The sequence below is a fragment of the Eumetopias jubatus genome, unplaced genomic scaffold (genome assembly GCF_037043125.1).
Source record: "Eumetopias jubatus isolate StellerSeaLion01/CBP00866 unplaced genomic scaffold, mEumJub1_p1.0 scaffold_13, whole genome shotgun sequence".
Classification (NCBI taxonomy): Eukaryota; Metazoa; Chordata; class Mammalia; order Carnivora; family Otariidae; genus Eumetopias; species Eumetopias jubatus.
The window spans coordinates 103,119,156-103,174,708 of record NW_028274819.1 but is presented as its reverse complement, the minus strand read 5'-3'; the positions used below and the strand labels follow the sequence as shown (position 1 = coordinate 103,174,708).

The window sequence follows — 55,553 nt, the reverse complement described above, 5'->3', positions numbered from 1 at the left end:
CAGGCGGAGGCTGCGCGCCGCGGTCTCTAACCAGACGGGCCGGACCCTCTAAGCAGGGATGCCCAGCGTGGTACCCGAACACCCCCGGGCACGGGGAGCAACAATTGCCGAGTTGTCCCATTTTCGGTTTTCTGCGGTTCCAAGCACAGTTCTGTCCTATTTCGTTAAGTTTGAGCCAGATGCGATGACGGCGTGTTAAGAGCTAAGATGACCGCCCCCCACCACATCTGAAATTGTATTTTCAACAATTGGGTGGAAATTTTAGCTACTAACCGTGTTTCACATTTATTCACATGTATCACGGCAATCCAGTTGGCACCCTTTGTCCCCAATGTATGTGGAGGCCGGGTGTGGAGGAGCCTTTTTAGGGGTAGGGTTATACCATTTTCCTGGTCCAGGGTCCCTGGCAGCACCTTGAGTGTGACTTTGATATGGAGGGTGGCCTTTCCTGTGCTCCTGGCATTGTTGTCCGTGTGATTGTGATGTTTCACCTGCAGGGCTTTCTAGTCTGCGTGTGAGCACAGCTTGTAGCACGAGGAAACAGGTACAGCGCGGGTGCAGCTCCCCTGGGGGGAGACGTGGCTACTCTCCGGAGCCTGGGCCATGACTCCTGCTGCTTCTTTCCTACCTGGAGACACAGAGGTGCCCCTTTTCCTGGCAGGTAAACCCGCAGAGTGATCAGAATCTTCCACATTCAACAGGTTGACTGTATGTGCGTCTGATGGTTGCAGGGCTTTTATGTTTATGTCTTTGCCTTTTTTTTTTTTTTTTTTTGAGTAGTCAAAAGCTGTGCTCATGGCCTCAATTCAGGGGTCATTGCAAAACAAGTTGATTTCTCAGTCTGGCTTATTTACAGCGTTGCATACTTCTAAATTACTAGAAAGTTCTATTTCTGTGTGTCTTTACCGTGTCTCGGGCCACTCTTGTTTGTCTTTGCACATTCATTTCAGGGAAGTGCTTATTTAATGTGAGTAAATGGGGTGGAAACCTGTAACTTAACTCGTGAAAATTTCCTGAAAAGGCCGCCAGAGACTACTTATACCCATACTTCTGCAACAGATATATACAGGCCATTTGATAAATATAGGCGCCTGAATTTTGATTAAGCCTCTTTCTGCTATGTGGTTCTAAACAGAACTCCAGATCTAATAGATTTGATAAAATCAGTTTGAGGGCTCTAGCTCTCATAAATCCTCTCAGCCTCCTTGAGTTTAACTACCACCTGATCTTGGACACGGTAATCAGCTAGAAACACCCTGTCCAACCAGAGTATTTCATGAACAATCTACGTCAGTGCTTGGCCATCAGTTGGCAAGTTTCATGGTGATCAAATATCAAAAGTGGACATCATGGAACATGTGCTGTCGCCATAGAAAATCCCTTCTTATTCCTCCTTAAAACCCATACATGAAGGCTCCAGAATAATTACATTATTAGCTGATAATCATTTCAAGAATGTTCAGGAAAATAAATAATATTAATAAGGAATAATAGCAAGTAATTGACATATTTAAAAAGGGAATAGTTTTCAGAGTATTTTCCTGATGAAGAAATTGAATTTTTTTTTCTTTTTCTGGAAACTTTTTGTCCCCATGCTAAGTTTCTTTTTCTGAGTCAATGAATTTATATTTTTGCTCCTGATTTACTCACACCCAAAATATAGTTTGTATTACAGTAAACTGATCCCATTTCAGTGTTATTGAATACTTATGTGGAGCTTGTGTGGGATAAATGACAATGAAGAGAAAGCGTTAGGAAAAGAATAAAGGGCAAAGAAGGATATGTATACTTCTCTTCTCTGCCTCACTCTGTAACTAGTGCTTGCCACTGGCTTTGGAGCTTCTGGATCTGAAAGCTGAAGGCTGAGGCTGATGGACAGGTATGACTGTTCTTTGAGCTATGGATTCCTTTCCAGGAATGATGGAGTCAGAAATGTCCTTATATAAGGGCCAGCTTCTTAGCAGTAGGAAAATGGCCTTTCTCACTATTTAGGAAAGAATATGGATGTTTCTGTTATAACCCCTAGATTAAAGAATTAGATGATATACAAGGTTAAATTATAGGTGTTAATAAAGTGTTTCAGAAAAGGTTCCCTTTGGCTACTTGAAAAGTAAATGCATTTCTAGCCTTCCTGAAATGTATACTGTAGGCAAATGTAGTTTGTGGGGAATCAAAACAACTTTCACTAAAGTGAGTGAGTGAGTTCATTTCCATTTTAGAGGTATTTGGCCTTGGTATTCAAAATAACAACCTCCTGTCCCCTTCTTTTTGTTTCTCTGGAAAATATAAACAAATACTGAAACAACAACAACAACAACAAAACCCTCTTAAAAGCTGTTTTCTTCAGAATTCATAAAAACCTTTAACTCGTGGGAGTCAGTTTTCCTTTTATAAGAAGGTGAAAATAACTTTAGCCTCCAGATTGAAAGGTGATAATAAAATAGAGAACCAGAAATAAGCCCATTTCTTCAAACTTGATTTTTGACAGCATCGTAGACCATTGGGCATAGGACAGATTTTTAACAAATGGTGCTCAGACAGCTAGTTTTCCATATAAAAAAATTAATTTTGGACTCTTACATCATAAATAGAAATCAGTTTTAGGTGGATTAAAGACTTGAATGTAAAAAAGCAAAATTGAAAAATTTTAAAACAATTGGAGAATATATTTTGAGGACAAGGGTACTTTCTTAAATCAGATGCAAAAAGTACACTCCATAGAAGAAAAGATCGATAACTTCAATTATGTTAAAATTAAGAATTTCTCTTCATCCGGGCACCTGGGTGGCTCAGTCATTAAGCGTCTGCCTTCGGCTCAGGTCATGATCCCAGGGTCCTGGGATCGAGCCCCGCATCGGGCTCCCTGCTCCGCGGGAAGCGTGCTTCTCACTCTCCCACTCCCCCTGCTTGTGTTCCCTCTCTCGCTGTGTCTCTCTCTGTCAAATAAATAAATAAAATCTTTAAAAAAAAAAAAAAGATTCTCTCTTTATCAACAGGTACCATTAAAAAAAATGAAAATATCCACAAACTGGGAGAAAATATTTGCAACACATATGTGTAACTGGTAACATTTTAGTATCTAGAACAAAATTTCCAAACTTTGGCACTGGTACCATACTGGGGCAGATAATTCCTTGTTTTGGGGGCTGTCCTGCGCATTGTAGGATGTTTAGCATCATCTCTGGCCTCTCACTACTAGATGCCAGTAGCTCTCCACTACCCACCCATAACCATCAAAAATGTCTCCAGACATTGCCGAATGTTTCTTAAATAGCAAATTCTCTTCCAGTTGAGAACCACCGATCTAAACTAGGTGAAAAACCCTTACGAAAGAGTGCAATCGAAGAAAGAGCCAAAGGCTTCTGTAGGTACTTCACAGATAAGGAAACCCAAGCATATGAAAAGATTCTAAACTCACCAATAATCAGGAACACAGGAATGAAAACCACAAAGATGCCATGTCATGCATACAATTGACAAAAATTTTAAGATACCACAATAAAAGTGTTGGCAAGAACATGGAGCAACGGGAGAACACCTATACACTGTTTGGTAGTGTAAATTAGCACAACCACTTTGGAAAACAGTTTGACATCAAGTACTAAAATTTGAAGTTGTGCATGCCTCACAGCCAGCACTCCCTAAGTAATATCCTAGAAAAATTCTTAAACATTGTTACCAGGACATACATACAGAAATGTTCGTAACACTTTTAATAGCAGATGAAATGGGGATCAACCTAAATATATCAACAGTAAAATTAATTTTTTGTGTCATCAATTCAATGGAAATGTATACAGCAGTTAAAATGAATGAATTATAGCCGTGCAATATCATGGATGAATCTCAGGAACATAGTGTTGTAGGGTAAACAACAAATCACAGAAGATGGCATACAAGATGATTCCATTTGTACAAATTATAAAAATTGTCAAATAATATATTGTCTAGGAAGATAAACACATGGTTAAACTACTAATAAGAGCCTGAATGTTATAAACACAAAATCTGGATTAGAAGCTCTGAGGGAAAGGAAGGGGAAGGGAGGGGAGGAGAAGGGACATATAGGGGAATTTACAGATATTGGTAATGCTCTATTTTCATAAATCAAATGGTAGATATATAAGGGTTCATCACATCATTTTACATACATTTTATTAACTACTTAATAAAACATCGAAAGAACATTATTCTAAAATTAAGATCAAAAGCATACAATCTTCACTCTGTAATAATGTTTCTGTGCCCTCCAAAAATACAGAAAAACACAAGTCTCCGTAGTTTACAAAGATTACTCTTTTATGCTGGGTGATGCATGCGGCAGAGATTTAACATTCTGTCCTAAAAAGTAGAAATTATAATTTGACTATCTTCAAGATAAATGAAAAATATTACCATTTCATTTCATGCAAAGTGTGCCCCAAATCCAGATTTTAGGTGATGCCCAATGAGTTAGAAAGTCATTTTATAAAACATTTTCCCTTTTAGCTTCTAGATTTGGGGAAAGACTTCTGTGTCAAAGTTGGGGCCTCCTACAGAAACCAGGAATATGCTTTAAGATAAAAGCCAGAAAGCTACCCAGGAAAAGCAAATAGAAACTTGTATAATGCAGCAAGTACTGGAGCATAAATTGGAACTTAAGGTGACTTAATTTTTCACTCAGGACACCACTGAAGCGAAAAATCGTTCTCAAAATATCAGAATTTGAAAAAATAGATGAGGCAAGAGTAGCTAATACAAACTTGCCTTCAGAAATGCAAATGTTTTTACTGATCTGATAATTGACTCTGGAAGAAAAGACAACATTTTTAGAGGAAGTAATAACTTTACTGAGCATTTATAGGCTAGGTGGTGTTCTGAGATCTTTGCATTTATGAACTCATCCTCACAATACCCTATGAAGTAAGTGCTACTATTATTAATACCTCGTTTACAAATGAGGAAACCACTACAGAAAGGTTAAATACTTTGCCCAAGATTTTTCCACTAATAAAGACAGAGCCATGATTCTAAGCTAAGCAGTAGCTTTCTTTCTATAGGCCAAGGTAAAAAAATAAGATTCAGGATGAATACCTAGAAGAAACAGCCCGTAAAGATTTCTCAGAGGAGGTGCCATTTGAACAGAGTTGACAAAGACAGAGGAAGCTGAGTGAGACAATGGGAGCCTTGGCGCTCTATCCAAGACTAGTTATAGGTGGAGTAACACAGGTCCCAGTTTGCCTGGGGGAGTTACAGTTTACCCCTGTTTTCCCAGCATTGATTATTAGTAGCTTCCCCTTTCTCAAACTTCTAGGTTTGGATGATAAATTGTATGGTCATTTTACTTGCGGAGTTTATCTTGAGTGTAAGCAATTCCTAGAGAATCCCACCATAGTACATCCCAAAGTCTTTGAGGTATAGCTAAAATGCAAATCTCCAGCCAAGTCTGATAAGTATGCCTCATTAACAAGAATCGGTTAATCTGTTTCAAGAACTCAGCCAGGGGGAATAGAGGGCACCCCACTGAAAGTGCCTGGGATCACTGCCTTGAGTCCCATGCCCTTAAGGGACTGTAGCTTTTTCAGTTTTGTAAGCCAACTTCTATGGCCTTTAAGGCCTACAGGTGCCTGAGAGCCATCCCTGGAGAGCTGGAGACAATGTAGAGTTAAAAGGAGGGAAAATCTTTGATGGTCTCTGCCAGAGGGGCAGAAGTTGAATGGGGGTTTTCCATCCCCTTGGGAGAAAAGAGTTTAGAGTTTCGGACCTGGGATGTTGAAGGTAAGAACTTTAAAATTCTGAAACAGTTGTTTGTTGTAGTTATTTATTGTCTCCTCTACTTCTCCAGAGTAACAAGAAACTTAAAACCAAAGGAACAGGGTGCTGAATAGATCATCTGGACTCTTCAGCCATTTTTGTGAGGAACTACGACCCTATAGAGGGGGTGTCAGTTGCTTTAAGGAGTACAGGTAAGTGTTGCGTTCCCCGAGCAGGCTATTCAGAGAGTTGGTCTGTCCATGCAAAACAGAGTGCTCTAGTACCAAGGAGTAAAAAAGATTTAGAAAAGTACTTAGCTTAAAATTATTAGTCGTGTTATTTGAAGTAGAGGATTCCCAACTTTTATTCCTACCTCATGAAAAGATAAGAATTGATCCCAATAATTGTTGTTGTATGTTAAATCTCATCATTTCATTGGCAAGACAAAGAGAATGGGACAATGGCAAAACCAACACTGACTTGATCATGGTGAGTAGGTCCATGATCTGGTTATAAGCTCATTGTGAGAACACGATGCAAATATTTTCAACATTATGAAGTGACACTTAAATAGGTTTTGATTTTTACAAAAACTAAATCTGCATTGCTCAAACTGGATAGGATAAAGAGCCCCTTTTCTATCACTCTGTGACATTACCAAGTAAGCCTAGGTGTTCAGAACAGATTCTAAAGATTCCTGGGGTGAGGCTTCTTGAAACCAAAGTTACCAGAAGTGATATTTTTGTTTCTTTTCTTGGCTAGGAATTCATTCTCAGTATTTAACCATACTAGAAAAGCTATGACATAACTTTTGGCTTTTCCACCCATGTACATACATTAGTTAGGAATCTCTGTGTTGGTTATCATAAAAACGAAAAATCTGGGGGCACCTGGGTGGCTCAGTCAGTTAAGCGTCTGACTCTTGATTTAATCTCAGTCTTGATCTTGGGGTCCTAGGTTCGGGCCTCACATTGGGCTCCATGCTGGGTGTGGAGCCTACTTAAAAAAATAAAACATTAAGGGCCCCTGGGTGGCTCAGTTGGTTGAGTGTCCGACTCTTGATTTCAGCTCAGGTCATGACCTCAGTGTCTTGAAATCAAGCCCCGTGTTGGGCTCTGCACTCCGAAGGGAGTCTGCTGAAGAGTCTCTCTCTCTCTCTTCCTTTCCCTTTGCCCCTCCCCCTGCAACGCTCGCACGCTCTCTCTTTTTCTAAAGTAAATAAATCTTAAAAAAAAAAGAGAGAACACAGAAGAGAGGTCTGACAAGGGGTGTGTGCCTCAGTTTTGCAGCTTTACTCAGGCAACAGGCCATAGTCACAGCATGACAGGGGGTGGTGGAAGTGCTGATAGAAAACCGAGCAGGCTTCTGGCCTGAGAAACCACAAACTAGAGGCTAGGACAAATACGCTCACCCAAAAGCAAGGAGGGAATTTGAAAAGGAGAGAGGTAGAGAAAAGCATCCCTAGGTTTTTGTGCAGATTCTACCCCAGTCTCTGGCTGACCCTTCTACTGTAGACACAAAGCACCTCAAAAAGGACAAAAGAAATCAGATGAGCTCTGCGCGGTTGCCTACATCCAAAAGAGACCGTTTGCAGTTTGAGTCTCATCAAATTAATTCACTTCTAAAGCACAAAAACATCAACATTCATTGGAGGAAGATTTTACACACACACACACACACACACACACACACACACACACCCTCTCTACCCTTTAGACATAACAGAATTCAGAATCTCGGTAAAATATAATATGCAGGATATAATCCAAAATTACTTTGATAGATAAAGAACCAGGAAAATATGACCCATTATCAAGGGAAGAGACAGAGACCAGATCAAGATGTTAGAATTAATCAGACAAGAACATTAAAGCATCTGTGATAACTATACTCTGTGGAGTAAAGGAAAACATACTCGTAATAAATGAAAAAACAGTAAAGCCTCAACAGATAGTTATAAAATATAAACAAGAGCAAAATGAAAAAATTTCAAAAGTAAGCAGTATCTGAAATTATAAAGTCATTGAATTGGCTTCATAGTAGGGTACACATTGTGTAAGGGGAAAACTGTAACATTGTCTTACGGTGTGTGTCTGTTTAGATGTAATGCATCTGACAACAAGCATAAATAATGACAGGGCTAATAAATGGAACCAAATGATTGCAGAATTACTACATTTTATGGGAGAGTACAGTAGTAACTCTAAAAGTAGACTGTGAGGAGTTAAGAATGTTTATTTTAATTCCTAGTGTCACCACTAAGTAAATTGTGCAAAAAGTATGGCTAAAATGCTAATAGGTAATCTTGGATATTAAAAACCAAAAAATCCAAAAGTAGGCAGAGGGGCGCCTGGGTGGCTCAGTCATTAATTGTCTGCCTTCAGCTCAGGTCATGATCCCAGGGTCCTAGAATCAAGCCCCACATCCGGCTCCCTGCTTGGCGGGAGCCTGCTTCTGCCTGCTACTCTACCTACTTGTGATGTCTTCTCTCTGCTTCATATAAATAAATAAATCTTTAAAAAAAAAAAAGGCAGAAAAGGAGGAATAAAAAAACAGGAGAATATAGAAAACAAACAATAAAATGGGAGATTTAAATCCAACTGTATCAATAACTAACTACTTTAAATATTAGTGGGTCAAATATTCCAATTAAAAAGCAGAAATTAACAAAACAGAATTAAAAGGAAGACCCAGGTATGCTATATGCAAGAGATGCACTTTAAATATAAAGACACATGTAGGCTGAAGGAAAAGATATACCATGTGCCGTGGACTGAATGTTTCTGTCCCCCCCAAACTCATATATTGAAATCTTAACCTCCCAATGTGATGGTATTAGGAGGTGAGACCTTCTGGGGGTGATTAGGTCATGAGGGTGGAGCCCTCCTGATGGAATTAGTGCCCTATAAAAGACCCCAGAGGGCTTCCTAGTCCTCTTTCCATTATGTGAGGATAAAAAAAGTCGGCAGTCTGCAACCCAGAAGAGATCCCTCACCAGAACTTGACTGTGCCGGCACCCCGATCTTAGACTTCCAGCCTCTAGAACTGTGAGAAATAAGTTTCTGTTGTTTATAAGCCACCCAGTCTATGGTATTCTGTTATTGCAGTCCAAACAAAGACACCGTGTAAGCAGTTAACACAGAAAGGCTGGAGTGGTATCCAGTGGTATTAGTATCAGACAAAATAGACCCGTGAAAAAGAGTACTATCAGAAACAAAGAAGGTCATTTTATAACGGCAAAAGCATTGATTCATCAAGAAGACATAATAATCATAAGTGCGTATTTGCCTAATAACAGAACTTCAAAAATACATGAAGCAAAAATTGAAAGAATAAAAAAGAAGAAACAGACAATTCCACAATAGTAGTAGGAGATTTTAACATCCCACAGGAAGTGGTCCATCAAGGGGCAGAAAAAAACAATGAAAATATAATCTGAACAACACTATCGACCACCTTGATCTAATTGATACAGAATGTTACAACTAACAATAGCAGAATACACATTCCTTTCAAGTATACGTGGTGCTTTTGCAATGAATCATATGCCAACCCATAAAACACCTCTCACTCAAAATAAAATTATCAAAATCATAGAATATGTGCCTTGACCATAACAAAATCAAATTAAAAATCAAGAAAAATGCATATGGTCCCCAACTTTTGATGATTCCACTTATGATTTTTCAACCTTATGATGGTGTGAAAATGATACACATTCATTAGAAACTATACTTTGAATTTTGATCTTTTCCTGGGCGAGTGCTATGGTAATATGATTCTCTCTCATGATGCTGGGCAGCAGGAGTAAGCCCCAGCTCCCAACAGATCTCAAGGGTCAACAACTGATCCACTTATAATCACTTTGTACCCATACGACCATTCTGGCTTTCACTTTCAGTATAGTATTCAATAAATTGTATGAGATATTAAACACTTTATTATAGACCAGGCTTTGTGTTAGATGATTCTCTCCTACCGTAGGCTAATATAAGTGTTCTGAGCACATCTAAAGTCAGCTAGGTGAAGCTATGATGTTTGGGAGGTTAGGTGTATTACAAGCATTTTCCACTTAATTGTATTTTCAACTTATGATATAACCCCATCATAAGTCGAGGAAGATCTATACAGTATCTATAAAAACATCCCAAATTTTAAAATAAACAACTTCTAAATAATCTATGGGGCAAGAAAATCACAAGAGAAATTAGAAAATATTTAGAGCAGAAAAGTAATGATGGGGCACTCGAGTGGCTCAGTCAGTTAAGCGTCTGCCTTCAGCTCAGGTCATGACCCAGGGTCCTGGGATCGAGTTCCGCATCGGGCTCCTTGCTCAGCGGGGAACCTGCTTCTCCCTCTGCCTGTCGCTCTCCCTGCTTGTTCTCTCTCTCTGACAAATAAATACATAAAATCTTAAAAAAAAAAACAGAAAAGTAATGAATATACAACATATCAAAATTTGTGCAATGCCACTAGCCCAGTGCTTAGAGGAAATGTATGGTTTTATTTTATTTTTTTATTTGAGTGTAGTTGACACACAATGTTACATTAGCTTCACATGTACAACATAATGATGCAAAGAAATTTATACATTATGCTACGTTCACCACAAATGTGGCTACCATCTGTCCCCATACCTCAGTATTACAACATCATTAGCTATATTCCTTATACAGTCACCTAGTCATTCCATAACCGGAAGCCTGTACCTCCCACTCCCCGTCACCTGTTCTGCCCAACCCTCCACCCCCCACCCGTCTGGCACCCATCCATTTGTTCTCTGCATTCATAGGTCTGGTTCTGAAAAGGCTACATACTGTATGGTTCTACCTTTAGGACATTCTAGAAAAGGCGGAACTTTCTAACATTAAAATTCTATATGGTTTTTAGTAATACTGTTTATAACTTTTCAGAAGGGAAGGACCAAGGCTTTATTTATTTCCACTCTTAGGAAGAAAGTAGGGAAGCTACCCCTTAAAGAGTCACTGAGTCCCTGGGAACCTTGGGTGTTCCTAGGGACCAAGAGTTTGGAGAAGCAAGAGTAAAGAAACAAGCAGGGAGGAATTTGCTGACAGTTGCAAGCAGAGTAGAAATAGATTAGACAGGGTGGTGTTGGGGAACCTGAAGAGGAATGTTTAGAGCAAAGAAGGGAGACTAGTGAATAGAGGCGTGGCATGACTCTGAAGTCCTGGAAACGTGCACAGTGGAGTAAAACACACTGGAGTTGGCTGCAGTTCTCCAGGGCTGTGGGTGCAGTGACTGCCACAAGGCGGCGCTCTGACTACATCTACTTTGGTTTCCACTGTGCTTTTCATTGTCCCCCTCTTCTCTCTCAGTCTTCAAGGGCTCTAACTAGAGGTCTGTCACACTCCAGCCATAGTCAGCCAGCCTATTATTAGTGCCAAGCCTTCCGCCTGGAGCAATGACAGTGTAAATTTCAGCAATGGCAGAAGGGGGACAAATACAGCTGTTGTGCATTTTAGAATAATTGCTACAGGCCATTTGGAGACTGCTTTATAATAATGGCACTTATACAGACTTATACAATATTTCCCTTTTCTGTTTTATTCCCCCCCTCAACACTTGCAACATGAGTTTGTTAATCCACTCATGAGTCTACAATTATTGTCTCCCTAATTTTATTTGATTTTACTTTATTTTATTTATTTTTTAAAGCAACAGGCATTTATTTGGGCAATTAGAATTGCAAGTCAGAAAACAACAGATTCAGGTAGAAACCTGGGTCCTGTCTGCTCCCCAGTTTTACAAAGGAAGGTACCATCCAGCCCTTTCATACCCTGTTCCTTCTGCTAAGAGCTCCGCTCTCCCTGCCCTCACCTAATTGACTGTCTTTTCCCAACACAAAAGCCATTTGTGAAAAACCTCTCCTCACCCGACCCAAGTCTGCCTCTTGTTTTTGCTTCCATTGTCCCCTGTTCACTCACCGGCTAGCTCGTGTTCATCTCATTGCATTCTAAATGGGTCTTATCTATCACCTCTGTTCCAAGTTCCTTGAACTTTCTTATATTACCCAGTGTCAGCCACAATTCCCCACATAGTGAGCAGATGAATGGATAAATAAAGCAAGCTCTAACAGATCAAAGCCCTTGCCCCATCTTAAGTCCATAGCAGGGTTGGAAATATCCAGAAATTTAGACCCGAACCAGAATATCTTCCACCTGCTGTGGTTGACCGTGGCCTCTCCACAGAAGAGTTGTTTTGTTTTGTTTTTCTTCTTTTAAGATTTTATTTATTTATTTCACAGAGAGAGACACAGCGAGAGAGGGAACACAAGCAGGCGGAGTGGGAGAGGGAGAAGCAGGCTTCCCGCCGAGCAGGGAGCCTGATGCGGGGCTTGATCCCAGGACCCTGGGATCATGACCTGAGCCAAAGGCAGATGCTTAACGACTAAGCCACCCAGGCGCCCCTCCACAGAAGAGTTCTAAATGGGCCTACATGGAGAGGTCCTGTGTCCTGCATTGAGCCACAGATCAGGGAAGATTCCCAGAGCTGGCACAGCAAGACTTCAAGGCCCATCACCTGTGCAGAAGGCCTGGACAGCACGGACCACTGAGTCAGACTACCTGCCTTCCATTGCAGTTGAAGCCGTGTCCTGGAGCTAACGTAGTCAGAGGCATGAAAAGAAGCAGCAAACCTGTGATTCCATGTTCCTCTGGTTTTGGGGGCACATCTCACTCCAGGTAACTGTGAGACCCCTGAATTTGAGTCAGCCTCTGAGAGAATCAGAGAGGCATGAACTACCTGTGTCTGTGTCCCACATTTATCCTTTGCACTGCTGGCGGGCTGGTTCTGGAGCAAACCAAATAAAAGCAGTCTCGCTCTGAAGATCCCACCCATCCTGTGTGAGTTGGTGGTGGAAGAACAGCCTATTGGGTTGGGTATGGTTGTGAAAAAGCTCGTCCTTTTTGGCGTCCTCTTTCTTGCATAAACCAAGCTTCTTTTCTGCCCACTTGTCAATTCTTCCCTTCCTCTCTTTGCTCCATCCTTCTCACATGTTCAGTGAGTACTAAGTAGGTGCCAAGCTCTGTGCTGGAGATACAGAGATGAATAAGGCACAGTGCTCTACCCTCAGGGAATTCACAGGATTCTGGAAGAAATAGGGAAGTAAACAAATAGTCTAATTAAAAAAAAAAAAAGTCATAATATACTTGAAAAAATGCTATCATATAGGAGGTCTCTATGAGGCCCCGGAGGTTCAGGGAGTGGGGCCACGGCACACTAGCAGATGTTCAGCAGCCAGCTGGTGGGAGGAGCCCTCCTGATTGGTAGCGTTTGCTGATTTCTAAGTGTGGCAGACCTTCCCATCATGGCTGATTTCAAGCTACTAACCGGATGTCGCTGAACACAGAGTTGGGAAGGTCAACACACAGTTGGCTTTTTTGTTGCAGTAAGAGCCAGCTCCAGTATTCAACCATGATTTCACCTTCTAAGACCCTGAGCAGAGAATCCATTCAAGTTGTGCCTGGGTTTCTGACCTACAGAACCATGAGCTCATAAATGAGTTTTGGTTGAAGCTGCCAAGTATGTGGTAATTTGTTATGTTGCCATAGAAAACTAAACAGAGCCTGTTATACGGATGTCAAAACTAACGCTTAGAAATGGTAAGCAATTTGACCAAGGCCATGAGCCATCTAGCAAGTGATGGAGCAGGGAGGGAAAATGAGATGTCAGACTCAAAAGCCTGGAAACTAACTCCCGTGTTCTTTGACTTCCCATAGAAAACCATGTCACATAGCCATGAAGGGCCAGAGTCATGGGGGGTACTATTCCTCTGTTTGTTTATTCATTCATTCATTTTTAAGGACCAGAAAAAAATGTGCGTTGTTATTAAAAATGAAATTCTGAGCCAGAAGAAAATCAAATGTTGAGTGTGGCTTTGGACTTTGAAGTGGTACGCCAGTAGTTACCTTGATATTTATTTCAGAGGATAATGCTATGGAGTAAAAGAAATTTCATACGCGACTCTACTCATTAAATATTTGATTTTGGCTGGAGCATCCATTTCTACTTTTCTCCTCCAGCCTGACCAGATGTGCTCAGAAAATCTGGTTTCCCCCGAATATGTACATCTGTCAAAATTCCTGTCAATTTTAGCACAACTGCCAAGGGAGTGAACAAAGAGAGTTAGCGATTAACTTCAAAGAACTTTGTGGGAGAGGAATAAAGATATTTAAGGTCTATTTTGTGAACTAATTGCATTTGCATATTTATGGGATTTACTGATATAGCGGTAATTAAAAACTATTTAGTAGTCTTAAAGGACACATAACTCAGTCGCTGTTTGCATAATAAACACTTCCTTATTATGTTTGCATAATAAACCCTCTCCCCGCCTTCTTCTAAAAGACGTTGGTCCAGCTAAGAGGTGTCATATCTTACTTGGAAATGATGGAGAAACAAAGTATAAGGGCTCACGGGAATGTGGAGAGGGGTCTACTGAAAGGAATACATCTCTAGGTACTCAGTTGTAGGCCCGACCTAAACTGTGTTCAGGAAACAGCAGATTTAAACTTCAGATTAATAAGTCTTTCTTTTCCCAGCTGATATTTAAGAAGCCTGAATGCTGAGCTCCTGACAATTCCAATTTTTTTATTTTAATACACTGATCTGCTTGAAGGGCCTGAATGGGGTTCATCTCACATTCATCCTTCCTCAAGAGCTAAGAGCGGGGTAGTGGGGGTGAGATCCTTGAGTAATGGATTATAAGAAACAGTGTGAGTTAAAAAGTACTGTATTAAGGAGAACAGACAGTTTTCATGAAAAACGAAAGGTTGAACAGTGAAGAGATACCAAATCTAAAGGCACTGAGTAAACAAACTACATCCAGACAGGACAGTAAGGTAGGAAAAAGAAATATCTGAGCCATCTGGTGATGCAGAGCAGGGCGATCAAGAAAGATCAGGAAGCATCTGTATATAAACTATTTTGAAGACCAGTCACTCACACAGAACCTTTCCCATCTTGGCAGAATTCATCAGCCAGTAAAGAGCTGTAATGGGCAGGATCACCAGACTGTTGTTAAATTAGCTAATGAAAGTCGTAATGTACCTGTATTACACATCATTAGCAATGGCCTTCCAGTAACAGATGGGTATATGAGGAAGTGAGAAGAAAAGGGAGGGGAAGCATGTCCCAGAAGGTTTGACTTAGAGCCATGGCTTACTGAAATGCGTGGCAAGAATATAATGTCGATCATCATCTCGATTAAACCTTTGCATAAAGGCAAGCTTCCACGTTGCCTTCCAATAAAAAGTGCGGTGCACATGGATATGCTGCCTGTAGCTTGCCTTTCTCCCGATGGACAGGCCTGGGACATTGGTGGCCAGATCAATCCTTGGTGATCTTCTCTCTTAATAAAGCCCCATTTATCTGGCCACCCTCTCTAAAGGATATTTCTCAAACTTTTCATAACTTTGTATCAAATTTCCTCTACCAGATTACATTTTTTTCTGAAATATTTTCAAATACACAGCAAGATTGGAAGAATAGTAGAATGAACCCCCCCACCACCAAATGAGAATAAACTGCCAACATGATGCTCTGTCACCTGTGAGTACTCAGTGTGTGATTCTTACAAACAAGAACCTCGCATGATCTCAATTCCATCAAAATCAGGGAATTAGCATTGCTACATCATTACCATCTAATCTACAGGCCCCAGTTTGAGTTTTATGAATTCTCCCCAAGATGTTCTTTGTAACAACAGGATCCAAGCCAGAATCACACGTTGCACTGAGTCATCATGTCTCTTTAATCTGCTTTTTTGTGTGATATAGTTTCTCAGTCTTTCCTTAACTTTCATAACCTTGACACTCTTGAAGATGATATGCCTATTTTGTAGAATGTCCCACGGTATGGGGTTATCTGGTGTTTCCTCCTGGATAGATTCAAGTTTTGAATTTTTTGCAGGATGATAGCAGAAATGCAGCTGTGTCTTCTCAATTCCTCCTATCTCATGGCACACAACTCCCATGATTGGTAATGTTAATTTTCATTGTTTGATTAAGGTGTTGTCTGCCAGATTTCTCCATGGAAAGTTGTGTGTGTGTGTGTGTGTGTTTTTAATCATTGTGATTAATGAGTATCTTGTGTAAGTGTCCTGTTTTTCATCAAATTTTCACCAACTAGTTTTTATCAGACATTGATGTTTCTTGAGTGAATAATTACTATGAAGATTCTAGCATTCCTTCCACGTTTATTAGTTGGCATTCTTTTTTTTTTTTTTAAAGATTTTATTTGAGAGAGTGAGAGAGAGAGCAGGAGACGGGGCAGGGTCTGAGGGAGAAGCAAACTCCCTGCTGAGCAGGGAGCCTGATGCGGGACTCGATCCTGGGACTCCGGGATCATGACCTGAGCCGAAGGCAGTAGCTTAACCAACTGAGCCAGCCAGGCGCCCTTATTAGTTGGCATTCTAACTTAAGGAAAAGCCTTCTCTTCTTGCCATTCATTTGTTTAAATCAGCATGGACTTGTGGCTTAGTAGTTTATTTAGTGGGTTATAATTCTTCACCATCATTATTGATTTTGATGCTGGAATTGTCCCAGATTTGGCAAGTGGGAGACCCTTCAGGCTGCTTATGTCCTTTGCCCATGTCCCTATTATTCGTTTTAGCACTTCTTTACTTTGTGACGCAACGAGATGTTCTAGGCTCTTCTTACACTTCTCCTGTCCATCCCTGAAATCAGTCATTTCTCCATTTCCTCCTTTTAGGTAGGTATGTTATTTAGAAACTAAGCTCTGGGTATTGGGTATACTCATTGCTACTGGGGTGTCCCTCTCCCCAGACCCACTGGTGGACAGAGCTAGGGATGTGTGTTTGTAAGGACATGTGTACACACACATTTCCATCTGTGTTTATTTCCCTTTTTAGCAACATGTATTGAGAACCATGAGTTCCTGCTGATACCTACAAAACGAACTCAACACCACGGGCTTGTCCTAGTTTTGTCCATTTCCATATTTGTAACTCCTGTCACCAACAGGACACCAATCGGGCTACATTTTATAGGTAGATGAAAATTAAGACGAGAGCTTCATAGATTCTAAACAAAGGGACTGAATAGGAGAAGAGGGATCAGGTATGTACTCTTCCCCCTCAGTTTGCTCTGTGAAACTCATCTCAATCCTGTGCCTCTACAGTAAAAAGCAGACAGACGCTGGAAATGGTATGGAATTTAGTTTTTGTTTCTAGAGCATCTAGGGTTCTACCAATGGCAGATAGAGTTATATAGAATCATGCCTCTTTTTCCTTAATAATGAAGAGCGGATGGATACTCAAGCAAAAAGTGAAAGAAAGATCTTATCGAATGATGTTAAACTTTAGTAACTCTCATCTTCAATAAGCCTGGAAGCATCCTCTCATATGTAGTTACTTTCTGAACTGTACGCCGTGACAACTGAAGATGCACTCCCATATATCAAAAATCGATGTTTCTTTTAATTAAAGGGGCTTAGGAAAAACAAAAAGCACTTTTCCCACTGTATTGTTAGCAGTGGTTCTTCATTAGACAATACCAGGTTTCCATTAGCTTTGTGTAATTCCAGAGTCCAATAGCCACTGTCAAATGCTGAAGATGTAGCTGCATAAGTCTGATTTAGAACAGCTATTTAGAACTCAATTATTAATGAAATTAGTGTCCTGAATGTCAGCAAGAGCACTGCCTTAGGTAAAGACTGTAAAGGAAATCATATTAGTGTGGAATTTCCTCTCCTTAGGGGCTCCTCTTAGATTACATTATTCACTTAGCTATCTCCTGTCAGGGAAATTGAAATGTTGGCCATGATCTGATCCTGGGGCAGAACCAAATGGAGAAGTTAAGGGGTATCGCAGTGGTATCGATTCCAAAACATTTGTGTGGTGCTGGCATTGCCTTTGGTCCTGTTTAGTGTTTACAAAATAGCACCAGCAAGGACAGCATCCACTGGCCAAGAGAGAAGAATGGAGTGAAGAGGAGCCCCTTTAGGAAAAACTGAGTGGCAGTCCATCCGATAGGCAAGCTTACATGTCTTCCCTTGGGCCGTGCCTGGGGACACGGGCAGGTGCCATGGTTCCTCTGTGGCCCTTCGTCCTGGTGGCTGCCTCAGGTGGGTCCTTTCAATGATTTTATTTTAGGCGTTGAATGTTACCTCTTAGAAGCTAGAGACAATATTTTTCTACCTTGTGCTGTATAAGTCCTTACAAGTGTTCGTTTTTATTTATCCTCTGTAAAATGCCAGTCCTGCAAAGCTACGTGGAGCCCAGTGATCTGTTATGTCTTTGCTCTCACAATTACAGAAACATATATACAAGCAGAGTCACACAGTGGGGCTTTTTACACACAGCTGAAAATATGCTCTGAAATGTTCTAATTGTTTGATAAATCTCTGCTTCTCTAGAAATCAAGCTCTCTTTGTGGCACTTTACGCCGATAGTTTGGGGCATTCTTTTTTAGATTTGCTTTTATGTCTGAATAACAGATTTTTATTATCCAAAATAGTCTTGGCTTCATTATAAGCTTTCAGTAGCCCAGAGAAAGAGTCTCTTGGATACAGCATGGCCACAGACACCTGGGTATCATTTTGTTATCAGGGGTCTCCCCCCGCCGTACAAAGTTTGTATAGATAGTGAATATATCTCTAGAGACAAGTACTAGAAACTTGCATGTTTTGATTGTACAATGCCCCTTAAAATACTTTAAAAACTAATATATTTTTCTGAATTTCTAGAACTGAACTTTTGTGGTACGAGTATTACCTCCACTGAATTGGGCCATTTGCCTTAGGATCCAATGGATTCTTAAAACAGGCAACAGATCAAGAATATATGTTTATGCTGGTGTCCCCACCAACACCCTACTTTCTTGAGGGGTCTCCTGGAGCTCATATCTAGGAGTTTCCATGTTTTCAAATGTAACTGGAAGTGGAGTGAGTCAATTACAGAGATGAGGAAGGAATTTGGTAGCCTGGCAGCTGGAAATGATTTTTTATTGGGTGGAGAAGAAAAATAGCCACTTATCATTAAAGCAGGGAAATCCTGAACGTTGAACTTAAAGGATAAAAGCATATCTTAATTATAAAAATGAGAACAGGAAATTTCATTAAATGCCAAATGGGTTTCTTAGCAGAAAATAATTGTGAACATTAAGCTAAGTAAGACAAAATAGAGAAATAAAGGTAAGGAAAAGGAAGGAATTCTTCTTAATGATGTCTCTTTCTAATGTTTTGTATTATGCTTGATTTTTGCTCTAAACGTGACAGAAAGTGTGTTTTAATGGTGCCTAGTAATCAGTGCTTGACCATAAATCATACTGGGGACATGTGTTGCAGAAAAATCTGCCCTTTGGAACTTTTGCTGGGTTAATATCAAGATGATTTGTAAATACAAGAGTACTAAGCCAACCACCAATTCAAGGCCGCTGCTTGAAAGTAGTGTCCTGGGTAAGAGGCCTAGATTAGGAGACCTGTTTAGTTGCTCCTGCACTACTCATCAGCCATGTGACCTTGAACAAGCCAATTAATCTCTTAGAGATTCAGTTTTCCTGTAAGTTAAATGTTCATTTTGCATATTGTGAAGATCAAATAAGATAGCATTGTGAAACTGTAAGGTGCAATGCAAATATAAGATACTTATGACCTGAAAACATACATATACAGAAAATAACAATGGGCTGTTTTTGCCCAGTGATGTACACCATGTAACACATCAGTCCTCTTTTGAAGGGCTACTCACTGCTGTCCCTAATAGTCTCAGGCAGCCAGGTCAGTGTAATGTCATGATTAAGAGCTTGGGCTTTGCATCCAGATCAGTCAATTGTGTTTAAATTCCAGCCTCTTCATTGGTAAGCTGTAGGACTTTGGGTGGTCCTAACCTCACTAAGCCTCTAGTCCCTCACCTGTAGTAAAGGGACTCCTCATGGGGCTGGAGAGTACCCGTCTCGTGAAGGCTATTGTAAAAAACAAATGAGATAATTCATGTAAAATGCTCTTAGCCCAGTGCCTGACATACAGGGAATTCAATAGACCACACACCTAAATCTCAATCTCCTTGTAACTTCTCAGGTATATGTATAACTCTTATAATCCTAAAGATGACATACTCACTAAAGCGAGAACAGCTCTTTTCATCAGAGTGCCCAGAACTCTTTAAGATAGAATTCGTTAAAGCGAGGAAAACAAAGGAATAATTCTATTGTATTCTTACCTTTTTTTTTAATCTCTCTTCTAATCTCTAATGAAGCACCTAAAAGTGCTTCATAGCTCAGTCCCTGACACATTCTACTTTCCAGAAATCTTACAAGTGAATTATTTGGAGCCAATTATTAACATCCATAGAGGCAGTGCTAACGAGGAATCTTTCCTGGGTCTGTGGATAGCTTCCATCAGTGTCTGTTGAAACATCACTGAACTGTGAGTCATTTAGTGCTTGTGTGAATGTCACATTAGCTTTCAAGGGGCATAATTTACTGTTAATTAATGGTCACTTAAATCCTTAATCTCTCTCCTGTAATTGATCTTTCTCCTCAGGCAAATTTGCATTCATAGTAGAAATGTAATTTATTATTTCTTCCCATTTTAAACAAAGAATGCTTTACCCTTATAGTTTATTTAAGCATACTTTCATTTCCTTATTTTTCCTATCGTTGCTTGTTTCTCTGTTGTTCCTAGTTCTAGATTCCAAACTTTCTCTTTGATATGTTCTGGAAAATATGTTTATCCATAGGGGACGTATGGATTGTTTCCTAGAAAAGATAGCAGAAGGGAATTTGAGTCTTTATGAGCAGAGGGTATAGAGGAAACACATTCATCTCCCAGAATTATGTTTTTACTCTGTCTCAGATAGTTTCCTGTATTGAAACATGCACATTTCAGTGTTTCCCCAACTGGGACTTGAATTGGGAGCTCCCAAGCAAGGTGAAAGTGAAGTTGCCCAGAGCGAAGTTCACAGGAAAAGCACCAGACCAGCTTTGCTTTGTGCTCCTGATTTCTCTCCCCTGGGGTGCCCCAGCAAGAAACGATCTCAGGTAGAGAGATTCATAGCACGTTTTTCTGATAATCACGGTTCACAAAAACCCTAAAAATGATGCCTGCTGCAAGCCACCTACCTTAGTCCTGCATGCCTGAAGAGTAGATGCCATTTTAGGCATCTTCTTGGGTGAATAGTTAGCGAGTTAAAATGCTCATTAGCTTCGCAGCTCTGGTGGTAATGAAAGTGAATTTTCCACTCCCACAATGAGTCTGCAATTGCACCTCCAGCGTCGTTGTTAGCATTTTGGTCACACCGACATTGATAAATCATAGAAATTGCTGCCTGTGGCGGCGGGTGACACGACATCATTCATAAAGAAATGGGTATAAACAGATCTGTCGCACAGGGAGAAGATATCTCATTTATAGTTTCCTGCTGGATCCCGCATACCTTCAGCAGCTCATCAAAATAACCATCAAAACCACTGAGAGGTGAGGTGAATTCACGCACAGGACACTACAGATAGATTTCACTCACGCACTATGGCAGGAGGTGTGCAATTTGCTTCAGTCCAATGACTTAGCGAAGCTTTGAATCCCCCAGGAGCTAGCAAAGCTTGTGAGCAAAATATCTTTTTGAAATTCAGAGGAAACCCTCACAAATTTGTCAGTTCCAATTGTTGGTGCTCATTTCTCTTGCTTCTTTTCCCCTGGCCTCCCCTACCTCAACACCAATCACCGCTCCTCTACAAATCAGGATTCCCAGGCCATAAAGAATGGTTCTTCTCTGGAACCAGAAAGAATTTTTCCCAAAACGAAGATCTCATTTTCTGACAAATGTGTTTTATTTAAAGACAGTTGAGTGAAAAAAGAGATTTTTTTTTTTTTTGAGGAGAAAAGTATGAATTGGAATTTTATTAATCCCATTATTTAGGAATCCACACAGATCTTTGGGTTCACTGGTTTGTCCATGTTTCTGCTTGGATTTCCAATTTAACTATTGAATTACAAATGGAAAAAATCAAAAGAAAAATCCAAGGAAGAGATCACTTTTGGCTAAGTGTATAGGAAGGTTTTTTTCTGTGTATCAGGAGGGGGTGATACAGGAATAAAAGATTCTGTCTCCAAGATTCATGATTGCTGTGAAAACAGAATTGTAGGTGCAGTTTGGATCCTTGGAGATCGGGTTGATTTATTTATTGTCACAATGAGCTGTCTCTGTTGGGCAGTCAGTTTACTTTAAATAAGCATCTGCCAAAAAGCCCACCAGCTGTCTGGGAACTTCAGCAGTTTGGAGTAAGCTGAAAACCATATTCTGCTAGGAGCCACCAAGTCTTGAATAGTCTGAGATCTTCTCAAGATGCTAAGCTCCTCTTATTTTCATCCTCACGATGACAGTTGTGTTTTTCAGAAATCCTAGCCATAGATATGCCTCATCCCAGGAATCCTGCTCTGTATCGTCTCACCAAGCAGCTACTACAGAAATATCACAAGGCAGTGAGGCCAGTTCACGACTGGACCGAGGCCACCACGGTGTATCTGGATGTGTTTGTCCACGCCATATTGGATGTGGTAAGGACCGTCTTACCCCTTCCGATTCCTGTTACCCTTTTGTAAAACTACCTGTTTTATCAAAAAACAAAACAAAACAAAACAAAATCCTGCTGTTTATGCAGGAGCCTAGTTGAGCTGGTAGGGAGGTTGTACTAGACTCGGGTTAGCAGTGAGCATGAGGTAAAACATTTATTAGGCAAATCATGCTTTCTAGTCCCCGACTTGCAATGTGAGAGGCAGATCGTCTAGAAATAGGAGTTTTATAGGAATTAAGACATTTTAAAAATGGTGGTCATAGACCACTTTACATATTTTATGAGTTTGCTGAAACCAAAAAATGGTAATAGGTATTTTTTTTTCCTTTGGCTCATATTTCTTAGGGATAGTAGTCGATTTAAGAAAAACATCTACCACTTATTGCCTGAAATTGAGAAAAAGAGCAAAAAGGGTCCTGGTGCTTGAGTTTATACAAGGTGTTTGCTAAGGGCGGTGAGGGAAGATTTGTTTATAAACTGTCTTCTATATCTAGAAAGTGGGTTGTTGTGGAAATTAAATGAGAGAATTCATGGAAAGCAGTTAGCAGAGATCTTAGTACGCCCTCCATAAATGATGGTTTATCCCTCCTTCCTTTTTCTCCTTTTTTCTTAATCACTAAGTCTTCAGTGTCAGTAGGTCCCAGATTTATTTTGATTTTTCTTAAGAGCAGACTTTACTTGTTTGTTAATGTAGTTTAATATTTTTTTCAATTTACTTCTCATAACTTTTTTTTTTCTAATTGAGGTATAACATCATATGTTGAAATACACAGATCTTAAGTATACAGTCTGATGAGGTTTGATAACTGGGTGCACCCATAGAATCCACACCCCTATCAATATAACAAATATTTCCATCACCCCAGGAAGGCCCCTTATTGACTTCTCAGCCAATCCCATTCCTCCATCCACAGAGACAAACACTGTTCCAATTGCTTTCATCATAGATTATTTTTCCCATTTCTAGAATTTCATATGAATGACATTGTGTGCCCTCTACTGTGTCTGGCTTTTTCATTCAGCATTATGTTTTTAAGGTTCACTCATGTTGTTTTATCAGTAGTTTTTCTTTTTTATTGATGAGTAGTATTTGGTTATGGTTATACCATGCTTTGTTTTTCCATTCTTTTTTTTTAGGGAGTGAGCACAAGAGCAAGCGGGCAGGGGGTTGGGGACGGGTGGCGGGGCAGAGGGAGAGGGAGAGAGAGAATCTTAAGCAGGCTCCATGCCCAGCGCAGAGCCGGACACTGGGCTCAGTCTCACAACCCTGAGATCATGACCTGAGCTGGAATTAAGAGTCAGACGTTTAACCCACTGAGCCACTCAGGTGCCCCTCTTTATCCATTCTTATGTTGATAGGCATTTGGGTTGTTTGCAGTGTTGGGACATTCTTAATAAAGCTGCTATGAACATTCCTATGCAAGACTTTTTATGTACATGTTTTTATTTCTCTTAGGTAAAACCTAGAATTGGAATAACTGGTTCAGACAGGTGTACCCTTACTAAGAAACTGCCAGACTGATTTACAAAGTGGTTGTATATTTTACACTCCCACGAGTCAGCTATGACAGCTTCCATTGCTCCACATCCTCATCAATATTTGGTGTTATTAGTCTTCTTAATTTTAGCCGTTCTGTTGAGGGTGTAATGGTATTTCACTGAGGTTTTACTTTAAATTTCTCTGATGGCTAGTGACCAGGAATTCTTTTTCATGTGCTTATTGGCTACTTACATATCTTCCTTTGTGAAGTACCTTTTTAAGTCTTTTCCTTTTTTTTTAATTGGGTTGTTGGTCTTTTTATTATAGACTTACACGCATTGTTCATATATTGGCATATTTTTACACTGCAAATGTTTATTACCAATCTCTGCCTTGTCTACTAATCCTCTTAATGGGTCTTACGATGAACAAAGATTTTAAAACTTAACGAAGTCCACTGTAAATCAATTCTTTAGTTGTGGTCTGTGCTTTCTGGGTACTAAGACACCTTCGATACTCCAGGTTCACAGAAGTATTTTCCTGTATTTTCTGCCAGAAGATTTATAGCTTTTACCTCCTTAGATTTAGCCCTATGATCTATTAAAAATTAATCTTTGTGATGGTGTGGGGTATGGGTCAAAGTTTTTGTTGTTTTTGTGTTTTGTTTTGTTTTGTTGCATTCAAGGGGGAGTTGAAAAGGCTTTCCTTTCACCATTGAATTGCTTGGTGCCTTGGTTGAAAATTAAATTGACTGGTAAGTATTGGGCTATTTCTCTTGAAATCAGGCAGTGTAAGTCCTTTGCATTTCTACATAAATTTTATAATCAGCTTGTCAGTTTCTATTAAAAAAAAAACTGCTGAGAGTTTGTTTAGAATGGTATGGGAGCTGCAGAGTAATTTAGGGGAGAATTGACAACTTAATAATATTAAATATTCCAGTTCTTGAATACATTATGTCTCTCCATTTATTTGGGTCTTCAGCAGTGTTTTATAATTTTCAATGTAGAAGCTTTACACATATTTCTATTAAATGTATCCCAAAGTATTTTTGATGCTGCTATAAATATTACTTGAAATTTTTTATTTTCTATTTATTTGTTATTATAGAGGAATATTAATTCTGCTTGTTGACTTTGTATACTGTGGTCTTGTTAAATTCACTTACTAATTTTAGCAGATTTTTTGTAGGTGAATATTGTCTACATATACAATCATGGCATCTGTAGATAGTTTTACTTCTTCCTTCCTAAATCTGTTTATACTCTTTATTTTTTCATTGTCATGTTGTATTGCCCCTGGCCCCTCCTACAATTTAACAGAAATGGTGAGAACAGACATCCTTGTTTATTCCCATTCTTAGGGGAAATTTTTTCACTATTAGGTATGATGTCAGCTATAGCTTTTTTTTTTTTTAAGATTTCATTTATTTATTTGACAGAGAGAGACAGCGAGAGAAGGAGCACAAGCAGGGGGAGTGGGAGAGGGAGAAGCAGGCAGCCCAGCAGGGAGCCCGATGCGGGGCTCGATCCCAGGACCCTGGGATCATGACCTGAGCTGAAGGCAGACGCTTAACCGACTGAGCCACCCAGGCGCCCCCAGCTATAGCTTTTTTATCAGTGTTCTTTATCAGATTGAGGAAGTTCCTTCCTATTTCTTGTACACTAAGAGTTTTATTTTGTTTTTTTAAATCATGAATATATATTGAATTACATCTAATGTTTTTCTCCATCTATCTGGATGATCAGATAATTTTTCTGTTTTATGCAGTTAACGGGGTAAAGTACTTTGATTGATTTTCAAATGCTAAAATGTCCTTGCATTCCTAGGATAAACCCCTTAATCTCAATATATTATCCTTTTTTATATATTTCTAGATTTACATACCTACTTAATATAGATTGCATCTATGTTAATGAAGAGTATTGGGCAATAGTTTTTATTTATTTATTTATTTATTTTTGTAATGTACATGTCTCATTTTGGTATCAGGGTTATGCTGGCCTTAAAAAACTGTTAAAATGTCTTCCCTCTTCAATTTTCTGAATTAGTTGTATAATATGGATATTTTTCCTTTTAAATGTTTGATAGAATTCACCAGTAAAACCGTCTAGGATTGGAGTTTTCTTGGTGAGAAATTATTCAAATGTGAATGTGAATTTAATTTCATTAACATGTTTAAGGATGTTCAAATTTTCTATTTCTTCTGTGTTGCTTTTTTTTTTTTTTTTATGTTATGTTAGTCACCATACAGTACATCATTAGTTGTTGATGTAGTGTTCCATGATTCATTGTTTGGGTATAACACCCAGTGCTCCACGCAGAACGTGCCCTCCTTAATACCCATCGTCAGGCTCACCCATCCCCCCACCCCCTCCCCTCTAGAACCCTCCGTTTGTTTCTCAGAGTCATAGTCTCTCATTCTCTCTCCCTCTGATTTCCTCCCCCTTCATTTTTCTCTTCCTTCTAATGTCCTCCCTGCTATTCCTGATGTTCCACAGATAAGTGAAACCATATGATAATTGACTTTCTCTGTTTGACTTATTTCACTTAGCATAATCTATTTATGCAAAAGTTGGGTATTCATCCTAATAACGTTGATGCAAAAGTTGGGTATTCATCCTTTCTGATGGCTGGGTAGTATTCCATTGTATACATGGACCACATCTTCTTTATCCATTCATCTGTTGAAGGGCATCTCGGCTCTTTCCACAGTTTGGCTGGACATTGCTGCTATGAACATTGGGGTGCATAGGGCCCTTCTTTTCACTACATCTTTGTCTTTGGGGCAAATACCCAGTAGTGCAATTCCTGGGTCATAAGGTAGTTCTATTTTTAAATTTTTGAGGAACCTCCACACTGTTTTCTGAGGAGGCTGTATCAACTTGCATTCCCACCAACAGTGTAAGAGGGTTCCCCTTTCTCCACAACCTCTCCAACATTTGTTGTTTCTTGCCTTGTCCATTTTTGCCATTCTAACTGGTGTGAGGTGGTATCTCAATGTGGTTTTGATTTGAATTTCCCTGATGGCTAATGATGATGAACATTTTTTCATGTGTCTGTTAGCCATTTGTATGTCTTCTTTTGAGAAGTGTTTGTTCATGTCTTCTGCCCATTTTTTGACTTGATTATTTGTTTTTTGGGTGTCAAGTTTGAGAAGTTCTTTATAGATCTTGGATATCTTGTGTTGCTTTTAATAATTTGGGTTTTTCAAAGAATTCTATCTATTCATCCAAGTTGTCAAATTTGTTTGTTTATAATACTGCTTTTTTCATCCTCATGTGGGTAATTTGTGTTTTCTCTTATTTTCCCTTGACCAATATTGTGAAAGTTTTATCAATTTTACTTATTTTTTTTCAAAGAACCAAATATCTACTTTGAATTTTATCTGTTGTTTATTTCTCTGATATCTGCTCTTATCTTTACTTAATTTCTTTTTTTTTTATTGTTTTCCTTTACCTACTTTCTTAAAGTGGAAGCTAAGATTATTGATTTTAAACCTTTCTCTTTCTAATTTTAGCATTTATATTGTAAATTTCCCTTTAAGCACTGCTTTAACCATATCCTACAAAATTTTGAAGCATTTAAAATTGAGACATAAATTACATAAAATGAAACAATTTTGTAAAGCTAATCACTCCACCCACCCCCAATACTTGGCAACTAGTGATCTTATCTTTCTCATTATAGTTGTGCCTTTCCAGAAAGTATTTTACCCTTTGTTTTGGCTTCTTGCATGTGGCACAATACCTTGGAGATCACACATGTTTTGCTCTAGAGTTGGTAGCGTTCCATTGTGCAGGTGTGTGTACTGCAATTGGTTTATCTGTTTACCCGGTGTTGGACATGTGGGTTATTTCCAGTGTGGGGAAATCATGAGTAAAGCCACTATACACAACTGCATATGTTTTCACTTCTCTTGGATAAATACTTAGATATAGGATTGCTGAGTTGTATGATAAGCCTGTGTTTAACTTTATAAGATACTGCCAAACTGCCTCCCAAAGTGGTTGCATCATTTTGCATTCCGCCTGCAATGTATGAGAGTTTCGGTTCCTCCACATGATTGTCAGCACTTGATGTTGTCAGTGTTTCTAAATTTTAACCATTTTGGTAGATTTGTGGTGATAGCTCACTGTAGTTTTTAACTTACATTTCACCAAAGACTAACGACACATTTAATGTTTGTGTGCTAATTTGCCAATTGATATCTTTTTCGGTAAAGTGCTCAAATCTTTTAGCCATTTAAAAAATAGTGTTGTTTATTATCTTATCAAGTTGCAGGAGTTCTTTATATGTTTTGGGTCTATTTCTGGACTCTATTCTATCCAACTGATCAGTGTTTCACCTGACACCAGCACACTGCCTCAATTACTGCAGCATTACGGAAGTCTTGAAATTAGAGTATGTCTTCCAACCTTCTTCTGTTTCAAAATCATTTTGACTCTTCTAGGTCCTTTGCATTGCCATATAAACTTTAGAATCAATTTCTATTTTTTTAAAAAGTGCTAGAATTTTTATTGGGATAACATTAAATCTATAGATCAATTTGAAGAGAATCAACATTTTAATAATAGTTTTACAATCCATGAGTTCATCTTAGCTCTCCATGTACTTAGTTCTTTAATTTCTCCAAGTAATATTTTGTAGTTGTCAGTGTTTCACACATATTTGGTTAAATGTATCCCTAAGTATTTCACATTTTTGGTACTATTATAAATGGTATTTTAAAATGAGTCTCTTTGTGGTTAGCATACAAAAACTACAGTTGATTTGTATGTATTGGCCTTGGATCCTGTGATCTTACCATCTCTTATTAGTTTTATAGGTCTTTTTGTAGATTCTTTCAGATTTTCTATATAGATCATGTTGTCTGTAAATAAAGACTTCATCTTTATTATTGCTTCTTTATCTCTATTCTTTCTACCTGTATTTCCTTTTACTGTCTGTTGCACTGGCTTCAACCTCCAGTACAATGTTAAATAGAAGGGTGTACTACTCCATAAATACCAAATTCCACTAGCATGGAATATACAAAGTTTGATAGTATTATGAAAATCTTCTCTAACTTTTTAAATCTTTGTGGTTCTAGTAATTTCATAGTGAGGAGTGTTAAAATCCTCAACTATAACTGTGCTTTGTCTATTTCTCTGCTCTGTTATTAGGTGAGTATACATTTAGAATTACACGTCTTCCTGATGAACAGATCCTTTTATCGTTATGAAATACCCTGCTTCATGTCTGGTAATATGCTTTTCTTGAAGTTTTTCTCATGCTTACTTCTTGCATGGTGTATGTTTTGCCATCCTTTTATTTTTAGTCTCTCTGTGTGACATTGTATTCAAGGTCATTTCCTGGAGGCAGTTGGGTCTTGCTTTTTATTTTTTTAACTTTAATTTTGAAATAATTATAAATTTACAGGAAGTTGCAAATAAATTTTCAGGGAGATTCTATGCACCCTTCACCCAATGTCCCCCAATGTTAACATCTTAGGCAAATGTAGTATAGTCAGTTGTAGAACATTGACATTGGTTCAATCCACAGAACTTATTCAGATTTCTCCAGTTTTACATTTATTCATTTGTGTGTGCATGTGTGTATGTAACTTTATCACATGTGTAGCTTTGTAACCACTGCTACCACATCAAGCTACACAGTCATCACCAGAGGGCTGCCTGGTTCTACCCTTTTATAGGCACAACCCTGTCCCTGTCGCCTATCCCTAACCACTGGCAACCAATTAGTCTCTCCTCCATCTTTGCAATTGTGTTATTTTGAGAATGTTCTATAAATGCAAATAGACAGTATGTAACCTTTGAGACAGGTTTTTCCATTCGGTGTAATTCCCTTCAGGTTCACCCACATTGTGCATATCTTGAGTTCATTGAGTTTTATTGCTGAGCAGTAAGTATTCTGGGGCATTGCTTTTTTTTAACCCATCAACCTATGCATTTTAACTGAAGCATCTCATGCATTTACCAGTACCATCTTGCTATGTGCTGTCCAGCTGCTCCATCTGTTTTTGTTGTTCTTGTTCTCCTTCTTTTCCTTTTATCCTGCCTTACCTTAAGTAAATTAAACATTTTTTTTTAATATTTGACTTTAGTTCCTCTGTTGGCTTTTTAACATCCTTCTGTATTATTTTTTAGATGTTGTTTTAGGGATTTCCATATCCATCATCCACTTAATAGGGTGTACTTAGAATTAATCTTATTACCCCTCACATAAACTGTACAAATCTTACAACAGTAAAATTCCATTTCCCTGCTCCACTGTCCTTTGTACTACTTTTTCTTCAATTTTACATTTACATACATAATACAGCCCACAATACAATGTTATTATTTTAATGTATTTTGTTAAAATAACTTAATAATTTCTCTTTATTTATTTAAATAGAGATATTTTTCTATGTTAATATCCTAATGCTGTGCTGTGAATCATAGACTCTGATTTTTTGACTGAGAATTAGGCATTGTAATTGATTAAAAAAATAATTTGAAACTGAAAGTATGTAACAGGATTTACATTTTTTTTTGTCTGATACAAGTTATTTTAAAGCCTTATTTATTCATTTGAGAGAGAGAGAGAGAGAGTGCATGCGGGCAAGCAGGGGGAGGGGCAGAAGGATAAGGAGAGAGAATCCTCAAGCAGACCACCTGCTGAGCATGGAGCCTGACATAGGGCTCCACCCCAAGATCATGACCTGAGCTGAAATCAAGAGCCGGCGGCTTAACCGACTGAGCCACCCAGGCGCCCCGTAAATTATTTTAACATCACTTTCCTCCAGCTCAGATAAATCCCTAATCATTATTTCTTTATAAACAGGAACATTTAAGTGATACACAAGAAAATCTCAGTTTTCGCAAAAGTACTAGATCGTAGAAAATATTTAATTAAATGCCAGGAAATATCCACCCCTACTCCAAAGGCCTGGTCCTACATAAGCTTCAAAAGAAGAACTCCCTTCAATTTCCTCTGTATTTGGATATTGAACTAAAATTTTTGAGAGTTAATTTCCTGGGGTTATATCTTCACATACTTAGGGAATATTAGTCCTTGCTAGTTGTCAGTGGGTTATTATGACTGCATTGTTTATCAGACATTGTACAATGGGAATAGCATGATTTGAATAAAGACACATGCTATGAGCCATGTCATGCAAAACCCCAGGACATGCATATGATCAACTTGGAGTAAGGCAATAAGACTACCTTCAGGTCTATCCTCATTGTGCCACCTTCTACTTCATATTGATTAAGATCAAGTAGAATTGCTCAAGCTTTCTTTCCGAGGACTATTTGGAGATAAATATAGAAAAGGAGCAAAGTTTCTATGTTAATATTTTTCCCTTAGAACAACTATATCAAATTGAAAATTTTTATCTATTTCTTTCTATCCTGATAAAAGAGAATAAAACCAGATTCCTTACAGTGGTTAAGGAGAACACCATTATTTTTTCAAAGATATGTTTTCTCCACTGGCTTGGAATATACAAATTTTTTACTAGAGTACGTTAGACGGTAATACTGTCTTATTGAATTTGGCAGACTTTCCTTCAGAAATCTGGAAAAATCTCAAATTCCATCCCTCTAGTTTTATCCCTGTCTACTGCCTTAGCCTTATCCCCTCAATACTACAATGAAACCAACCCCTTGTTGTCTCCTGCCTGTATGCTGTTTCCTCCACTGAATGTCTTTGTCTTCATTCTCCATCTGCAAAATATTACAGTCCTTCAAATCTCAGTTCCCAAAAGAGATTTCCCTCAAGTCTGCAAGCTGACAACCATGACTCCTTTCTTTAAATCCACTGAAGTCTGTACATTTCTTAACACACAGAGTTATTTGTTAAAATGTCCCATACCCTAATTTATTAATAAGCTGCTTGAGGGAAGGGCTTGCTTACTCACGTTCATATTTCCCAGAATCTGCAGCACAGCGTATCTTACTTCAAAGACACTGGCTAAATATCTGTCAAGCAATTAATTGATTAGGATAGTCTAATATGCCTTGCAAATGTCTCTAGTACATTCAGCAGGGCTAAGCCCAAAGTTCGTTACGGAGGCAGGGTCAGTTTTGAAGGACTTGATGAAATCGTGCACAGAATGGGACAAGGGTACCCCCCGTGTGAACAGATAACTTATTGGGTGCATCTGCCAGCAACTTTTTTCTGGAGGGAGGAGCTTTCAGCCCTGCTTTCACCACGGCACCTTGCTTCCATTATAATGTTTTGCCTCCTGTTTTGTTTATATGAAAGACTACAGTCTTGTCTTAGAATTTCTGGGTATTATGAGTACCTTAGGGAAATCTGATTATAGAGATAGTCTACTCAACAGTGAAGAGTTTCAGTTTGTTTCTGTTGAATTTTGTCAATTCCGAATCCCAGATACCTTTGTATTCCAGTCCATTGACTAGAGCCTCCCAGCCAGACATTGAGGCATCTGTTTCTATAGTCTTCAGAACTGGGAAAGATAAATAAGAATGTGCGGGAATTATCTGTATATTTGCTAACCACCAATTTAGATCTAAATAGACTCCCTCTGTTAGGAAGACTAATGAATTCCAATTCTCTGAAATATCCTTTGCTTTTAACAAGCAAGATGGAAGGTATCTAAAGAAAAAAGAGAGAGGGAGAGATACACAGAGGGAAAAGCTGTGAATAATGCCACCAGAGAACCAATTATGTTCACCAGCTGGCATTGAAAAACTTGTTTCCTTTGACAAAAAAAAAAAAAAAAGAGAGAGAGAGATTTCAGTTTTAGCCTCAAACTCCTTTTTGACATTGTGTTCTTTAGGGCTGAATGACAAATCCTCCCAGAAACCCCCTAATACATTAGAAAAAAATTCTTAACACTTGTTACATGTAACATGACAAAGCAATGGGCAGGAAGAGAAAAACGAGCTAAGGCATCAACATGGCAGTTAATACGAATCAACTGGGTAAAATAATAGTCTCTCCCGCCATGACTGAGTCAGTGACGCATTCACAACTTGACGTGATAGAGATTAAAAAAAAAAAAACACACCAAAAAAACTGATCAGGACATTTCACAGATGTAAAAGTATATTTGTTGTAGTTACAAGCTATGTTTTCCAGTAATACAAATGGCATTTTGAACCTGGTTTCCCCCCCCATTTGTGGGGAACCCTCATCGATGGCAGCTAAGCCTAGAATCGAGCCCTTTGTGCTTTAGTCGGGGAGACAGACACCACATCTTACATTGTCAGTAAATCAAAGCCCAGTTCAACAGCATGACAGTTCAGAGGAAGAAAATCAAATCTAACTAAAAAATGCTGATTTTAAAAACATTATCTATTTCAGAATCTCTCAGCTGGTAAAACTTGGAAGGAAGTGGTGTCACCTCAAGGTTCATTCATGTTGTAGCATGTGTCAGAATTTCTTTCCCTTTTAAGGCTGCATAATATTACGTTGTATGTATATACTACATTTTGCTTATGTATTCATCTTTGATGGACACTTGGGTTGCTTCCACCCCTTGGCTATTGTGAATAATGGTGCTCTGAACATGGGTGTACAAATAACTGAGTCTCTGCTTTCAGTTCTTTTGGATTTATACCAAAGAATGGAATTGCTAGACCATATGGTAATTCTATTTTTAAGTTTTTAGGAACTGCCACTGTTTTCCATAGCAGCTGTATCATTTTATATTCCTACCAGTAGTGCACAAGGATTTCAATTTCTTTACATCTTCACCCACACTTATTTTCTGCTTTTGTTTGATTTTGTTTTGTTTTGTTTTAGTAGCCATCTTAATGAGAGTGAAGTGGTATTTCACTGTGGTTTTGATTTGCATTTCCCTAATGATTAGTGATTGTGTTAGCCAGCTTGGACTGCCATAACAAATACCATAGACTCTATTTCTCACAGTTCTAGAAGCTGGCAAGTCCAAGATCAAAGTTCTAGTCAATTAGATTCCTGGTGAGAGCTCTCTTCCTGGCATGCAGATGGCTGATTTCTTCCTGTATACCCATATGGAAGAGAGAGACATCATTCTCCCTTCCTCTTCTTCTAAGGCCATCAATCCTAGTAGATGGTGCCCTCATTTAACCTTAGTGACCTCTTCAAAGTCCTTCAAAGTCTAAATTTAGTCATATATGAATTTTGGAAGGACATAATTTGGTCTATAGCAGTGATGTTGAGCATCTTTTCATGTGCTTATTATCCATTTGTATATCTACTTTGGAGAGATATCCATTTTGAAATAGGGTCATTGTTTTGTTTTAATTTGTAGAAATTCTTTATTCTGGATATTAACTCCTTATCAGATAAATGATCTGCAGATATTATTTCCGTTCTGTGGGTTGTTTTTTTACTTCTTGATGGTGTCCTTTAAAGCACAAAGTTTTTCATTTTGATGAAGTTCCATTTACTTTTTCTTTGGTTGCCGGTGGTTATGGTGTCATATCTAAGAGTCAATTGCCTAATTCAAAGTCATGAAGATTTACTTTGTTTTCTTCCTTTTTTAAAAAAAAGATTTATTTATTTATTTATTTGAGACAGAGAGAGTGTGCACACACAAGCGGGGGGAGGGGCAGAGGAAGAGGGAGAGAATCTCAAACAGACTCCCTACTGAGTGCGGAGCCTGGCACAGGGCTCTGTCCCAGGACCCCGAGATCATGACCTGAGCCGAAACCAAGAGTCAGCTGCCCAACTGACTGAGCCACCCAGGCACCCCTCCTGTGTTTTCTTCTAAGAGTTTTACAGTTTCAACTCTTACATTTAGGTTTATGGTCCATTTTGAGTTAATGAGTTAACGTTTGTATAGGGTGTGAGATATTCCTTTCAATTCCTACGAAGATAGTAGTTTTAGAATGCTCTTTACTAGAGGAGATATGAAAAAATTAGTAAGGAGGGGGTTCCTTTTTTGTTTGTTAGTCTTAGGGGTCTTTTAAAAAAATTACTCACTCATTGCAGACATGGGGAAATCGCGTCTGTTTATATCATCAAAAATACACTTCATTTACATTAAGCTTATTCAGTCTGTTTGATAAGCAGAGAAATCCAAACATAAGGTAACTTAACAGGAATGGCTGCCAAGAGCAGTTGAGAGAACACTCTTTGAAATACTATGAATAATATCTTGATTACAAATGAAAGCTTGGTGGGGCACCTGGGTGGCTCAGTTGATTTAAGCGTCTGCCTTTGGCTCAGGTAATGATCCCGGGATCCTGGGATCAAGCCCCACATCGGGCTCCCTGCTCCACGGGAAGCCTGCTTCTCCCTCTCCCAACCCCACCCCCTGCTTGTGTTTCCTCTCTCGCTGTGTCTCTCTCTTTCTGTCAAATAAATAAATAAAATCTTTAAAAAAATAAAATAAAAGCTTGGTCCCATCTTTTTATCCCAGAATTGGCTAAGGCTACATGTCATTTTTTAGTTTGATTAATGGCAGAGTAACTAATTAGGGTAGGAAAGGGATTAGCAAATCAGTCAAGATGTCAGGTGTAGTCATAGTGCCATTTTGTCATAGATACTGTAGTAAAGTTCATAGTGCCAGACATGAGTAATAAATAGGAACCGAGAATACTCAGATTTGAAGAGTCAAGGCAATGCTTTTAAAATCAGCATTTGTAGTTAGATTTGATTTTTTTCTCTGAATTATCATAGTATTGAATTGGATTTTGATTTATTGACATTCTAAGATTTGGTACAGATTTTCTTTTTGCTTTGCAGGATGCACAGAACCAAAAATTAAAGACAAGTATATGGTACCATGAGGTAAATGATGTTTCCTTCTGTGCATGCTGGACTCTTGATCTTAAATCAGTTGCAAAATGTAATTATTCTAAGGAATAGACAATTTCTTTGTGTTTGCAACTTAGCTTCTTAGATCTGCAGCAGACCTAATTTATTAGAATCTATGTAAGATATACAGTCATGGTTTCTGGTTGGGGCACCATCTTTAGGAGCTGGGAGGAAAGTCCTCTCCCCTAACAGTGCCAACAAACAGATCAGTTGGGTTATTCATCCAAATCCCTCTTCAGTTCTTTGGTGAGACTGACATTGCCCCTTTTTGATAAATTTCTTTTCTGGCTACTCCTAACAGGTTTGGGTTGATGAGTTTTTATCCTGGAACCCCAGCATGTTTGATGAGATTAGAGAGATCTCTCTACCTCTAAGTGACATCTGGGCCCCTGACATCATCATTAATGAGTTGTAAGTGTGCTGGCGTGTATTTCCATGGGGTTTAAAACTGCTTGGACTATTCAGGCCAGTTGTTCTTACTTTTGGTCATTGTTGCTATTTTTTTTGTTTCTCAGCTTGATAAGGATCACGGTGTTGGGAATATTCAAGTTAGAAGTACCATGATTTGACATCATTTAAGATACAGATTTGATTACAAATGCTTGAGGTTACTCATGGATTATGTCTGTGTTACAAGAGTAGCAAGTGAATTAACTTTTGAGACTGTGATTACTGAGTCCATCTGAATTATGTCATTGGGAAATGTGATTCTGTATTTGCACTTCTAGGCAAGTCCTGGGTATCATGGTCACTACCATCTCATAATCAGTTCTGTTTGTGGATTGAAATGATGAAGGCCCTCTCTGTGACAGCGAGGTCTCTTGTGTTTCCATAGTGTGGAAATTGAAGGATCACCCGACCTTCCGTATGTCTATGTGAACTCATCTGGGACCATTAAGAACTCTAAGCCTATCCAGGTGGTTTCTACATGCGGTTTAGAGACCTACGCGTTTCCATTTGACATCCAGAACTGCAGCCTGACCTTCAGTAGTGTCCTGCACACAGGTAAATCGCAAGACGCATAGTCTGCTAGCGGGAGACACATTTGTGCTGGGTTGGCACACATAGGTGAGATTCTGTCGTGCCATCCATCAGGTGCATTTTATTCTTGCACATAATTGACTCTTTACAAATCTAAATCTCTTCTTATAGCTATTTGGCTCCTGTTGTAATCAAACTAAGTATAGTGTTGTGCCCAGGTCATTGCTGCTGTTGGTTTAGGAATACAATATTCGGCCTCGGCTGCCACTGAGAAGTGGCATAGGACCGGGGCCAGCATTCTATGGATAATGGAATACAAACCGTAAATTCACAACTGGGTGTTGTTTTTGTTTTTGTTTTTGTTTTTGCTGCTAGAAAGATTTTATTCCACATCTCTATCCCTAATTCAAAATGGTTATATTGAACCCTATCTCAGTGAGATTGTACATGTGGAGGCAGGCAGGAGTAAAAGGAAGAACTGGAAGCTGGAAAAGTGGGTTATTATTGAGGCCTCCCTCTGTGGGGAAGTCACTTGTTTCTGTTGTTTTCAGTGCAAGATGTCGACCTGGCCTTCCTCAGGAGCAGAGAAGACATTAAGCATGACAAGAAGGAATTTTTGAACGACAGTGAGTGGGAACTTCTCTCTGTGTCCTCAACATACAGCATCCTGCAGAGCGGCGCTGGAGATTTTGCCCAGATTCAGTTTAATGTAGGTCCTTCTCCTCCCTGCCCTTGCTGCCCCACTTCTCTGCAGTCCCGGGCCTTCTGTGTTGGGCTGACGAGTTCTCTGCTCTGTTGCATGTTCTCACTTGTTATCATCCAAGAACAGATGACTCTGGTGGCTCTGGACATCCCCTTGCATGATGGCATTTCACAGACCAGAGATTCAGTCACAGGTCCTGGACTCTTGCTGTACATAGCCCCTATGTGGGTATAAAAAGAATGGTTTTCAGACACCTGAACCACCCACCATAGCAGGTGTCCTCAAGCCTTCTGGTACATACTAACATCCTCATTCCTAATTGCTACCGAGAGGGCAAAAAAAGAAAACCCACATACGACAACAACAAAAAATTGGGAGAAGTGTCTCTTCAAAATTATTGTCCTGTTTTTAAGTGAGTCAATTATTAATTCCAGATACAAATGTATAAAATTATCATTATTCACTTGACTATCTTGAGCAATTAGCGAACAAATCACCTGCAGGACCCTTGGAGCCCACTGGTGGTTTCTGGATCAGAGAGAACTGCTCTAAAACAACTCAGTGAGAACCCAGACTTCTCAGATGCAACACCAGGGATGCTCTTGGCTGCACTGTCATGGGGAAATGTGTTCCACAGGAGCTTGGAAGGTGGATGCAGGACAGTGCAGCCTGCTGGTTTACACTCCAGAGGGAGCCATTCTGCCTTCCCTGGCCTTTCTGGCAAGTCATCCCAATAAGTGGTTTGCCCCAAGTTCCTGCCACTGGTAGACCCATGATGAGTATTCATTTCTGCTTTTCTGCACCAAGTCAGCTAGTGGTAGTGGTAGTTGGGTGGGGTGGAGTCCTTCATGCCAGATAATGTTTCTGATTGAAAACTAGAGACTACAGACAGGTCAGCATTAAACACAAGATGAATTCTGCTGGAAACAAACCTTTTGAGTAAGAAGGAAAATTCAGACTAGACTAGGTACTATGGTTATGCTGGATAATTATATGCTAAGAGAGGGTGGTATTGAAATAAGCTATTATCGAGGTCACAGATGCCCCTCCATTGTTTGTAGGTGTTCTATGTCGCTTTCTAGCAAAGCTCTGGTTAAATTAGGGGCTCCTAGAAATAGCTGTGGTTTGAAACTGACACATGTATAACTAACTATTTGCAACTCATACCTTCCTAGTGGTGGGGTTTGGGTGTTTCCCTCTTCTGCTTGGTTTTTAGCAAAGCTAGCACTGTGGCTTGTTTGTCCACCTTTTTTTAAGCAAGAGAAAAGGAGGGGAAGAAAAGAAAGCTTTTTTAATTTCAATGAGTTTCTTGGCTAAGAGTAAACACCTCATTAATTTTAAAGATATCAGCCCACAAACATTATTAATGCAGCCCGAATAATGGAGAGCATTAAAGGGAAATGTGAGGGGGTAGCACGTGCAAGGTGGAACACAGTCACCCACCAAGCACTCTGGAGAACGCTGCACACACCATTACCTACACTGCACGAAGGAGACAAACAAAGGCAAGAGACAGGGCAGATAAACAGGAGTGCACGCGCGTACACACACACACACACACACACACACACACACACTTTCCATAAAGCAGTGATTATTTGTGGTTACATGTCACCCCTTAACTTGAATATTAATTTGTCTTCTCAATAGTTGCAAGAGGTTTTCTATGCGGTAGCTCCATTTTAAATATAATGGACAGAGATGTAAAAGATTGTTTAAGGAAAGGAGAAGCTTCCCCGCGTCTCAGGAGCAACGACCCCACTCCTCCGCGCTGTTCACTGCCATGCTTCTCCATTTACAGTGTGTGCATGGAGGCAGGCTAGAGGTGGGCATCGGTAGGATTTCATGCTTTTGGAGCTTTTCCCTGGGTCCCTTTGCAGGGCTGGCTTCCCCCCTGGCCCTCTGGAACAGAGGAGGAAAGAACCCCAAGTAGAGTCATTGATCATGTTTCACAGGGCAGGGAGCCAGACTCAGCCGTGGTTCTACAACTCTGAAGACACTTAAAGCCGATTCAGTGACTATCCCAGTTCTCTGTCTCCTCGACATCTGGCGGCCCCTGTGCCTCCCCCCACCCCCCTGCTAGGTGTACCGTGGCTAGGCTTCTGTTCTCTTACTCTGTATCACTCATCCTGCTCTGAAGTTAGCAACTGAGGTGTCCTGGTGTCCTTCAGTAGCCCTTGGGCAATGATGTGAAATTCAGAGCCCGGTTCCATGCCAACCACTCCACTACTAGGGTCCTGACAGCAAAGGGCCATCCCCCTCTTAATCTAATCATGTGCTGTAGCCCTGTCCAGGCTGCCCAGCAGGGGATTGGAGACAAGTCCGGGCAGGCAGGAGGAAAAATGATCTGTTCTAAACATGTTGCCACTCTGGGCCTGATGTACAATGTTGCCATTGATACTAAAGCAAATGCTCAGGATGCCTTGTTGGTTCTGGCTAATGGGCAATCAGATCTGCTGGCTCCGGGACACGTATTGTTTATCAGAGGGCACTGCTAACACTCTGGAGTCAGGCTGCATTCCGCAGGGGGCCCAGAGCACAGGCCCTTCTGCCTACAGGGATGTCTGTGTGCCACAGCCTGGCTCCCGATCCAGCAGCCTTAGGAAGGGAGCTTACCTCCACTACATTATCGGAGGTGCTGGTTCCCAGAAACAGCAGGGTGAGCATTTGATTTCTATACGGCAGCTTTTTGTTTTTCGGGTTTTTTAAGAATGAGGGTAGAAGTGGGAGGTGGTAGGAATAAAATGTGAGAATTCATTTTAATCGAAGAGGGTGGACAGCTGTAGGAGCTAAAGTGAGCCCAACCCTCAGATATCCTCATGCGGAGCAAGATGTCCATGCAGGCAGGAGGTGGTGGCCGTCCAGGGGACTCCTGGGAAAATGCAGAGGGCCATTTGAGAAAGAAGGGTGCCTCATCTGTCCTCTTTCTCTGACATAGTTTTCCTTTCTAGATTAGGGTAGAGTAGTTTTGTTGAGATATCCATTGAATGCAGCTCATAAACTTGACAGAAGATCTTTCTGAGCTCCACCAGATCAAGAGGGAGAAGAGAATTTAGAGTCCTAGAAGTCTTTCCAAGGTCCCTCAATTATCCCTGGAATCATAGACTTTCTGCTCATCCAGCCTGACCCAGGGTCCAGATCCAAGAAACTCTCACTCCTGTGCAAGAATCTTACTTAGATGGCAACAACTTTCCCATTCTTTCTGAACTGGGAATGTTGGGAGGGGCTTGCGAGAGGAGGAAGATGGGCTTCTGTATGAAGCGTGAGTCTGGGCGTCAAAAATTCCAACTATGTCATAAAGACGGTCATGCAAAATTGAGTACTGGTGGGGTCTACCATCAAGGAGGCAATTAGAGGCTAACCTTGGGGCCTATTCCATCTCCAAGGAGCTCTCCACACACACATTCTGAATTAGATTGATCTCTTTCATTAACATCAATAGGCTCCAAATACCTTTGTGTACTTATTATTACCTGGCTTTAATGGATAATGAAATTGTGGCATAATATTGCTAACACCTGAAGGGTGTCTAATGAAGAACACGGACTGAAACTAAAGTGCTTTTTCTTCCCTTTCTCTGGAATTTAAAGGCACCAGCTCCTTTAGTCCATTAGAAATGATGGGCTCTCGGTAGGGCCAATTCCACAGAGAACGGTGTCTCACTGAGCTGGTGACATACCATCAGCCGTCAGTTACTGTCTCCAGCATGACCTGCAGAGAGGTGGCCCTCAGAGGACTGACCTCACCAGGAGAGCCCCCGTTGGTGCTAACTCCACACTCCTACCTTATTTGGAACTAAAAGTAACATTACTCATAGACTCCAGTACAACTCAGCGAACAGCTTTTGAGCTCTTATCATGTGCCCATCACGGTGGCCCCATTGAGGACACAAGCATGAGTAAAAGAGGGCTCCTGGTATCCGGCATGGACCTCAAATGTGGCCCAGGGAGACACTGTAACAATAACCACAAAACTGAGCATTTACTCGGCACCAGACACCATTTAAGAGTTTGTACGTGTAAACCTCACATGTCTATGCAATTGGTGTTCTGAGTGCCACTCACCCAAATGGATGAATTGGGGGTACAGAGAAGTTAACTCACCCAAGTCTAAGTAACTGGCCCGAGGGGACAGGGTGACTGTGGCGCCTGGACTTGAACCCAGACAGTCTGACTCCAGAAGCTACGTGCTAATCCTATATGTAGCTCACAACTACCACACAAAGTGGCATATTCCAGTGCATTCTTTGGCATTCATCCACTGTGTGTTACTGGGCAACTCAACTGTATTTGTTTTCCTAGGGCTTCCGTAGCAAAGGACCACAAACCAGTGGCTTAAAACAACAGGAATAAATTTATTCTCTCACAGTTCTGGAGGCTAAAAATCAGGGTGTCAGCATGATTAGGTCCTTCTGGGAACTCCGAAGGAGAGTCTGTTCCATGCCTCCCTCCTAGCTTTTGGTGGCTGCCAGCAATCCTTGGCTTGTAAATGTATCACTCCGATCTCTGCCTCCATCCTCACATGGCATTCTCCTTTATCTATCTCTTCTCTTCTTCTCATAAGGGCACCAGTTCTGTTGGGATAAGGGCCCACCCTATACCGAAGTAAGACCTCATCTGAACAAATTAATTATATCTGCGGTGATCCCATTTCCAAATAAGTCACATTCTTGGCTTTCAGGAAGGACATAATTCTTGGGCCGTTCCTCAGCCCATTACAGTGCACTGCCCTCTGGCCCTCTGGCTCCCCAAAATTCATGTCCATCACATGTGCAAAGCGCATTCACCCTATCCCAACATCCCTAAATATCTTAACTCATTTCGGCACCAACTCTGAGACCAAAATATAATCTAAATATAAACTCAGAAGGTCCCAAATCTCATCATCTAAATCAGGTACAGACTCTGGGTATGGTCCATTCTGGAGCAAACTTCCTTTCTATGTGTAGACTCTAAAACATCCAACCACCAGAGTCCAGTTGCTGATTTCATGGGATGGAGAGGGGCAGAAACCTATCCTATTAACTGTTCTAATTCCATTATTTTAAAAAGTGCCTGACGTTCTGTTCATGCTCAATTAACATTCCTTAAACAAGAGAATGAAGGGATTTGAGGATCAAACGAGATACGAAAACAAACCATTTCTGAAAGCTATGTGATAAAATTTAGAATTTCTTTAGGCCGCACTGGACTTGTAGAGAAAATTAGTCTAGTCCATAAGTAATATTGCTCCGAAATCAATATTGCTCCTAAATAAAAAGGGAGGTCCTTTTTTCTTGAAGAAAACCAAAGAGAGGGCCTATCTAGCTGTGGAATTGTATAAGCCAAACATAGGCAGTGGAGATTTCTGCTTTATGTGACAGCAGAGCTAATTGCCTACTCTTGGAGCTACATGTTTCCCTTCTACTTTCAGCTACTGTTGATATCCAGGGACAAATATCCTCCTGACAGGACTGGCTACCTGGTTGGTGAGGCCAGGGACAAAGGGAAAATGTGGGGCTCCCTGTTCAAAAATTACGAGTTTCCAAATGGCACCAGCAGACCCTAAAATCAAGCGCCAGGCCCTTCTAAGCGCCGGGCCCTGTGTAACTTCCCAAGCTGTATGCCCATGAAGCCAGCCTGCCTCCCAGCCTCTTGGCTCTTGTCACACCTCTCCCCTGTCACCTTGGGGAGCATGTGGTCTGATAAAACTGGGGAGCCGTCTTTGGTTCTGGCCCAGGGTTACGTTCACTCTCTGCATCAGCCTCCGGGTAGAGAGGAATCACCTAAGCATGTGCTAGTGACACGGGAACGTTATTTAGATACAACAGCCAATCTCAGGCGTAGCCAAGATGCTCAGCAAGCAAAAGTAAGGTGCTTTTTAATTTATTTATTTTTTAGTTTTTTAAAAAGGTTTATTTATTTATTTTGAGGGCGAGAGAGTGGAGGGGCAGAGGGAGAGGAAGAGAGAGAATCCCCAGCAGACCCCATGCCCAGCATAGAGCCTGACGTGGGGCCTGATTCCACGACCCTGAGATCAGGACCTGAGCCAAAACCAAGAGTTAGACGCTCAACTGACTACACCATCCAGGCTCCCCAGTAAAGTGCTTTTTTGAAAAAGGAAAATCAAGGCATGCAGCCAGGATCACTTAAACTAGCACACGTGGGCACTTAGAATTGAGGGGCCCTGGAGCTCGAGTCCCTTGACTCTAAGTCTGGTCTGTTTCTGCTTAACCACCCTGCCTACTTGGACTTTCTTTAGGGTGGTGTTCTTACGCTTTTCATCCTCTTCATTTCATACCTGCCATGAAGTCTCTAAGGGAGTCTTCCCATTCTCCCTTCCAGAGACAGCAGGCTGATCACCCCCCACCCCCACCCCACATAGCCCGGGCCGGGCATACCATCCAAGACCCCTGTGGACTCCAACCATTCGGCTCCCTTCCTCCCATCCCCAGCTAACCACAGCCATCTCTGTCACGGTATGACCAAGACAGCCTGAGAGGCCCAGAGTGACGACCGTCCGTTTGGTTGTTGTTTTTCTTGTTGACTACGCTGTGGTAGAAATGTGTTTTAACCAAATTATTACAAAGCATGAGTGTTGCCCTCGTTTAGATATTTGCAGACAATTATGCTTAATGGAAAGATAATAGCCAGACTACAGTCCTCCAATTGGCTCTGGCCTCCGAAGCTCCACTGGGTTGGGATACGCTCCCAGACCCAAAAGCTGGGGGGCCCCATTTGCTTCTGCGAGGTGGTAGATGTCTGGTCTCACCCAGCCAAGCTCTTCCCCATCACCTCCTCCTCCATCCCTGGCCTGTGCCTGGGCTCCTTCTGTGTGCTTGCCTTGCAGACAGAGATGAGGGAGAAGAACCCTGAACTCAGCTCAGATGTCTGCTCAGACCAAGAGTTGTAGCTACGCTGTGGTGGAAGAGACACAGGGCTTGGAACCAGATGTGGGGCACAGCCCAGCTCTGCCACTTACTCAACTTACTTCAGGAGCCGAGCTTTGTTTTTAAGAGTCTAGAGTGGGGGTGTTCTGTTACCTGCCAACGAGCTCACAGTGAGAATTAAATAAACCACATCATATGTGTAAAAGCATCTCACACGTTATCTGACACATAGAAAGCATTCAGTTGTTTGGTGGATCAGAGAAATGGGAGACTTCAGACATATTTTGTGCCCAGATCCAACAGTGAAGGGCTCAGGACATTCATTTGTTCAGTAAACATGAATAAGATAGGTATTATTTTTGGCCCCATGAGGAATATTTTTTTTAAAGATTTTATTTATTTATTTGACAGAGAGAGAGACACAGCAAGAGAGGGAACACAAGCAGGGGGGAGTGGGAGAGGGAGAAGCAGGCTTCCTGCCGAGCAGGGAGCCCGATGCGGGGCTCGATCCCAGGACCCTGGGATCATGACCTGAGCTGAAGGCAGATGCTTAACGACTGAGCCACCCAGGCGCCCTACAATCCTGTCATTCTGATGAAAATAGTTTGTGTTTATTAAAGACACTTCCTATCACCATCCCAGACAAGAGAGGTGTACAAAAATGGCAATGACAGAGCAACTTTTTGAGTCTCCAATTCCCAGCTACAAAACCCGTTCAGCAGCTCTGTATGCCCGGCCATCCTGCTGGGCATCTTTGGCTGTCCCCCCACTTAGATCCACTTCTCCACCTGTTCTGTGCTCCTGGAGATGAGCCATGGCCTCACTGACCGATGGGAAGAGGGGATGGAATGGCAGGAGGTTGGAGAGAGGGGACGAGTGAGTCAGATGCTTATCTGTCCATTTTTCTCCCTGTGGAATCACCACCAGGCTGGCTGTGCCCCAAAGAGGGAGGAGGGAGCCACAGCTCCTGCGTGGTGGCCACCTCCACCCAGCTTTCTCTCCTCAGACTTCAGTCACATTCCCAGCCCAAGGCCCCTTCAGGACCCAGGGTAAGGACAGCTCACCCAGCCATCCCAGATATCTGGGGCACTGCCCTGGGCCTGCCCATACCTTGTCAGCCGTCTCTTTGCCAACCCCTCCTCAGAGGTCCCAGGGGTGCCATTTGGTCGTGCCCAGACTCTGACAGACACACAGGTGCTGAGACGCTCACATTCCACAGATGCTCACATTCCACAGTGACGTAAGAAGAAAGATTTTGGTGTAAGACCTCGATTTAAAACAGTTTCTCACTTGCCAGCTGTGTGAGTTTGAACAAGCAGCTCAATCTCTGTGAACCTCAGTTTCTTTGTCTGTAGAATGGAGATAATAATGACCATCCCTTCAAATGGGTGTGAGGATTGAGCAGGACAGGGCACAGAAGACACTTAGGCTAATGCCTGGCATACAGCAAGCGGCAAATAAATAGACACTTCTTATTATAATTAGTAATTTAGTTCCACATAAAAGCTTAAAGGGTTTTTTTTCCCTCTTTTCCAAACCACAAAATAATCTCCTTTTTCTAAACTGCATAGTCTTCTCACACTATGCAAAAGTGTTGGGACGTCAGGGAGTGTTCTTGGCTATGGGTTCTAGTCCTTCAGGGCAGACCCTCTTTTCAGTAGACCCCTCATCCCTGGTCAGGTGGTGATTCGCAGGCGTCCGCTGGTCTATGTTGTGAACCTGCTGATTCCCAGCATCTTCCTAATGCTTGTGGATCTGGGGAGCTTCTACCTACCACCCACCTGCCGTGCCAGGATTGTGTTCAAGACCAGCGTGCTGGTGGGCTACACCGTCTTCAGGGTCAACATGTCCGACGAGATGCCAAGGAGCGCACTGAGCACCCCTCTGATTGGTAAGCAGCCGTGGGGACACCAGACACCCATCTTCCATGACTCCTGTCACAGATCTGATGTTGCATTTCAGATCAGGGGAGGGAGAGGCCCCAGACACTGTGGCTAAGTACACCTCCTCTGGTTCCTTCCCTCAGGAGTCTTCTTCACGGTCTGCATGGCCTTCCTGGTTATCAGCTTATTTAAGTCCATCCTGCTGGTCAGATTCCTCCATGATGAGTGGAGCCATGGGCAGGAGTGGCCCCTCTTGTGCCTTCGAGGGGACGCTGATGCTGATGGGCCTAGAATGGATCCCAGAGCCCAGCTTGCTGGGGTACCAGGTTTGTGAGAAGCCTCGAGGTCCCCACCCTGTCTTGCCTGATCACTCTCTGCACCAGTTCCCATGGGTGGAGCACCAGGCCGTGAGTCCAGCTGTGCGAAAAATTTGAAACACTTGCTTCTTAGCCTCTGTGCTGCATTTGGTATTACCTCTCTGGAGACCTGCTGACTTTCCAGGAAGCCTCACTTTAGCTTAGAGGTCAGGCCCTCAGTTGACTTTGCTTATTTTTGTTTGTATTTTCCAATTTTAGCCAGTTAGCTGAAGTGACTAAGCGATTGACTCTGGGAAAATAGAGTGCTGGTGTGTGTGCACACTTGCTTGTATGTATTTGGGTTCCTGTTGCTTAATGTGAACAAGTGTATGAATTATCCCAGCGCTCGCCTTGGCAACACATATACTAAAATTGGAACAATACAGAGGTTAGCATGGCCCCTGCTCAAGGATGAGAGGCAAATTTGTGAAGCGTTCTGTATTTTTACTGTATACTTGAAAGTTGCCAAAGAGAGTATATTCTAAAAATTCTCATCACAAGAAAACAATGTGTAACTGTGTGGTGGTGGAGGTTAACCAGACTTACTCTGGTGATTATATATATATATATGCTGTACACATGAGACATATAATGTTACATGTAAATCATATCACAATTAAACAAAAATAATCATCCCAGCCCCTAAAGCTCCAACGGAGTTAGTGGGGCTGGCCCTCAGCTCAGAAAATCTGGTGGCTCTAACCTAGACAGCCGTCCTACACGACCCAGCTGTGCCACATTCTGCAGAGCTTCCTTGAGCACAGCCCTGCCTCCCCCCAAGCCCAACCCAATCCACTGCCCTGTTTTGCCTACAAATCTTCCTTGTAGGACGAGGCCCTCGCCTCCAGTAGGAAGCCCAGGGGTCCTCAGGAGCCCCCAGCTCACCCAGGATGTTTTCCTCTCTCATGCAGAGCCCCCCATCCGTCGAGAGCCCCAGGTCCAGCCAGGGAGCCTGAAGGAAGTCTGGTTCCAGCTTAAGTCCATCAGCACCTACTTCCAAACCTGGGAGCAGGCGGACCGGAAGGGGGTTAAGTGGCTGGCCCTCCTGGAACGTTTAGACCGACTGCTCTTTCAAGCCTACGCCATCCTGCTGGGCCTCTATACCGTCACCCTGTGCTCCCTCTGGGCACTGTGGGGCAGCTCGTGAGCACCGGAGGCTGCTGCTCTCTAAGCACTTGGGGCAGGCTAGAGGGTTTTGTGGGCCGTGGGGGAGGGGGGCACGTGGGTTGAAAAGCTCCTCACCGCTTGTTGCCTCTTGGCCTTCAGTGCAGGTACTCACACCGGAGGAGGTACTGAATGACGCAGGATTAGGCATTCATGATGAAAATGCCCAGACATCTCAGGGTATACAGTGAAAAGGAAGCCTGCCTTCTTATTCCCGGTTGCTCCCCCAGAGTGAGCACCATTAGCAATCTCTTTCAGAGCCTTTCTAGGTACATTACATACATGTGTGTTTTGAGGGTTGTTTTTTTTAAGTGAAAGATCACTTCCCCCCGCCCCAGGTCTGTCTTGGTCATTCAGTCAGCCATTCAAAATGTTTACTGAGTGTCAGTTAAGTCCTAGATGTTATGTTAGGCACACCAGAGGATACAAAATACGTCCATCACAGATCATTCTTCGCTTGACTTGATTCCCAAGGTCAACCTTGTACAGAGCAGAATGCAAGATTCACACCTCATCCGTGTCCTGAAGCTCTAGTTCCCGCTGTCTCCCTTGAGCGCCTCTTCCCCTGCACCACATCACTGCTGGAGGGAAGCCCAGAACCGATGTCTCAGACCCGGTCAACACAACACTTCGTCAGCACACACCCTGTGTAAGGCACCGAGCTGGGGGAGAGGTTTCATGCATGGCCCTAGGGTTCAAGGAGATTATAATCCACTGTCCTTGTACTCATCAGCTAGGGCCGCCGTAACAAAACACCACAGACTCCTAGACTTAAACAGAAATGCCTTTTCTTACTGCTCTGGAGGCTGGAAGTCTGAAATCAAGGTGTCAGCAGGGTTGGTTTCTTCTGAGGCCTCTGTCCTTGGCCCACAGCTGGCTGACTGGTCCCTGCATCCTCACGTGGCATTCCCTCCGCGCACGTCCATATCTCTGTCCGAATTCCTCCCCTTACACGGACACCAACTCTATTGGATTAGGGCCCACATTAACAACCTCATTTAACCTGAATCCCCTCTTTAAAGGCCCTACTCCGGATATGCATTCTGGGGCACTGGGGGTTAGGGTTTCAACATGAATTTGGGGTGGGTAATACAATTCAGCCCAGACTACTCACAGGACTGTGGACGTTTGGCCAGCCCAAAATCTGCAGGTGGGCGGGGACCCAGGGAATAGTTACGGTTTGAGTCCAAAGCAGAGGCGGGGGTGTCTGCTGGCAGAATTCTCACTTCTTCCAGGAAGCCAGTGTTTTACTCTTGAGGCTTTCAACTGATTAGATGAGGCCCACCCACATTCTGGAGGGGAATCTGTTTTCCCGAAGTCTACTGATTTAAATGCCAATCTCGTGTAAAAAAATACCTTCACAGAAGCATCTAGAATAATGTTTGACCAAATATCTGGGTCCTGTGGCCCAGCCAAGTTCACACACAAAACTAACCATCACAGTCCCAGTGGCCCCACAGCTTCCCATCTATGCCCACAGTTACTTGTTAAGACAGAAGAGCCCCGATCCCTGGGCACTCAGGTAACTCATCAGCTTCTGGCCCTTACTCTCTAGGAGCCGAACCTCTACTGACTGGCTTACCTTACGGCAGTTCCCATGGCCCCATCACCTGAAGTCGAAGGTTAGAGTTCAAGTCTTCCACAAATTTTCCTTCCTCTTATTTTGACTTTCTTCATTTCGCAGTGCTTCTTTTTATGGAGGCTTCGTCTAGGCAAGCTCACCTGCTTGCCATTCCATCCCAGCCTCTACACCTAGCTGACATATTTTGTGTCACCAAATCTGTGTGCCACTCCATCTAAGGCCCCTGCTCAAAACAGCCTTCCCTCACCTTCTTCACCCAATCAGCTCGTGACTCTGTCCCCTTTTCTCTAGGTTTAGTTTTACCTTATTCTAGACCCTTCCCCCTTTGAATGTTTTATAGCCTCCTGTGTGTGTGTGTGGGGGGGGGGGTTATGTACATAGGTGTGTGTGTTGTGGGGTGTGTATGTGTGTATGTGCATCACTTGTCACACAGACCACATGCTCCTAGAGGAGCCCCCCTGTTTCCTGTTTTGGTTTCCCTGCCATCTCTGCCCAGGTTCACACAGAGTTTTGCTCGAGGCACCCCTGCAGTTGCTGTTGTAGAACAGCTCGTCCCAGCTCACCGCCGCAGTTGGACACAGGTGTCCTGTGTCTTCCCAGGTCTGAGGGGAGAGTCTACCCGAGGTCAGATTCCTGGTGCTTCGGCGTCGCTCTGCCCTCTGTCAGGGTAGCCATCGGGAGCTTGCTGTGTAGACCACAGTAGGCTGAGCGAGAATCAGCACTCCTAATGCTACTGGCAGAGGACATAAAAGTCCAAAGCTGTTTGCTAGAAACTTTTTGCAGTGCTAAAATTGCCTTTAAAAAAACCCACCCCCCATCCCCCTAAAGAAAAAGAATTTAAATTCAAACAGCCTTTACCTGCATCCTCCCTCTCTCATTACCTCCCAGTTAGTGCTCAACACCAATTGTCCATGAAATTCCACTGCTGCTGTTAATGAAATGAGGAACATAAGAAGTTTGTGAACAGGAAGTGTCCATGCAACCCTCCACCTGTTTCCCTCCTCACTTCCTCCGTTCTACTCCTGGCCTCCTCTGTCTCCACCTGCTCAGTGAGCCTCTACGTTGATCCCTAGAGATCTCTTCACTTCCTTGGTTATTAGAGGGGAAAAGGCCTGCCATGAACTCGCCCTTGCGGAGTCACCTTCCTCTCCCGCTGTCCTTGGAGAAAGCACCTGGTTTGGGTCCTGGCTCCATCACTATCTAGCCAGGGGACCTTGAACTTAACGTCTCAGAGCTTCAGTTACCCTGTTTGGCATTGGGGTTGCTCATACTTACTCTACCAAATCGCAGAACTTCGAGGATCGGAATGAAGCAAGGTATTTAACAGTACTTTGAAAAGTAGATAATACATCACCAAATAAAAATAAGACCTGCCTGGGGCGCCTGGGTGGCTCAGTCGTTAAGCGTCTGCCTTCGGCTCAGGTCATGATCCCAGGGTCCTGGGATCGAGCCCTGCATCAGGCTCTCCGCTCAGCGGGAAGCCTGCTTCTCCCTCTCCCACTCCCCCTGCTTGTGTTCCCTCTCTCACTGTGTCTCTCTCTGTCAAATAAATAAAATCTTAAAAAAAAAAAATAAGACCTGCCTGCTATCAACAGATGGGATTCTAGTCTGAAGTCTTCCTTCTTCCACTACCTCTATCAGAATCCAGGTATGGGCTCTGGTTCTCCCCACAAGTGCCTTTATTCCAGGATCCACCGGCCAAGGACCGAAGCCATCCCGTGCCTTCTCCTGGGGGACTTGGGTGGGGGTGCTGCCCAAGGCCCTTCCCGTTCCACTTTCCATGTGGCCCACTTTCGCTACCTCCCTGGAGAACATCTCCAGGTTCTTTATGTCTGCCTCTAAGAGGAGTGAAGCCTGGCCGCTAAGCTGGGCCCCAGGGTGGACCACCTCTGTCCAAGCACCAAGTGCCCCTGATCTCAACGTGGCGGCCAGGGATTCATTCGAAGCCCCAGGCTCAGCTCTGCGTCCCAAAGCAAGGCCAACATTAACAAACATCAGTGGCACAGAGTCCCTGTGCAGTGGGAGGGAGGAAGAGAGGGTGCCGGCAGCCCTTATTTACAGAGCAGCTTTAGCTCGGCTCCTCCAAATGTTTATAAGTTTCACGATTCCTGTTTCATAGAGGAAGGAAACTGAGGAACAGAGCAAAAATGGGATTCTCCCAGCTGTGAATGCTCCGACCATCTGCTGTTTCCCGGAATCTAAGGTAGTTTCAGAACTCACCAAGAAATCACAGCTCCAGTTCTGGGGACTTCACTGACGTCTAAAATAAAGACTTAGTGAAGCACAGCCCCGGGCTAGACAGGCAGCCCTCCATTTTATATGTCATTACATCTCAGAATAACTTCCAGGCACCGCTGCCGTGGTCTCCGGTAGCCTGTGGGGCCTCATGTGCGGCCAGTGACTAGGTGGTGGAGGGTCTCACTCCCCTCTCGACAGGCTCCCCCTCTGCCTCCCTGCCTGTCCTAGAGGGGAGGAGCTCTTGTGGTTAAGGAAGCTGAGCCCCTCACCCTTACATCTCGAGGACCCAGCCAGCCTCTGGGGTCCAGCTTTGAGCCTGGACAGGTCAGACCAGGAAGCAAACCAAAGCAATCACAGCTCCAGCCCTGGAGACAGGCAGCATGGTATGACCCCTGGCTTCCAGGGCGGCGGGGGGCGGGGGGTGCTCACTTCTCACGGATCTAAATATACATGGAAAGGCGCGATTAGCAAAAGGAGATGGACCTAAAATTTTTATGTTATAGGGTGGCTCTGAGGCTTTTAGTAAACTTCAGATCTTGTGTTTAAGGTAGGGAATTCCTCCACCAATTCCGGGATGTTGGATAATCATCCCAGGGCAGGGACCCAGTTCCCCTGTTCCCTCCAGGACGGCTGTGCCTCCCTCCCTGAACCCCATCTGTGCCCTGGGGCTCATCCCAGGCATCTCCCCGTGCTGTTCCCTGGCTCACACTCCATCTCAGCAGCCCGAACCTTTCAGTCCTGAGTTATTTACCTGCTGAGACGGTAAGAGCTTCATAATTAGCTGAGCAACAGCATGGAGGCTTTTATGAGCAGCCAGGCCCCCCACCACACTCTGGTGTCCGTAATTGAAATGACCCACGCCAGTGATTAGATGAGGGGGCTGAAGCAGCCCAGTGTGCCACCCCCAACCCTCTCCCCTGTCCTGTCGGGGGGGCGATGTAGTTAAGTTTGTGCTTCATTTGGCAGAGACCATAAAGCAGGCATTGCAGCGGGGCTTTCTGCAGGGGTGGGAAGGCACTGCTGGGCAGTGGGCGGGCTCTGTGGCAGGCAACAGATTCCAGATCCGTGGGGCGGGGAGGGGGGAGGGGGAGGGGCGGGGGGGCTTGCTTGCCCTTTGCCTTGCCCCCTCTACCTTTCCCCCAACCTAAGGCCAGCCTCTGAAGTCCTGGGCCTAGCAGGATTATCAGCCCTACTCAGTGGCCCGAGGGACCAGGGCTGCATGGGGACAGCCAGACCCTGAGCAGACCCGACTCCCAGTCACCCTGCTCATGCTCTCCGGAGAGCTCCAGGCCAAGAGCAAGAGGGTTGAGATGCTGTTGGCATTTCTTTTTCTCCCCACCTCCCTGGCTAATCTCAGCTTCTCAGCTCTTTCCCGTACAAGCCTTCCCCACGCCTGTCTCCTAACCTTGCCGCTCCCTCCCAGGTGGGGGACACCACGGGCTTCGGGGTCGGAAGTATTCATTTGTTTCCCTAGAGCGTGGTTGCGCAGAGCCGACGTGGGGTTGCTCTCCGTGCAAACCTGGGGGAGTGCTGTCTTGAGACAGGTTTGGGGGCCTGAAGTGGGCTCTGCGGGAAAGAAGGCTGTGGTCAGTTGGTGATGTCTGCCCCGGCAGAGGGAGGAGTAGGAGGAGAAGCAGAGCTACTGTTCACTGAGGCTTTCGTCCTGTGCCCAGCACCGTGCTGAGCGCTTAGGGGATAGAGTGTTCTAGAATCCCGAGAACCCCAGCCCCGGAGATCAGGGAGTTCGTTGCGTTCGCTTCTGTGCTTCCAGGACCTACGACCGTGCCTGACACATAGTAAACAATCTGCGTGGCAATATGTGTTGGGTGAACCACACCAGGTTCAAATTCCACTCCATCACTTATTAGCTATGGGATTTGGGCAAGTCATTGGAACTCTGTGCCTCAGTTTCCTCAACTATAAAGTATGATTAATATTAAACCCAGCCTATAGGTTTAATGAGTTACTATGTGGAAAATGCTTAGAAAGTTGTCCAGCACGTGCTAAGCGTTGGTTAAGTGATAGTTTTTATCCTATCAATATCCCCATTTCGCAAATGATCAGCATCACTTATATCTGTGCCAAACACTCTCTAACTGATCTCTGTAGTAATCTCATTAGATAGATGATAGATGATAGATAGATAATACGAGGGTTATCATGAAGATTATCTATATTATGAGATATGTATGTATAATAACACCTCCTGGTGTATATAATCCTTATAATAGCCCTAGTATTATCATTACTATTTTGCAGTTGAAGAAACTAAAGCACAGGGAGGTTACGTGTGTTGTCTAAGATCACTAAGCTAGCAAGTGACAAAGCTAGGATTCAAATCTAAGCAGTCTGGCCCCAGACTCCGTGCTCTTGGGGCTTCTGCTATAGTCACGCACACTCTGACTCCAGAGCTCGTACCCTTGACCATTACCCCCTAAAAGAGGCTCATCTTTGCTAACTTTTATGTGGCTACAGGAGGGGCCACCGTAGAAGACAGGAGCTTGAATTCTACTTCTACCACCCATTAGGTTCATGACCCTGGGCAAGTAACTGAGTTAGCTCAGAATGTCAGGGTTTTTTTCTCATCTGTAAATTCTGAAAAAGAGCTCTTTCACCAAAGTGCTGTGAGGACTGAATGAGATAAGATTTATGAAGTGCTGAGCACGTACCTCGCATTAGAGGTATTGAGAGTGAGAGCAATTATTGTTATTATTCGCCACCTTTCCACAGGGCTGTTACCAGCACCCAGAGAGATTGAGATTTATATATATATAAAATAGCTATGTCAACTCTAAAGATTTCCTCCATGCATAGTCTCTGGATCAGCAGCCTCAGCAGCACGGGAACTGTTAGAAAAGCAGAATCTTGGGTCCTCTCAGACCTACTGAGTCAGGATCTGAATTCTCACCTGACCCCAGAGGATTCGTCAGCACACTGCAGTTACAGATGCCCGGATCGAAAGAGTGATGGTAAAGGGGGACAGCGGGAGTTCCTGGAGGGAGCCTCGCGGCAGGCCTGGGGTTCAGGGGCAGCACAGCGTCATGCAGAGCCCCCCTCGGCTCCCCGGACAGCTGGGCCCACGGGGCACCTGCCAGTCGCCTCACTCACTCAGTAATCTGCCCTCCCCCAGTCGGAGCAGTCAAGCCCTCGGTGCAGCTGGGCGGCTGAATTATAGGCTGTGGGCGGATGGCGGAGATAGCTCCCTGCTAGCCCTCCGAGGGGAGAAGAGAGTGAAGGGGAAGGAAGGCCCCGTCCACTGCTCTCCTTGCCCTGACAGCAGGCGCCCTCCTTTCTGGAGAGCCAGGCGGCTGGCACCAGCCATCAGGCGACCCTTTCCCCCACCCCGGAACCCACTCGCTGCCCCCGGGGCAGAGTGCTGAGCCCTCCTGCCAGCTGTGTCGTGGCCACAGTTTCTCAAGGGACCTCAGGCGTTGGATCCCTCTTCTCAGGGAGGAGCCCCCTCTACGGACTTAGCCTCCCACCCAAAGCGTTGCCTCTCCCCAGAGCTTGACACCTCAGTAGGGGTGGGCGTGAGGCTGCGGGGACCGCCCCGCCGTCCTCCCTCCTGCGGCCGGCACAAGCCGGGCACAGGGCACCGGCACACGGTGCTGGGGGAAGGGACGTGCATGCCAGCTTCCCGGGAGGCCAAGCTACCGTGGCGGAGGGCTTTGCTGCCTGCTCATATCAACGCACTGGGTATGGGGGTGGGGAGGGGAAGAGCCCCAGGTCACGGGGTAAGCCGCGGTCCTCCCCTCCTCCACTCGGGTGCAGCCTACGCCCTATCTTCCCACCCAGGGCCCCGAGGCTCCCAGGGGCCTGCTGCCTCCGCCACCATGTCTCAGCCCTGGGTCCTGGGAGGGAGGAAAGCTCTCTCTGTCTCCCAGAACTTCCCTTACTGGTGACACTTCAAACATCCATTAGGTTTGATGGAGCACTGCTTCTGGGCCCACGGGAGGGGGCTCTGGGCCTGCACTTGAGGCCTGAGGTCTCCCCGCAGCCTGCAGTTCCTTCTGGCCACTCCCCTTCTCCCCCTCGCTCCCTGCCCTCTCCCCTTTCAGCCACCAGGGCACTCTCCCTGCCACCTGAACTTGACCCTGAGGGTGCCCAGGCTTGTCACTGTGGCGTTGTAGGCTTGGGGCCCCTTGCTCGGCCTCCTTGGGCAGCACGTGTGTGTGTGTGTGTGTGTGTGTGTGTGTGTGTGTGTGTGTGCCTGTGCGTGTGTGTTTGAGGTGGTTGGTCAGAGTTGGAGGGG

General features: G+C 42.8%; 1 protein-coding gene and 1 non-coding gene across 2 annotated transcripts; both read left to right on the top strand.

Annotated features, from left to right (window-relative positions):
- The first annotated feature begins 21,240 nt into the window (after positions 1 to 21,240).
- HTR3B (5-hydroxytryptamine receptor 3B) lies at positions 21,241 to 47,464 on the top strand. Its single transcript, XM_028105769.2, has 9 exons — positions 21,241 to 21,250; positions 22,109 to 22,269; positions 35,455 to 35,499; positions 35,828 to 35,937; positions 36,362 to 36,531; positions 37,059 to 37,216; positions 45,759 to 45,969; positions 46,105 to 46,287; positions 47,229 to 47,464. The coding sequence occupies exons 1-9, from the start codon at positions 21,241 to 21,243 to the stop codon at positions 47,462 to 47,464; spliced, it is 1,284 nt and encodes a 427-aa protein (XP_027961570.2).
- LOC114211459 (U6 spliceosomal RNA) lies at positions 46,660 to 46,763 on the top strand. The gene has a single exon (XR_003609770.1). It is a non-coding gene; the product is annotated as a U6 spliceosomal RNA (small nuclear RNA).
- Positions 47,465 to 55,553: the final 8,089 nt, after the last annotated feature.

Coding starts and splice junctions, on each gene's coding strand:
- HTR3B (XM_028105769.2), top strand. Junction 22,270..35,454: donor TCCACGCCATATTGGATGTG/GTAAGGACCGTC, acceptor TTTGCTTTGCAG/GATGCACAGAACCAAAAATT. Junction 46,288..47,228: donor CCAGCTTGCTGGGGTACCAG/GTTTGTGAGAAG, acceptor TCTCTCATGCAG/AGCCCCCCATCCGTCGAGAG.